The sequence below is a fragment of the Cinclus cinclus genome, chromosome 7, assembly GCF_963662255.1.
Source record: "Cinclus cinclus chromosome 7, bCinCin1.1, whole genome shotgun sequence".
In the NCBI taxonomy this organism is placed as follows: Eukaryota; Metazoa; Chordata; class Aves; order Passeriformes; family Cinclidae; genus Cinclus; species Cinclus cinclus.
Window position 1 is genome coordinate 24,399,745 of NC_085052.1, and position 71,509 is coordinate 24,471,253.

Consider the following 71,509-nt stretch of genomic DNA (forward strand, 5'->3'; position numbering starts at 1 on the left):
TCAGGCTCCTGGAACAGTTTGGTCCCTCCAAGGCACTTGCTGCATATTTTTGCATATTGTGTGATGTTTGACTATAGTGAGGTGCTGGTCTGATAGCCATGGAGAACTAAACAAAATAGTGTGGGTTTTCTCTAGTATTATCCTCCAGGGGTTTTTTCTGTAATCAGAGAGTAGTTTTTTCCACTGCAGGGAAATGCAGCCAGAAGGAATATTTCTGCCAAGTGGGATTCTGCTTTTCTTCTAGGACTACCTGTCCTTAGATTTTTGATCATCTTGGTAACTACCTCGGATGGCTTTTGTAATTTATAAATACTCAGAAGGAAGCTGCAGGATAAGAAAACTGGCACTGGCGACTAAAGTACAAAAGATCTGGGGATGTGACCATACCCATTAAATTGTAAAGCAGATTTTTCAGAAGACAGAAGAAAGAATATGATGCAAACATATTTGTGTTCTGAGAAGTTAGCCAGTAACTGATTACCATAGAGAAAGCATTTTTTAGCACATTCATCTTGGAAATGGCCATATATGAGAACACAATGAGATCATATGAATGTAGGTTTGCACAAAATCCAGCTGTTGAGATGTTTCCAAGATACTGGCAGCCAATAAAAGCATACCAGTGAACAGGGATGTGAGTTTGTGCCAGCAGGCAGTTTGGTGAAAGGGAAAGCAAACATAAGGATTAAGTCTATTTTGGGGTGTGTTTTTTTGTTTGTTTTTTGGTTTTGTCTTTATCTCTTTCTTGGATTAGCTAAATGCTTTGCAAAAGCAATAAATAACTGCACAGTGGTCCCACAGGGTGCATAGGGAGAAGAAATGGCCTAAATAAAGGGTATATGTTGACAGAAGACATATGTGCCATGTGAAATATCACATTATTATTGGGCATGAAATCCTGCAACATGGCTTGACAAAGTTAGCAGAGCAAACTCTTGGGAAAAACAGGACTTTATGTGAAACACTGAGAAAATTAAGCAGAGATGACTTCACGAGACAAAAATATGGTAGGAAACCAATCCTTGTAGGGAGAGGAAAGTGCCTTACCCTTAAGAGAAGGAAATTAAAGAGTATAATCACCACCCTGGATTTAACACTGGTGGATGACGGAATTTGGAAGATTTATGTAGTCTGCCTACCTGCCCCTGAGAGAAGATTTGTCTCCATTAGAGACCTTGGCCTCTCATCACAGGCTTGACTTCTGTCAGCTGCTCTTGACCAGAAGTTCTTGCTGCTTGGAGGCTGCTGAATACCTAGTGTGCCTTCAGACTTGTTACATGTTCCATTTGGAAGAGGTCACTTAGTTTCACTCTCTTAATTCATTTGGTTTCTGACAGCTGGGTTGGACCAGCTGTTGAACAGATGCAGAAGCAGAATTTTATTACCTGCAGAGGCTGATTTGTGCAAGGCAGGTATGCAGATTCAGAAATTTATTCTGCAACAGTACTTCTGTTTGGTGAGCAGATGAAGGGCCTCTTGCAGAGGTGGTTTCATTAGAATGAATAAGAAAGACATTGGCATTTAAAGCTCTGGACAGCAGTGATTCTCAGCACCCATCCCTGGCAGTTTCCATGGAGCCTCCATGCCTCTTGTTCACAAGGCAGCCTCTGTTGGAGTTACAGATCTTATGGCTGCAGCCTTGAATGAGCGATCACCTTCATGTTCTGTGCCAGTGCAAGCCCCTCTCTGGGGTCTTGTATATCAACTTGTACTCTTGTTAATACCGTGATTTGCAGGGGACATCAAAAAGTGTCAATTTCTTCTGCTGTTCTCATAGAGGCATTCTCTCTGATGCAGTTAAAAAGCCTGTATCACATGGTTCGTAGTGTGAAGTGCTGGGAAGATCAGCTCTGTCTCTGCCCTCCCTGGAGAAGTTAACAAGCGTGTGTGTCATGGAGCAGATAACTCTGATCCAGCCTTCTTCAAAACAATACATTTTGTGCTACGCCTAAAGCCAGCAGTGAGTCAGCTACAGGAATTGACTCTCTGGTGTCATCTTGGTGCCAGCACACTGGGCTGGATTCTGTTTGTCAGCATTAGGTAAGCATCCCATGGCTTCAGGCTGTTTTCAGTCTGTGGCCTCAGCTTCCTGAGGAAAGATCCGCAAGGCAACTGAATCAGAAAGCTGAAGGAAAAGGTGGGTCACATGGAATATTAGTGAATTATGTTGTTTGTTTTGTATTTTTAACTAGTTGTTATGACCTTTTATTTCAGGCATTTTATGAAGCCTTCCATGCCTCAGGAACCCTATGAAATATGATATGCAGTGTGCCCACCCATTTTAGTGAAAAGAAATCTTTGCCCTTAGAAAGTAACTATATCCCCAGCAAAATTAATGGTTCAGGAATAGCCTCTTGACTCCCGGTCTTGTATTGCACACATGGTCATCTGATATTTGCTGTATTTTCTATTGCAGAAGGCTGTGGTCCTTTGCTGTTGTAACTATATGTGCACCTATTTGCGTCACATAAAAATGGGAAATAGATCTGTGAGTCTGTGGTGGATAATATTCAGGGAAAATAATACGGGGGAAGTATACTTGATTATCCCCAAATTAGAATTACTCAGCTAGTGTCTTTAGCAGATCAGTATTGCAAACCACACCAATTAAATGAGGTAATTACTTGAAACTGAAGCCACAATTTCGTTCCATGTGTTGAGCAGCCTTGCTGAACACGAGTCATGACAAACAGCAGTACAGCAAAGGTGTGTTACCTAACAGCTGTGGACCTTTCTCCATTGGCAAAGGCATCAGCTATCTATGTGAAGCCTTTCCATATAGGTAATGTTTGCCATTTGAGTGGAGATACCTAATAAAACGGAGAAACGGCTGGAAAAAAAAATCCCATTTTTGTTTGCTACTCAGTGTGGTCTCCTTTCCTCTTAATTACCACAAGGTCATGGAGAATTGCAAGGTGAAGAAGGATCTGCCAGAGAAAGAAGCTGAGCTAATCACTCCACTGCTATTTCTCTGAAAATTTACAGTATGTGCATAATTTTAAAGCCAACCCAGTAAAAATCCCTGGTTAAAATTCCTTTTAAAATACGTGTGTATGTGAATATGCAGTACTGAAGCAGGATGATAGTAGTTCCTTTGTTATTACAGATCCCTTATGTCTTTAGTGGCAATTTCTCTTCAAACATGCTTCCAATACATGTTTCCAGGCAGAGAGTGAACAAGAATGTGTATGATTTTTTTTCATTCTGCTGCCTGTGTAGTTAATCACATGATGGATCCTGTCCAACAAGATTCCCCAACAGTACAGCTAGTTATTACTGTATGGTACTGGCTTCTCAGCTCCAGCTGAAAAACTGCATTAAAAGACAACCTAAATGCTTTCATAATGCAACTACTTAATAGGAGAATTTGTGGTAGTTGCCATAGGGAAATAGTATAACCATAAGAAGGAAGAGAAGGGCCCATGAAAAAAAATTGTACTAAAAGTTGATCCAAGGCATGAAAAACCTTGTGAGCATATGAACAAATGAACAGATTAGCACAGTCCACAAACTCTAGAGGCAGGACATTAACTCCAAGTGTTAGAAAACAGATGTGAACTCGACTATTGTCCTCCTCCCCTTTTCTAAATTTTTTTCTAATGAGTTTGGTAAAGTGCAATCGGTTCCATATGTATTTAGGAGGGAGCCTGATGGTGCCTACACTTGCTATTAGTTTGCTGTATCTGCATGCACAGCTTAGTGTTAAGGATGAAAGAAGTAGGAGCAAGAATTATCACGTGAAGCAGCATCCATGCAGGAAATCGGGATAGCATGGGTGCTGTTTCCAATGTCAGATTTTAGGAAATCCTTCCTTGACTTAAGAGACCAGTTGGCCCAAAGTAAGTTAAAAGATCTGTTATTGTATTCTGTCCAAATGCAGTAAAGTGCTTTAGATTATCTATCCCAAATATTCTTTAGTTCAGACCCACCATTGGAACTCTTTGTAAGAATAACAGAAATATTAGATCTTCATGCAGATATTAATCTATGTCATTTTGTAATTTTTATTTCTGTAAGTGCTGTCTCTTTATCTTCTAGAATACTATTTTTTGCCATCTACACAATAATGAAGGGATGACTTTCACAGTGGTGGCTATCTAATGTCTCCTTTCATTAGCACTGAGAAAAGAGGAAATACAAGATTAGAGGATAAAAAAGTCGAAGGGAAATGGAAGGCTTATTGCATGTGTTCGAGGAATAAGAAGCATCAAAGGTGAGGACAGGGGCCAATTGAATCATCAGGATGCTATAAATAATTCTGAAGTAATCTCTTTATCATTAAAAAAGTGAATTAGGAGACGCTGATGGGGCAAAAGCCTACGGTTTGGATTTAGAAGGAATTCTAGCAGCGCGGGGAGCACAGAGCGTTCTGCTGGGGCCCCTGGGAGGGAGTGGATTGCACAGTTTTGATGGGATTGTTGGAAGGAGAGCGTGGGAGCAGTGTGGGGAGCGGGCTGGCGAATGCTGGGGATGGAGCTGGGAGCTGCGCCACAGGTGGCACTGAGGTGACCTGTCTGCGGCCACCAGGTTACCCCGGGGGCCGCTTCGTCTCCCGCTCCATCTTCGGCTCCTTCTCTTTGCTGCCCGCACAGCAGCGCTGGGCACGGCCCAGGTGAGCTGATCTGCAGCACAGCGTGAGCTGCAACCGAGAGTTCAGCGATTTAATTAGCCACAGCGGGAGCGAGGGAGGCGGATTTGGCTCGGGGAGTGTCTCGGAGCCAGTCGCAGCCCCGGCTGTTCTGTGCTTGACCTTGGGCGTGCTGAGCTGCCGGGAAGGGAAGCGGGCTCAGCCCGGGGCTGGTGTGCGCACCCCGGCGAGCGCTGCTGCTGGGTCAAGCACCTTCGGGGGCATTTCACACCTCTGGAAGCGTCGTGTAGTAATTATCTATAGGGTCTGGCAGACCAGAATCCCTTCCTGAGTTATGTCTGTTAAAAAACCCCAACATAATTGTGTTGCAGCTCACGTTCACTTGCCATTTGAATGCCTGGTGATCTCCGTTAGTGAGGAAAAAATTAATTGCAGTAGTGCTTTGAAATTATACGGTGCCACTGTGATGGTCTAATGGGTCTGGAAAAGCAGAAGTGAAGTGGCTGATCACAGTTGCTGTTCTCTGCACAGACAATCAAGCGTGGATTTCCAGCGATTCCCTGTGTGGGCTTCAGCCGGTGCGCTCCCACTCTGTGTGAACACAGCCGCATGGCCGGGGCTTCAGACCCAGACGGACAAAAACCCTGGAGCCAGGGATAGCATAAGGGGTCTCGTGTCATTCAAAGGTAACTGGATACAGTCTTTGTTCATTAATATAGTTTTGTGGGGCGGCTTTTAATAGACTACTGGGTACTTCCATGCATTTGTAATGCTAATCTGCTGCCTCTGCGTGTGTTAGAAATGTTATCCTACCACTTGAAACTGAGATAAGCAGGATGTTACAGTTAAATACCGAAATAGCAGCACAAAATATTTTGCTGGTTCTTATCAGTTATTTAGTCTCAGTAGAAGAGAATGTACATTTTTTTTTTTTTTAAAGCAAGGCACAAGCTTTGTGCCGCCAGCTTTTCCTCATCTTGCTATTGCTTCAGCATCTTAGTATTAGACCTCTTATTTATATAGATACTATTCTGAGGAGATAATTTTTGGACTCTAATGTAAACTTTTGCTCTTTGCCTTGAGAAATATCTCATCCTTTCTGCAAAATGTTTACATAAAACAGTCTGTCACACATAAACAGATACAGTCTGTCCCATAACATTAGATAAAGCACATCCAGGCTTCCCTGTTGCCTCTTGCTCCAACAAATATGTTCTTTGAATTGATGCCTGCCCTTTCTTTCAGGTTCTGTGAAATACAGCTTGGGGAAGCTACTTCTGTTTCCACTGATTTCAATCTACCTTGACAGCCTTTTCTGAGATCCCTAAAGATAGCAAAAGGGAACATGGCATTTTACTGCCGTGGGTCAGCTGCCATCTGAAAAATATAAACAAATAAAAATATAAACATGGGGGGCTGAAACTCTGGTCTGCTCTGTGAATATTGATTTATGAAGAATCTGAGATGGGAGTTAAATTAGTATATTTAATTAAAGGAAATTGGAGACTTTTTGGTGGTTTTTTTTTCTTTCCTTTGTTTTTTTTCTTTTTAGTTGACAATTATTTGAGTTTTCTATGTTTCTTTATCCATACTGATTATCACAGTGGTTTACCACCACATTTGCATCAATATGTTGCATAATCCTCAATTACAATTTTGGTTTTCTGAGTTGTGATTCTCTGAGAAACTTTTATTGTTTCTCTTGGCTTAACTGCAGACCGCCTCCACCCTTTTTCCTTCTGCAAGTGATCAAATTCTGTAAAGAATTCTCTGCTTTGGATAGACTATCACTTCCCACCCATGCTGTTCTCACTGAGGTTGGAAATGTTATTAATTTTATTTAGTGTAGGGAAAAGCTTGGCTAACCCTTCAAAACAATCTTTTGAGTCCTGTAATTCAATAAAGTCCTTATTTACAATGGCCATAGCTATTTTTCTCAGTGCTGTCCAAACTGAGTTCTCTTTGGTTACAAGAGAATGAAGCATTGTTTTCCATTCTAAGAGTAAAATGGTTCTATTTCATTTTTTTAGTTCAGGAAAAGTGCAGCATAACCTTGTTTAAAAGGTTCTTAGAAAAAGAAGCAGCTGTTACTCTCCACATTATGCTATTTTTAATGGGTTTTGCTCCAGGGACTGAGGGAGAAAGGCTGGTAGTTATATATGACCTGGTGAGTGTAAAACTGTTATTCTGAGACTTGGATTTTCCAATTCTTTCCAGTCCTAATAATTTATTTTTCTCACACACCAGATCATGAGCACTGAATCTCAGTTCTGTCCATTTATTAAACTGTGTGGCTTATTTCTTTCTTTTGACTAAAATTTATCTAAGTACAAGATAATATTTTATTATGATGCGGATAAAAACACTTCCCAATAGCTGCCATTTCAGATGGACACAGTTCCTCTGACCAAGTCAGGTTTTACTGAGGTCTCAGCCTAAAGCTGGGCAGATTATAGTGATGATTTCCTTGAGAAAACCCACAAAGCCTGAGTGGTGGCAGCATGGAAGTTGTAAATGAAAGTTATACAGCACTGAGGCAATGGCTTCCTTCCCTTAGGACCCACCAAAGAGCAGCTGGGAGGGAAGTAAGAAGCTCTGGATTTGAAAAGAAATGACATCTGGGGTGACCTGTAACTTAGTGTTGTCCTTGAAGTTTCACGCCAATTGTGTTAGAGATCACTTGACTGTACCAGCAATGCAATTATACCTTACTTATCCCTTCCTTCCTTCCACCCACCCATATAAAAGAAAAAAAATCAAAGCTGAAAGCTAGTTTTTCATTCCTGTGGTAATCGTGGTGGTTTTTAAAGCACTATGAACAGATATGGAAGTGGCAAGGGTTTTGGAACAATGTTTGACGTGGGCTGAAATCTGCAGCAGGAATTCCCAAAGATCCTTTTTCTATCGTTGGCTGCTTGTTTGAGAGTGTTTTACAGGGATAGCAATTCAGTGTTTCATGTACTTCTGTAATGCAACAGTTTGGTGAATTTTTTTTCCAGCTTCTTGACCAAATGGTCCCAGAAGTCCTTTTACCCATGCAGCATGGTCTGCAAGTGTCAGTCGTAGATCAGAGCCTTGCTTGTGAGGAGCTGAATTTATGTCAAGAGTGCATCAGTCTGGACCCCCAGGTACCCAAAAGCCAAAGGAATTGCCATTTTCACTGCTATAAAGCTCCATTTCCTGCCCACCATTGCAGTTCAGATGTCTTGTGAACAAAGTAATAACTGCCCTTGCCTTCCCTCTGCTCTTCAAGGCACCAGTGAAGTTGACTTGAACTTAACTTGGCCACAGGACTGCGAAGTGCAGGCAGCAGCTGAGTGCATTTTTTCCTCATCTCTCCTGTCATCAGAGTGCTGCTGGGCTGTGGCTACTTGTAGCATGTGGCACTAGCGCAACCTGCACATCTACCACCTGGAAGAGGAAAAATAAAAAGGGTTTGTGTGTGAGAAACTGGAAAAAAGGTCAATCTGGTGCTTCATCAGTACTGATGAAGTCAAGAGAACATGGCTGTGCCTGCCATGCTAGTGTAGGGAAGGCTCCACCAGCACAGCTCAGACTTTCCAGAGATCCCAGAAGACTATCTGATAATTTATTCTGACTCTCCCATATAAATCAGTTTACAGTGTTTCTCATGATATCCTCTGGGGAGAGTTAGGTCACATCCTGGGTTAGATTTTATGATATATCTGTTCTCTGTCTTGGAGATTAGGATTTTGTATGCTCTCAGTAGAAAGCAGAGGGTACTGAGGGACCACTCGTACCTGGAAATGGATACCTGGTCCATCTCCAGGCAGTCTGCACTCCATCAGGGATGTATTTGAGAGGAGAGGTACCACCAAAGGACCTCTGCCCCATCCCCACTGCACAGCCATTCTGTATCTGGAAGCATGACTGCCTTTGCTACTGCTTTCTCAGGGCAAAAAAGAGACAGATTTAGGTGGAGTTTATATAGATATTTGCATATGTATTTCTATATAGATATATAAACCCCCATAGACAGACAGATGTAACAGGTATCTATATAGATATAGCTAGCAGTTGCTGGAGTCCTTCCCCTAGATGGTATTTTCTTTTCTTTATGATCTAGATACCTGTATTTTTTCTGCTACTTTTTTTTTTCTGCTACAGAGACTTGTGCCAAGGTAAGACCTGAACAAACTGAGCTGTCTCCTTGTTGCCTCAGTTGTGAGAACTTGTGTCCCTTGGTGCTGCCTTAAAGGATCCTTGCAGAAACTCAGCCATCCCAAACCTGGCATCCCTTTCCTGCTGCTCAGTCCTGGCCCTGTAGCCTGATGGGATCATGCTCCACAGCTAAGCAGTAAGTAACTAAAGCTTCAAGTGTCCTGCTAACAGAGTGTCACCCAAGCATAATCCAGGCCCTGACTTAAATTGACAAGGACAGGTTGGGCTCTGAAATAATCTCTTTAAATAGCAGCAGCCATCTCTTTCAAAGGCACTTCCCCCAGCCAGCGCTGAGAGCTGCTTACAGCACATCCCCTGCCATTTCCATCCAGCAGTGCAGGGCTCACACTTCTCACAGGCAAGTGTGTCCCCTGCCAGCATTCTCCCAGCTCTGCTCTGCATCAGGAGTTACAATGAATTTTGCAGCACAGTTTATCTACTTCAGGGTCTTAAAAAACAGAAGTCCCAGGGACCGCTACAGGGAAGACGAAGACTACGATCCTTTCTGGCAAAGGTTGGAGAATATTGCTGTCTGACTTAGAGCTAGAGTGCTCCTTTGTCCCCCTCACGGGTCATGGTCAGCCCTCGGGGTCCACCCAGGGCCAGGCCCACGGACATGACAACCCCTGGACCCCTCCTGCCTCCTTATGGTGTCATAGTTGGAGTTTTGCTTCGCCTCGTTGTTTATTTAGTCGCTGTGCTGTATAGGTAATGCTTTCTTTTTCCTTTCCTTACTTTCTTAAAAAAATCAAACAAGAATAAATCCAGGAAATTGTAATTTTCCATAATCTCCCAGACTTCTGTGGGCATGTGCTGCTCTGGAAATGGTGGAGGTTTGAGTATTTTTAGCCCACAGAGTTCAGCTTTTTTTATTTCTTCATGAGTATGGTTTCAGAAATAACCCTAGACAGGGCAATGGACTGCTGAAAATTTATCTTGGGGTAGCCCATGTCAGATCCTGTTATTACAGTTCAATGGTTGTCTTTGTTACGGTGATCTTAAATTCCTGTTTTCAGACTTGGATGGTGCAGATGGAATTAAAGAGTCATCTAGTGTCCTTGTGTAGCATGAGCTGAGGCTGTGCACACACATGGCATGGTGGTATTGTGCAACCTCATTCTTAACCTTTTCCATAGTTTGTTTCTCCCTCAGTTTTATAATCTGGTCACCACTGCTGAGATCACACTCTGGTTTTACCAGATGTGGTACAAACAAGGAGCAATTCTCATTTCCTGCATCTCCTTGTCACAGATATTTTTAACATTTAAGACATAAATTGTTTCAGTGGGCCCAATGCTGTTAATGAAGGGGAAGACAAGTTCCTCTGCACTGCAAAGAGGGCTTGCCCGAAGTCACCCATCTGACCTGTTCTGCAGTGCACTGCCAATCTCCTTTCAGCACAGGACCACTCTTTCCTCTATTTTGAGTTATGCTATTCGTTCCTAATTGGAAATGGATTATGAAGATGTGTTAGTCACCAGAAAACCTCTAGACTCCGGATACATTCAACTTAGGAAAAAGTTTAATTGCTTGAAGAGTTTTAGCTGTCAAACTCTGTGCAGTGTTGGGATAGTGATGATTTGACATGTACAGCTATGAATGATGTATAAGAGCTTTTGAGAAGAATGGGTCTGTTTGACGGACAGTTGGTTACCTCTGCTTCAACATTTCCATAGTGGGTGGCCTTGTGAATTCTTCTTGCTTTCAGATTGCTTTTTCTAGTGTTATCTATTTCGCAGCTGACACCTGGTTGCCACTGCCAGCAGTAAGCAATGACATGTGCATAGTGTGTGCAGAAGAATGGCAATAGATTATGGCCGCAGATGAAGGCATATATGGTGCTAGGTTCAGACTCTGGTAAGTTTGACTTACTTAAGAGTAAGGAGAGATTTTACCAGAGGTGATAATACAGCTTGGTTGTTTCCTGCCTGACTCTGAGCTTTCTTTGTGTGTGTTGCTGGTGCAGCATCACACAGGTTTGTCAGATCTGTACATGGTGAGTGGAGTTATAAAGGCCTGCTCAGTCTCAAGGCTTGGTTATGTACGTACCTATCTGTGCTGGATGGTCACAGTGCTTACACTTTTGTCATCCAGGCTGGTTACTAAGCCCTGATCTCTTTGTCTTTAAGACACTCTGATAAATAGCCCTGCGGAAGTCTTAGGCAAGTCACTGGATCTGTGTCCCAGTTTCCATCAATAAAGTTGAGCTAATATTTGCTGAACTTGTCTTTCTGTTTACAGGAAAGTGTTGGTGATTCCTATGCGACTTAGGAACAATCATTTTGCATAGGGTTTAGGTATATAAATGTCAGACCTGCTTTTTGTATTTCCATCCTGTATATGCTACTAGTTGCAGTGGTACAGTCACAAATGGGTGTTTCTAAGTACTAGTGTTGCACAAAATACTGATACTTCAAATCAGTCATATTTAGAGTGCAGTATTGTCTTTGATCTGTTTTAAATTTATTGTCAAAGAGAGGTCTTGTGTTCCTTCCTGTGCCTGCAGGAGCTTACTCATCACCCTGTAGTGGTGTGCAGGGCACTCAGACACTATATAGAGTCATAACCTTGAATTCCTGGTGGTGGAGATGACATTTGTTATCATCCTTCTTGCCACTTTTATCTTAGCAAGCCTCTGTTTTTCTACCATTTGTCTTTCATAAAGTCCCAATTGCACAAGTTGCTGACATGTTTTAGAGAATTGCTGCTATTGCAGTATTTGGATGCATTTGGGGTTGGGTAAAAAGGTAGAAGAGGAGTTGAGATGGAACAGGAATGTTTAGGACCTACTGGGAAAGGGGATTGCAACAAACAGGGAAAGAATCAGAGGGGTCTGGGAGGCTCAGGCAGTGAGCAGGGTCAGAGGAGACAGCACTGGGACATGGAATTAGATGGATTAATGGAGCTGGAGAGGTTCTGGGTAAAAGGGATTTGGGCGAGGGAAAGGGCCCTCTCTGTCATATCCTAGGACTGCCTCTTTCTCACTCCTGTAAGAGCAGATCCTAGCCCCAGTCACATTGCAGTCATAAGCCAAGCACACTGTTACCTGCAGCAGGCTGCTCCCCCTGCCTTGCCCCCTGTACATGACCTGTCTCTGCTCAACACTGAGGAAGGAGGCAGAAGTGACTTTAGAGGGGTCACCTTTTTCTTTAATAAGTATTCTGAACTTGCAGGCAGAAGATCTGAGCCCAGTTATGTGAAAGCAGATGACAAATATGTCTAAAACTGTATCTTACTAATGTCTCTCGGTCAGTGTGCTCTAGGGAAGTCTTCAGGGAGCCTGAAGATGATGGCAGCATATAGGTATAAGCTTAAGAAACCCTACACCCAAAGCATTGAAAAAAGACAAAATTAAAGATCCACATATAGTGAACATGTGCATATAAGTTTGAAGGGGTATTCAAGCTTAATATTTTGTGACTGCTGAGCCCAAACTGGGCATTGGAGTTGGAAATTCTTGTCATGGCACAGGCCTATATGGATGCTAAAGTGTTCCACAGGACTTGTGCTATACTGTTCCACAAAAATCAGATTCCTTACCTGGTGTGCAACAAGCCAATAATTACACACAGAGAGTAATTTCTTATATTTGAGAGTTGCACAAGGCTGGGTGCTCTGTGAATTCCACAAATCAAGCACACCAACTATCAATGCTTTTAACTATCTATACATATTAACAAACAAAGGAATTAGTTTTCATTAGGTAGAAGTTATCTTATTAATTAGTATTCTATCTTCTGTTGGTTAATGATTCTCTTGTTTCTCATGCTAATCAGTCCTCATGCTCAGTCTTTCTCTTCTTTTGGGTCAGTGGTTTCTTGGGTTGGTGGTTGCAATCTTCCCCTGCCAGAATCACCTCTCACCCAGTTGGAGTTGATTTCAGCACAGCTACTGAGTTGGCTTTGGTAGTTTCTCGTTCATCTTGGGAATTCTGCCAAATGTCCTTGGGGTTCATAAATTCTGCATTTTCTGTGTCCACTATCAGTGGTACATCCTTCTCCCCAAGCTTTGTTAAACTCCTATGAGGTCCAAGATCATTGAAGCATGTCAAGCCCTAAACATTACTGATACAATTCTACCAACAAGCAGTTTGCCTTTCTAGCACATGAACATCGCTTGGAGCTTGTTAGCTGCTGTTTAATGGATTAAATCTCCCTTCTTGTTGATTAGGCTTGAAAATATACAAACATCAAGAGTATTCTTGCTTAAGAAAATTTTTATATTTACCAGTCAGTCCCTCTTAATAGTGAATGTGCATCACTGTGAATGCAGATGACAAAAGCTGCTGTAGAAATAACAAAGAAAGGCTGTTTTCAGTCTTATATTAAAATTCGTTTCCTTTTGTGACAGTCGAATTTCCATGTCTGAACCAGTACATGGGAATGTATGTCCATAATTGTAACTTCATGTCTGCCTCAAAACATGTTTCATTTTGAAAGTGTAAAAGCTGTCAAATAGGCCAACTACTGGCATTGGGTATATCTGCAATCAAAATGGCAACACTGGGTCAGACCAAAGAGCAATTCTCCTCCATGTCCTGCTCCGTGTCCTCTGTGTCCTTTCTCTAGGGGTGGCTAGTAATGGAGATGGGAGAAAAATAAAAGCCAACTAAGACACTTCCTCTCATATGTTTCATGGAGTTTGCCAAGTGCTCAGGAGCTTCCTGAATCACAGATTAGTTCTTGAATGACTTCGCTACTTCCATTTAGTTGTGCATTTTTTAGGAGCCTGTTTACGTTGTTGTTCTTCCTAGTGTCCTCTGGCAATGAGTTCTCTGAGCCAATTATTTTCTCTAAGACAGGAAATTTTAGATTTTCTACCTGATACTTTCATACCATCTCCCCCTAACATTTATACTGGGCAGAATGGTGACTAGTCTTTGATAATTTGCCATTCCCTGGACATGCATGATTTTGCTCCTTCAGTTTTAGAAGCTGAGGAGATCCAGTGCATCAGTTTAACCTGTTTAGTCTGTTTTGTGGGTCCTGAGGGAGGCAGTGCTTCACGATGGGGACAGGTAACTGTCCATCATTGCACACTTGGACATTTCTTTCTCTGTCTAACAAAGGCAAAAATTGTGGTCTTTAGGTATAGCATGCATTATTGCCTTTTATATTCCCAATATTATTTTTGCATATTATTTTTATTCTTTTGTTAGCTTGCTAACATTACTGTTTTCGAATTTTTTTCCCTAGTGCTGTTTAACTTGATGATTATCAGTATGTTCAAAAAACCAAACTGGAAATAGAAAAATTATTCATTCCAAGTTGTTGCTCTTTATTATTGTAGAAGTACATTTTGGTACACACTGTCTTTGCATTGACTTTAAGATTTTAAAATATGTAAAGCTATCTACATAAACAAATTATATTTTTTTTTCCTGTGCCTTGTTTATGGAATGTCTGCATATGGATCTTCTCTTTTTTTTTTCCAGTTATGCTGAGCAGCTGTTCTTGAAAAAGTAGGTTTATAAACAGTATTTTCATGTTTGCTTTTACTAATCACTTTAAAGGTAAAATGTTGTAATTCATAACCATGTAACAAAGCTTGCAAGCTGGGTATTTGTTTTATGTCTGGAAATAAACAGACCTTTTAATGAAAACTTTTGACAGACTCCAAAAAAGGAAAAGCTCCATTTGAAAGGAGCAGTGTTTTATAGTGCTGGGGTTTGTATTTATATTGGCTCAGATCTTCATCTGGTGGACATGGTTGCTAGAGTAGGGGCTATATTTTGTTACTGTGCTTGGGAAGTCACGTGCTGTGTTTTTGTGAGCACTTGCATGCTTTGCTGCCTGCTTTGGCTATTCCTGTAAAAGAAATTCATATAGGTCTCTGCCAAGCATGTGGAAAGCTTTTGAGGCAAGAAATACTTTTGACCCAATAGGGTCATTAGTTGCCCATTTGTGATGGGTGATCAAACCTCAGCCTACTGTTTACCTTGGGAGTTTGAGAGCACTAGGAGGGTCTGTGGCACATCCAGGTGGGCTCAATATGGAAAAATGTCATTCTCTAACATGAATGAAATATGGGTGTAGAAGAAGAATCAAAGTTATTCTGAAATAAATACATACAATGCATATATATACAATAGAATTATATTCTCTTGATAAAGAGGCTGCTGACTTTTCAGATGCAAATATATGATAGTTTTTGTATTAAATACTGAGATGGTAATAATACAGATGTGCTCGAAATCTAGCTCAAGCCTGAAAAGCCTATACATATTTTACAGCTGTTTGAATTTCTGTTCTTCTTTACCAGTGGTCACAAGGTCTCCTTTGGAGTCCTGAGCAGATGCTCACTGGTCATGAGAGTGGTACTGCTCATCAAGGACTGAGAATCTGATTTACTTCTCTCCTTTTTTTTTTTTTTCTGCTAAAAAAGGGAAACCTAAGACTACGGCAAAAAAAATCAATATACCCCTTTGGTCTTTTTATTTGCAGATACAAATATTTGATGGCACTGGTGTGGTGAGGCATTACCATGCACTTCTACTTTCTCACAGAATCCTGCTTCATCAGTAAACTTCTTGTGGTTGTCTTTGGCTAGGTGTTTTTATAGACTTTTTGATTGTAACAGATGCAATGAAAAATGAGAATTGATCTTCTATCTCAAATGCCAGTTGGATAAAAAATTTGACCCATAAAATCACAGATTTTTGATCTGCCTATATTTTTTAGCCTACATAGACCCCTTTAACCCATTTCCAGTGTAAGAAACATAATTCATTGCTAATGCTTGCTAGACATTAGACAGTATGTTCAGAAATAAGACGTGGCTGTTCTTCCTTTTGGAGTGGTTATGGGAGTCTGTGATAGGGAAAATATTTTTTCAGAAGGGAGAGATATGGAATGAACTCTAACAACACTGTGTCCTCTTGGATGCTGCTGCTGTTGTTGCTTCTGTGGGGGCTGTGCTGTAACAAGTTCACAGGGTTCAATCTGATCTGGTACTCAGCTTTGCAATAAGCAGACTAACGTGCACCCAAACTAACACTGGAAGCTTAACATCCTTATGAAGTGTTCCAGCTGTCTAACCCCAATGGAGCAGAGATGCAGAGAGGTATAGAACAGAGCTACTTGATAAGTTATTTGATTTGAAAGCATAACTCCTGGTGTTAGGCTGTATCAGCTTTGAGATGCAGTATTGGGAAAATACTTTAGATCATATGTTTCAACATAAAAAGGTTACAGATGTGTAGATGCTTTATTTCTCTTAGAAAATTAGTGTTCTCATTAATTTTGGAGAGAGAAGATCTTGCTACAAAAATATTGTCCCGTGAAGATATACCGAATGCTTTATGCTACTGGTATATTTCTTGATTCTAATAATAAAACATTTAATGTTGCCCATATTGTTATGTGAATTCCTCAGTGGAAAAATTGGAAGTGTAATAGAAGCCAGAGCTACTGGCACAGATTATTGATACCGTTAAGGAAATGGATGCTACTGCCCAAAGTGGGCAATTGCTCAAAAAACAGATGTTTTTAAATATTTTAAAATTCTTTTGGAAGTCGCTGCAAAGCATATTTCACATTTCATTTGATCGCTGCTGTAAAATATGCTTTATCCAGCCCTGCTGATGAATAACTGCAAAACTTAGACCCAAATTATTTTAGGAAAAAGGTAAATATTTTTTGTTGGAGATAATGTTGGAATCTCTGACACAATTTAACGAGTTTGTTTTTAGAAAACCATTTCTACCAAATAGACTAATAGTGAGTCATGCAGAGGCTTTTATACCATCTGTCTAATCATAGCCATAAACCAGGGGTGATATCAGCTCTTTTCTAAATCACTGCTTAATGCTCCTTTTCCCCATAACAATCTCCAAATCCCAAGAATTCCTAAAAGTTTTGCATTTATCTGTTAATAGGGCTGCAAAATCCTGCACTCCAGTACATTGTTCCTTGTGAACTGAACACTCTGGAGCATAGAGTCAGGCAGTTGAAGGTAGCAAATCCAGCAATACTTTTTCTAGAGGTGTTGTCTCTCCCAAGTTTCTTGGGGAAGGAGATTTTTGTGCCACCACATTTCTACACATGTATTTAGCCATGAAATGTTAACCCACAGATCAGAAGACCTAGTTCTTTAGCTCTGTAGGAGGATATAGTTATTATCCCTTATCAAAGTGATTTCCCTCCCATCACAAGGCAGTTGATGGCTGTCAGGAGTACACTCTGCAAGCATGCAAGGGCAGAGAGCAGACCTCTTATGTACAGTGTAGTGGCATTTGGTACTCTGTTAATGGTTTATGGGAATGGTCTGCAGCAGCTGCTCACCTTTGTGGAAAAATATAGAGTTGCCTACAGAAAATAGAATTCCAGTTATTCCAAAATTTTTGGAACACTGAACTAGGATCATTGCTGGTTGAATGTTGAGTACTGAGGAAGGTCTGGCTGTCCTGACAGCACAGATTATATATTTTTTACTTTCTTGGGTAGGACAGTTTCACAGTTTGCCCATGTGTTGGGTTATTTGTGGCTTTTCTGACAACTGGGAGGTTTCAGTCTCTTTCAGTACACCTACAGGAGGGTAAAATGACAGAAGTAACTCACTCTGCCTGTTCAAAGAGCTGCTGAGGTGTGCATCCTTCTAAAATGCTAAGTATCAAGCCTTTAATCATCCAAGCCTTTCTAACAAGTTTATTTGTTTTCAGGGATGACAATAAAATAAAGAAACAAGATATGCCAGCAATTTGTGATCTTCACTGCTGCAAGGATGCGCCTGTAAGAAATGGCCTCATTGGGCAGAAGCCACCCTCTATCAACCCCGAGAGACTGAAGGATTTTGGTGAGGAGGATTACCTGAATGGGGACGTGAAGACCTGGGAAATGAAGATAGTGAGCCGAAATGAGGAATTGCTTAGGGATGCCCTTTCCTGCATCCCTCAGCCAAGCAGTAGGACCAGCCTGGCAAGCTGTAACAAGCTGATTCGATTTGAAGACATTAGTGCAGCAGCCTTCAAAATCCAGTATGGTGTTCAGAAAACCCCTTGTATGGTAAAGACTCTTTCTGGTTTTGCATTCTTCCACTGTTTCTTTTCTTTTTCCTTATAAAAGTTGAATAGAAATGAAGAAAGGGTATGTGTGAATTGCAGCAGATAGATCTGTGTAAGAAGACTCATGTTCATATTAACTGTATTTAACTGTCAATAATAATTTTCTTCTTATCTGTTTACACTAACCTAAATCCTCAAAGAATGCAGTGACCGGTAAACAAAGGATAAACCACATTAGGCATAGACTTAATGCACTGTGGTATTATGGTCCCAGTGAAAAACTCCTGCTATAAGGAGCTGAGTTGGAGGTGGCAGACTACCAGTGTTTGGGTAAGCACTCTTGTGGGAGGATCTGGTTTGGAACCAGCCCTTGTATTTGGAGGGTTGAAGGTACAGATTTCCCTTCTCAGTCAGGTTGACCAGGAAGGGCTGGATATGTTCTATAACCAGGTATTTCTGCCAAAAGTGTCTTCAGCAAAATAAAGATGTTAAGACACATACACACACACACACACACACACACACACACACACACGCGTGCACCTGTTGATCAGGCTTGGTGTAGGAGTGACTGAGATACCCCCATCAACGTACAAGGTCTGCTAAAGTACAAGAGAAGTACAAGGCAAGCTGTGCTGTATTTCTATACTTTTTCACTTTTCTACTGTTGGGAGCTCTTCAGGCAGGCTACTCTGGGCTCTCTGGGTAATCTCTTTTCTTTTTGGTGGGTGAAACGAGTGTCTTTGCCAAATGCCAATTCCTAGCAGCAGCCCCAGATCGCGCTCTCAAGGAATCCTTGTGGATTGTTTTTCTGGCATGCACAGGGTAAGAACCTTGCAGTCTGCTTGGGGTTAGCAGTACCTGGGGTGAAGTGGTTGGGTTCTCAAACTGCAGCAGTTGTCCTTGTTCCCATATGTTGCCTGCTGATCCAGAGACACCATAACTACTTCCAGTGTGGGGTTTTTAGCCTAGCATTCCCAAAATATGGATAGCTGTGCTTTTTGTAACACATTACTGAAGAAGCGTCAAAGGACTTGGTACAAGACAGTTGGGGCTGTAAGGTGGCACAAAAGATTTGGCTGGAATGCAGGGAAGTTTTGGCTAGAGTAGAGTTAATTTTCTTGACAGTAGCTGGAATGGGGCTGTGTTTTGGATTTGTGATGAAAATATTGTTGATAAGACAGTGATGTTTTTGTTACTGCTGAGCAGCTCTTACATAGAGTCTTGACCCGAGTTTTCTGCTCCTTTCTCCATCCCACCAGTGAGAAGACTGGGGATGTGCAAGGAGTTGGGAGGGGCCACAGCTGGAACTGCTGACCCCAACTGACCAAAAGGACATCCTATACCATATAATACCTTGCTCAGCAACAAAATTAAGGGGAAAGTTGGCTGGGGGCATGTGGCTTAGGGCCTAACTGGTCATCAGCTGGTTAGTGGTGAGCAACTGCATAAGCTGTCTTTCTTAGGTTCTAGTTACCTCTCTTTGTCATTTTCCTTTTAATTATATTGTTATTTATTTATTTATTTATGTATTTATTTATCCTTACTAGCTGCTCTTATCCAAAGCCATGAGATTTCTCACTTTTACCCTTCCAATTCTCATCTCCTCCCCAGCACAGGGGCAGGGAAATGAGCAAGTGGTAGGATGATGTTTAGTTACCAGCTGAGGTTAAACCATGACAGCCCTCAACTTAAATAGCTCCTTTCTCCTGGGTGTCCCTGGCAGATTTATGCAATCCAGTTGTGTCCCCTTTCTTCATTTACTCTTTCAAGCTAAGCAGGTTTCACTTTCTTTAGTCTTTTTTTTAATGAACAATGCTTTTAAAATTATCAGAATAGTGGACAATCTACATCCATTTTAAAACCGTATATTTTAGTGTGAAAATAGCCTGTGACTGTTGTTATTCAAAGTAATGTTCCTCCTGAAGTCATTAGTGCCTTTCATGCATTGTTTCAAAAGCACAGAGTGATGTCAAGAAAAACACAGAAAACCTTTATTTTAACTCATTGTTGAGAGGCAGGAGCCCCTTTCAAGGACATTTATTTAGATTAAAAAAGTGAGTGTCACTCCATTTAATTAATTGAAGGGAGAAACACTTTGCAGTGTGATTCCTAATCTACAGGTAAAACCATGGATGGAGCATCCTGGTTCCCTAGGCAGGAGTTTGCCTTGGAGCTGAGATATGGCATTGTGAGTGAACTGTAACATGTCAAAGAGGAGTGAGCATGGGAAAACTAGGAACTGACATCAAATTGGACACCTGGTTTGGCTGCTGATGGAAGAGCTGTAAGGGCTGTGTTGTGTTAGCTTTGTGGATGCCAGAGGGAGGCTGTGCTGTGTGTTGTACATTAAACATGGTATCTGTAAAAGATAAGATCACAGTGACTAAAGGGAAATCTTACAGGCTGGCTCAATGAGTCTTATGAGGTCACACATCAGGTCAGTTCAGCTGCAAATAGCACTGATGCCTACTTTGTTAGAAGTGATTGCTATATTTAGGCTATATGAAAAAATCCTCAGTTAAAGGAAGACAAAAAGAATGACCTAAAGAATTAAAATCCTGAATATCAAAATTAAAGAAAAATATCAATCTAAAATACACCACCCCTATGGTAAAGAGTGACTAATGACACAGTTTTAAATGTAGGAGAATTAGCAACTTTATTATTCACGGGATTTGTGTCCTTAAATCCTTTTTCTCATTGTTTGCTCTAGAATCCAAAATTCTCTACAAAAACAAGTACGGTATGTGAAGAACTAGTAGCATTACTTTTACAGTGTTCTTGTTCTATTGTGCGTAGGCATTCTCCATAAATTAGGATGTTTGGGATATAAACCATTATCCTATTAGTGTGCTAAGCACTTTCCATTGTATCAGTTTCTGCAGCCAGATTTGCCAAGGAGCAGCAAGTGGTAGCTCTTATGTCAGGATTTTCAGAAGCAAAATAGAGAATCTGGCCCCACCTATGGGTGAGGAACTTAACATAGGCTTGGAAATCCACTAAAAAGCCTTGAAACATTCACCTGAAACATGTAGTGTAACTATACATTAAAGCAAGTATCTGATTCAGATATATTTTGTTTCTATAAATTCACTTGGAAAGTCCTGCAGTCTGAAAAACGTCAGTACACATTAGTGCATGCACTGTACGATGTATGTATGACACAGGCAGATATTGCTTGAGATAAATATTTTGCAATGCTGGTTTTGGATCTGCCTCACTTTGTAACTTATCTTAAATGAGGACTCGATCCCCTAAATCACCACGGCCACATTTGCTTTGGCAGCCAATAGAGGAGATGGAGCCAGTTCTGAAATAGAGCTGCAGTAGGCCTGGGGAGCTGGCACCCACAGGTTTGCTGCAGCTCTATTTCACAAGTTATCTTCTGTAAAACTCTTGGTTTAGTGAATATGGTAATAGGAAATTAACTTGTTGATGCATGCTGGGAGTGCCTTATAAAACTTAACAAATATTTGCCGTTAAAATTTTTTAAAAATCGTGCACTTAGGCACTGCATCACACATAATGTGCTTGCTAATTCCCCTCAGCTCAGGCATCCTTTCTGTTCCAAAAATTAAACTTTTCCAAAAAGCTGCTGCCTACAGCCCTGGGAAATGGTTTTTTATTATTTCCATCTTTCTTTGAGTAAGAAATGTCTTTGCATTCTAAAGCCAGTAGAATATTAGTAAAGTAGGTGACATAACAGAGCCATAATAGAACTCAAGGAGGTATTTTCTGATGGCTTTTGTATCTATTAGATGATGACCTTATTTTTTGAATATTCAATATCCAGTTCTGGCAAGTGCTGGAAGCATGGGTTTTGAGATAATTGAAAATATTTGTTTTAATGCCTGTGTTTGAACAGTAATATCTAAATCAAGTGATATTTTCAGAGTTCTTAATGGCATGTGGTCCATATTTCACTGCTATGAATTTGAAAATCACTTCCATAAAGCAGAAAGACCTGGTAGGTAACAACACACTGTTGTGTATTTATAAAGAACCAGAAGATTAATTTTACTTTTTAGAGCTCATATATAGCAGTAGGACACATGCCTCACCAGGAAGCTGATGGGGTGTGGAAGAATTTTCTTAATGGTAGATATATTGACATAATGTTATTTATGTACTCCAGTATTCTAGGCTATCCAAGCAGTATGGAATGGACATCTACCTGAAGAAGGAATTCCTCCAGTACACGGGCACTGTGAAGGAACGAGGTGTACTTTACCTTCTGATGTCATTGCCTCAGGTATAGCAAGATGTCAACATTCAAAAAGAAGTAGATTAGTTCTGCTTCATGAAAATGGAGCAGAGTTGAAGACAAATTTACCTCTAGTCTCCATGGGATCAGAATGTTTCTTGTCTTTAGAATCATTGTACTGAATGCAGGATGTGAACAGAGAGAGGTCTGAATGTAAAATACTGCTTTATTTACAATTGGCTGATCTGCTGGTGAAATTCTTAAAAATGTTTGAAACAAAAGCTTGCAAAATGGAAACATCAGCATTTTCCTGTGACATTAAGATGCAAGTGTTTTTATGTGTACTGTAGTTCTGATATGTTGAAACCACCAAACTCATAAGAGATGATGAAACTGAATTACAATGAGTGATGACAAGGATCTAGATCACCAATTGATTTTGTAATGAATTTCAGTTTTCTTACATGAATAGCTTATTTATCATTTGTCAGGGAAGATTATTGCCATTGTCATAGGAGTCTCTGCAGTAATAATTGTTATAATAGGCATGAGACAGCAGCCCAGAGCAGTGGTTATTCCTGCCCTTTGTAGCAATATAAATTACATCTTCTATTAAAAGGAAGCCTGAAATGAAATAATTTCATACAGGCAGAGCAGAGATATCAGCTCTGGGGGATCAGATATCAGCTCTTCTGTGATCAGCTGGATTTTTTTCAGCTCTTTCCAATGGAACAAGAATTGAACCCAGAGGAGTGCAGGCACAGGAATTGCTCTTGTGCTGTTTTAGCTTCGTGTATAAATCCTCAGATCACACCAGACATGCATATACTGTACCATAATGTCTCAACTCAATCAGCTAGTGAAGGGAAAAAAGGAAGTCAGATGAATAGAACGATCCAGGATCGTATGGGGACGACTGTGTGACACCGTATAATGTGCAATAAGCAGCTCTGTTTTTCAGGAGCAGCAAAGAAAAGGGGTGATCGTGGCTTCGGACAGTAACTTTTCCATGGCTGTTGCTTACCACGCCTCAGAGCTCCGTATTCCCGTGTTTGTCATCGTTCCCACGGGCACGGCTCCGGCCAGGGTGCGGATGTGCCGTGAGTACGGTGCCATGGTTATCTCCTACGGCACCGCAGCCAAGGATTCCCAGGTGCACGCCAGGAGGCTGGCGCAGGAGAACGGTTACCTCTACCTTGAAGAGTAAGTGAAAGCCAGGCTCACAAGAAAGATCTGATGAGGTGCTTGCACAGCTCTGCAAAAACAATTAGTTTCATTAAAATGTTATCACAGCTCATCAAGAGGCTCCTCTTACTGGAACATGGATGGTTACATGTTCCCAGGTGCAAATCATGTCTTTCTGTAACAACTGGGGATGGAGACCAAAATGAAACACTCTTCTCTGCCCCTAAATTAGGCAAACGCTGTGATTAGGGTTTTCTGTGGGCTAATATGATTCATGGAATTCACAGAATGACTAGGTTGGAAAAGACCTTCAAGATTATGGAGTCCAACACATGCCCTAACACCTGACCTGAACCATGGCACCGAGTGCCAGATCCAGTCTTTTTTAAACACATCCAGGGATGGTGACTCCACCATCCCCCCAGTTCCAGTACTTGATCACTCTTTCCATAAAAAATGTTCTCCTAATTTCCAACCTAATTTTCCCTTGACACAGCTTGAGACTGTGTCCTCTCATTCTGCCAGTTGCTGCCTGGTGAGAGAGACCAGAACCCCACCTGACTACAGCCACCTTTCAGGAAGTTGTAGAGAGTGTTAAGGCAACCCTTGAGCCTCCTTTTCTCCAGGCTAAACAATCCCAGCTCCCTCAGCTGTTCCTCATAGGGCTTGTGTCCCAAGCCCCTCACCAGGTGGCTGTAGGTTAATTCTTTAGGAACTCAGTCAGAAAGCATTAAGGCTAGTGTTCATTTCTGCTCTTTCTGTTTGAAGTTTGGTGGGTAAAAGTTAATCTTTAGTGCAAAGGGTTCAGCAGGATAATGTGGAGCAAGAGAAGATTAATACTCTAAGGTTTTCCCATATCTGGTGTTAGGAACAAAACTGATACTGCCTTGAAAAAAAATTATTAAGAAGCTGCTTTACGCATACATTTAAAGTAGTTAAGGATGAACATAAATCTAAATTTGAACTATTTGAGGTCACTGGACAAGGCAGATCTAAAAAAGCCCATAAATAAGACAGGCAAAACCCCTTAGAACTGATACCTTTTCTCTTTCATCTGTAGCCTCTTATGCATTTCCCCCTCTGCACCCCACCTCCTTTATTTTTTTACCTTTCTTCAAGAGAAAGTTTTCCAAAAGCACAGAGGGGTGAATCTGATGTCCTGAGCTGGAATGTTATTGCCCCCCTACCACTGCTGCTTCTGTGCAGGCTTCATCCTGCTCTTGGTGTTTGTGTGGCATCTCCTGCAGGGAGTGCCCGTTCCCCTCCAGCTCCCAGGCACTGCTGCCTTAAACACAGTAGTGATGAGTGGTGTTGCCTGGAGAGAAGATCCCAGAATGAGCAGAACAGAGGAAGTCCTCACTTCTTTCCCAACTCTACAAACTGTAGTGTTCAACTCCTCTCTTAGCCCTGCAGCAGCCAGTGGCACACAGGGCTGGTTCATGTGCCTGGTCTTCCACCACGGGCACAGTCTTGTACCAGACCTGGATTTTTGGTGGGGAATGAGGTGCCCTGAATCTCAAAGAATTTTAAACACTTTTAGACTTCTTTGAAAACCACATTTTTCCATAACTTCGTGATTTCCAAATTTCTGTCAGCCATTTTTCAGTTGATGTGTTAACTTCCAGATGGCTTGCATCAACTATCACATTCACACCTAAGAACTAAATTACTTTATTGTAACTTGATTTATTGTAACCTCCTCCCTAAATAATGATTTAAGTTACATAAGGTAGATATTCTCCAGGTTCATGATGCTTCAGGGACAATGCATGTGTAGAACTTCAGCATCCAACACTGAGGAACTCAAAATGTACATGCTACCATTAATAATACTAAAGCACTCTGATTTATTTTAGGTTTCAGGTGACAAGAAACAAAGTTTTTCAGTCTGTGACTATCTTTAGTTAAAACCTCACAGATGCAATTTTTCACTGAAAAGGGTGGGAAAAAGGGAAGAAACCCCCACTTCAGTTATGAGCCTTTTCAAAATGGGATATCTGAAAAATATTTTGTTAGGTGTAGATTTGGAGAGATTTCCCAGTGTAATGTATGCCTTTATGGATAGCCAGTCTTCTCCATCTGGGTCTGACACACATTGTTGCCACTTGCCAAAGCTGTTTGTAAAATACCAGCTGATCTCCCAAGTGTTAGAATGGAACGTCTGAAATGTCATTTTATTACAGTTTAATTCCAGCTCAGATACAATCCCTAGCAATTTGGTCTCTGTGTCTCTTCACCTAGTAGTTCATTCTGCCCTTGCTGAAGTAGACACTACGTGACTGGGTTTGGCTGTACCTGCAGGGGTGATGCCCTGCAGCTGGGTGTGTCACTGTCAGCTCTTACCATTGCTTGAAATTGCTTGATTTTAATTGCTTGAGTGCAATTAAATACTGTGTTATGAAAACAACCATGCAAGAATTCAAATAGATGACTTTTACCTTGTTGCAACTTCCTGGGAAATCCCAGGAAGGAAATGTGATTTTTCAAATTGGAATTCAGTCATTTAGTCTGCCTAATTGCTGCCTAGATGGCATGAAATTTTTACTAACTACAGGGGCTCAGGAGCTCATTATAAGTGCAATGTGACCATTGCCAATAACTAACTCAGTACCTCCATGAGGACGTGAGAGATTCCTTTGTGAGTCAGGGAGGAAAGAGTGCTGCACACCTTCCTTACTGGAGAGCCCATTTTTTTCTTGTGTAACTCCATATCTAAATGCTGATCCAACCTGATCATTTGTGATCTGGTTAGTCTGTTATTCTATCCAACAGACTCTGAGCCCTTTACTTGGAACAGATAGGAACAGAGCCTTCTAGCTGCCGCACCAGAACTTCATAGGAAAGCTAAAGCCTGACAGCCCATCTTTGATTGTTGATGTATCACGTGTTTCAGGAGGCAGATATCCAAGTTTCTAGCTCCAGCTCAAAAATGTTTGTATCAGTCCGCCATCTTTAGATTTATCTGCCCTGTTCCTTCATTTAGCCTCAATGGCATATGATACTCGGAGATATGTTTGTTTTCAAAAAGCAAAAGTTATCAGTCACAATTCAAAGAAAATCACCCACTTTATTATAAAAGCTGATGACTGAGCAGTGAACTGATGTTTCAACTGGATGTTAGCAAGGAAAACATGATGATCTTACATATAGATTAGAATTGCTAACAGCTCTCCGTGCCCAGAGCAGTCTCATTTGGACAGTTTTCAGTTGTTAGAGAGGCTTTATTCCTTCACTGAATATCCCAAGCCTTCCTTAATTTTTGCAGGACCTCTTGTACCCCATGTAACTATGGCAGGGGCAACTCCACAAACTCTGATCTGAATCTTTTTTGGAAGTAAGTCCCCAGAATTGTTCAGGAGGCCACTGGTACATTTTGTCACATATAAGAAGGAGGAGAGATCTCCTTGAGTATCTTGATAAAGACAGTAAATACAAGGATTCAGTTACTTATTCCACTGTGATTTCTTGCCTTTGTCTTTGGCAAAGGAGCTGTGGGAGCAGAAGTTCATAATCCTACCCCTCCTTATGTAGTTATATAGACCCTTGCCCTGAGGAGCTTTCTGTGTCTTGATATGTATGTGAGGTAACTTCTTAAGGGCCCTAGTTTTGCAGGAATTCTGTGCTCCTATGCTGAGCTTCTCTGTGCCTGTCTAGCAGTAATAAAGAGACAGTGTCCTAGTACCCAAACATCCTTGGGTCAAGTAAATCAAGTACAGTCATTGGATCTATAATTCTGTTTGCCAGAAAAAGCAGAATGTGCAGAGAGCTCATATTTCTTTTCTTATATATAGTTCTACATTTACGTCATTGCTAACTTGTAAATAAAATGCAAACCAGCTTTTAGAAACAGATCCAAGTCAGTCATGTGACTGTATAGTAGAGTTCTCTTCTTTTTTTTTTGTGCTGCTCATCCCTATTCTTTATGTTACATTTGCCTGAAAGTATTTTACTAGTGAATATTTTGGCATGACTAAATGCTTCACTTAATGCAAAAGTATCAGATATTGGCCCTGGACTGTGGAAAGACAACTCCAGCAATCTGTTTGGTATTTGTGAGGTTGAACACACTGCTTAAATCTCACCAAAATTTCCATTCATCACAAACATTAAATCCACTAATAAGTAAAGAGGGGATTTTCTTTTGATGCTTTGATCATAGTTTGGACTGCAACATTTAAAATTTATGAAGCTGAAGGAAATTATGGCAATGGAAACATGACTTCTCCCTGCCAGTTCTGTAAACACCTGATAACAATGGGAGTTAAATGCTCTTCAGTCTGAAGACTTTTTGAGGGGCTGGTCTACAGCACAAGATTTCTCCCGGTGGGCAGAAGCTATGGTCCACCTGATGGCACCATCCTGCTACATCACCTCCTCCCCTCACGTGCTGCTGCTTTGCTCTCACATTTATCTTTTTCTGCTGAACAGTGTCTTGAAGGTAGTGGACTGAATTATTATTGCACTGGCAACTGTGACCCCTGAGAGCTGATCTGTGCCCTTCCTTCCCACAGGGAGGATAGTGCTGTGTACCTGTCAGGCCTGGGGACCGTGGGGCTGGAGATGTACGAGCAGGTGCCAAAGCTGGACGCTGTGATTTTCCCTGCAGGAGGCCACTGTGGCTTGCTGGCAGGGTCAGCTGCTGCACTCAAACACCTCAACCCACATATTTCTGTAATTGTAAGTTGCCTTTCACCTATTAAGCATTGCATTTGGGTGGCTTTCACCACAGCTGTTTACAAAAGACACTGGTATCTAGTGACACTTGCAGAGGCTGCCTGTGCTGGGGACAGGAACTCTCCCATCCCGTGGGCTTTGTCTCAGAGAAGACCCTGCATAAGAACCTGGGAAGTTTCTGTCCCTTGGCTCTTTGGCTGGATTTAAGAGAAAAGTGTCAGAAGACTTTTCCTAAGCAAATCAAATCCAGTTCTGTGTTATGAAATAATTTCTTACTGGAAAAATTTGGTGCAAAGTAAGCCACAGAATAAGTTTAGTGGTAGCATGGTTGTTTTGCAACTTGAAATTAATTGTTAATTTGAAGAGGAACTTCCTGTAGGTTTTGCTATCTACTTTGGTGGTAACTTCTGTTACAACTGGTTCAATAAAAAAGTGACAACATCTCTCTTCCTCAGGGAGTTGAATCTGAAAGTTTCCCAGTATTGCAACAGTCCTTAAAAGCTGGCCACCCAACTGATGACCAGGCCTGCAACAATCATCACTTCTATGGAGGTGAGAAAATGCAGTATTCTTTGGGAGGTAAAGGTTGCAACAGACTTCTCCAGCTAGATTATTTTCTTATTATTTCAGTTCAAACATATTTTAAGGAAGTTCTCTGAAGAGTCCGAATTTAGTTCAAGCTGTAAGAGCAACTTCTGACACATTATCCCCCATGCTGATAGGCTAAAACACTATTTCCAGTGCACATGAATACTTAAAAATATGAGAGTATTTATCTGAACACTGTGATCACATGCAGGATCTAAACCAGTGAAATCAATGGGAAAGCTCTTGTGTAAAAGACTAATTTGGGAAAAGGCAGGAAAATGATGCAGTGCTTAAGTCTTTCAACACAAAACTATTCTCAGAACAGTAGTGTTTATAAATGGTACAGTTGTTTTCATATAATTTGCTCAAAAAATCTCAACTGCTAAGCAATTTAATAACATCCTGTTTGCCTGATATTCAAATCTCTGGCAGTTTTGGATTAAATGGGAGTTTTATCAGAAACTTCTAATTTCTCTTGGTTAGCTCTGCCTGTGTGTGCACCCTTAACCAGCTGTCCTGCTGGAGCTAACAAGCCCAGTGCCATGCTTGGGTCTCCTCTCCTTTGAGCCTTGTTGAACAGTGAAAAGCACTGGGCTGCAGGGTCACTCTCACACTGCAACAATGCCAGTGAAGTATCAGAAGGCTCTTGAAAGGGTCCAAAATGGCAAAATCTTCTTATGAGATTCGGTCTTTCATTACCAAATACGTTTCTGTCGCATGAAAAAAATCAAGCAACTTAAGTTCATATAACAGCAGTGTGCTGCACTCATTAAGGGCACAAACCAGCCAGGACACTAAAAAAATGTTGAGCATGTGTAAAGCAGCCAACTTCATATTTTTGTCTTTTGAAATCTGCAGATGTGAGTGGAGTTTGCTTTGGCAGTAATTCTTTGCAGCTGACTGGGAAGCTTGTGGATAAAGTTGTTTCTGTGAGGTAGGTGAAGAAAAACAGTGAAATTAATAATACTGGGTGGACATTGTTGTACATGAAAAATGTGCTCTATCAGCAGGGTATGGTGTCTCTGCATGTGCAGTAGAGAGCAGGTTGGCAGCAGTTACCATCATGCAGAGACTGGGGGAGTGTGGGCATGGGGTACCTTCCTTCTAAGAGGGGCACTGAAGACTTTGAACCCAGAGCCACATACCACAGAATCACAGAATATCTCAAATTGGAAGAGACCCATGAAGGATTATCAAGACCAACTCCCAGCTCCTCACAGGACTATCTAAAACTAAGTGATAGGACTAGAAGTGTTGTCCAAACTGATCCTTTGGCCAAAGGGTTCTGCTGCCACTACCTGGTCACGCTCTGGGAGTAAAACTTGTCCTTGTGTTCTATAACACTCGAAGGCAGCCCTTGACAAACCTTTTCTAAATCTTTTAAAAAAGGCCACATTTGTGGAATATACTTGCTACTAGGATTTAGTTAATATTTCTAATAAAAAAAAAGCCATCCTGTCTTTCTGTTAATAATGAGTCGGAGGTGTGCATTCACCCCCAGCATCACAGCATTCTGTAACACCAACTTGGGGTCATATGTATCTGGGTGGACAGCAAGAACCCAATTACACATAAATAAATACGTTCTGCATTTGGGAGCTCTTCTGATTTGATTTGTTTTGACCCAAGTGTCTTGCATTCAGGGAGGAGGACGTCCTCATTTCAATGCTGAGGCTGCTGGAGTACGAGCGAGCCACGGTTGATGCAGAAGGAGCCATTGCACTTGCAGCATTGGTGGCAGGGAAGCTGCCTGAGTTGAAGGGTAAAAGGTACAGCAGCTATTGCAAACAGGAAACTGTGACAAAAACATGGGATTGAGTACCTTGGTTCTAGGAAATGGTGAAAATCTACTTGTTCTCTGGGTGACAAGGCGGTTCCTGCCCCTGAACTGGCAAAGGGCTCATCAGTGACAGAAACTTCAGACTGACTAGACAGGTCACAGGTGGTAAGACTGTGTTGAACCAGACAAATGCCAGCCTGGAGACCTGACAAATCTTGTCCCTTTCCTTGATTCTCAGGTATTTGGGGGAAGGGCAGTTTCAGCTCCACGAGGCATTGTGGCACCTGCCACAACAATGTCACTGTCTCCTCTTGTTCCCCTTGTGGAATCCAGCCCTGTCTGTAGTGGGACAGGAGCTGGGCTGTCTGCTGCAGTGACCCAGTGGCTCCTGCCTCCAGTCCTGAGAACTGTCCACATAGTCAGAGGGATTGATTATCCTTGTGCTTAGTGTTGAATGTGTGGCTAAATGCTGCCTTGACTCTCAGCTTGAGGACTCAGCAGTTAAGTGGATTGAGCCTTGGCTCAGGTCATAGTCCAGGATGTATTTAAACATACATGTCCTCAAGATAAAATAAAATTTCTAGTGCACAGCATTGTGCATGAAAATTCTGCAAAGGCAATTCTTCAGAAGAGCACACAGAGCAGCAACACATTTCAGGACAGCTGAAATAAAAGGGAAAATGCAAAGGTTTGGTCTGAAAGAGGTTAGATTTGACTCTGCAGAGAGAGATTTTCATAGACTAATCATGTGGCTCTTCACTTGCACTTGAAACATTTCTGCACTCATTTTTCAGGGTTGTGATGAATTTAATCAATGGTTGCAGAAGGCCTTGGTCATACACATTGTCTGATCGGTAAGAGGTTGAAACTCAGAACTTCTAGGGGAGAATTACATCAAATTTTTAAAACTTGAAACCTAGACCTTCAGTTCTCCAGCTAATTATCTCTAACAAAACTCAAACCTCCAGGAAATGAAAACAGCATTTCAGACCAACTAATGCAGGCAACTTTTAGGCTTCCCCTACCTGCTCACAATGGCTCTATGACATGTAATACTTATGGAGGGGAAGTTCTAGCAGACCTTAGGCTGATATTGATACGGTGATTATGATTTATGGTTCTTTTACTCTAATCAAAACTCCTATTTTTCTGTCTATTTTTAGAGTGGCAGTTGTTATATGCAGTGGAAACCTGGAATTACATTTACTGCAACAGTGCATAGCTCGTGCCCTGACCCTGGATAACAGAGTGTGCAGATTTTCTCTTGTGATTTCTGACTGCCCAGGAGACATGTCAAAGCTACTTGAGATTTTGGCTCGGGAAGAAGCAAGGTAAATGAGACTAATAGTTGGGAAATCTAATCACAGACTATCAGAAAGATTGTTAAATATTGGGAAATGTTTCCAAACATCTCTGAAGCCAAGTGTGTAAGTAATTAGTTAATCAAAGATTTTTTTCTTGTTATATTGCAAAAAAATTTTTATTTACTTCATTTTTGTTCCAATCTGAAAGCACCTTTGTAGCATAGAATTGTGTCTAATTCAGAAAGAACACACTCCAAACACTTACATAAACTGTTCTGCAATGACAGGGGATTGTTGTGATCTCTAATTTGTCCCTTATTTGATATAGAGTTTTGGATATCAAGCAAGAACGCACATTTGTGACGTCTGAGCTCTTCACTGTCGAGGTAAGATGAGATGCAATTTCAGTTTCTCTAATAGTACTGGCCTCCCCTGGTTTATTCTGTTTTCCTGTCCCTTTATGCCTATGTTGAAGTCCAACGGAGATTGTCAGAGATTATTTCCTCTGTGTTATACAGCTGCTTGCCAAACACTTAGCAGACATATAAATAACACAGGACCAGTTTTACCTGCTGTTGCAACACCCTGGTGAAGTACTCCAGGTGTTGTATTGCAGTGCTGCTGGTATGAACCCTCCTGACATGTGGCAGGGTGCTGGAGGAGGTGAGCAAGCTTGCAGCATCCATCCAGAACTTGAAGAGCCAGCTGTGTAGGCTGGTTGTAATTGTCTCACCTGTTTGCCTTAAAGCAATGTAGAGAACACCCTTACTCTTAAGGAATCCTTGTTTTTTTTTTGTTTCCTATCCATCAGGAACACAGAGGAAAGCCATTATTCATTTGTCCAGTATTGGATGTAGAAAGAGTGAAGAGGTGTTACCAGCTGATGGTGTCTCTTAAAAGGACCATTTGTCTCATGGGGTATCTCTTATTTCAACTGGTTTGGCAAAGGCGTGGTCCTACTGATTTCATGTGATCGCTGTCCAGGTCCAACCTGACTTAGTTTGAGAAACCTCAGGTGGAAGTCAAATTAGAGATCTTTGCTAAACAGGCTCTTATTTGGGGTGCAGAAATGTTACTGGGTAAGCAAGTTCTTTTCTTTGGCCTTTAAATTTAATTTCCCGCCTGGATGCAAAAACCTGCTTAATATTTTCACTTGCAGATATAAAGAAGAGGTAGGTTAAAGATCACTATAGTGCATGATATCATCAATACTCTCAAGCATTTAGGACTTAACCCACATTGTTCTGCAGTGTGCCATGATGATAGGCCAGCTCACTGCTTTGGGTGATTTGGAGATAGTGTGACACTCGCTGTACCAGGTGGATAAATCCCTCTGAGTGACTAACTTAGCCCTGGAAACACTTTCTACTGAAGGCTAGATTCAAAAAGACCTGTAACTCTTACAAAGTCTTCAATGCCGTTTTTATGGAATGAGGCTTGTGAGGTTTTATTGATGCTATTAAGCAAATTAAATGAAATCTACTGTCTTAGGTGGGTGTTCAGAGAGACCAGAGGGACTCTGGCAGGTTGGGGGAGAGGGGTATATTTTTGGTTTGTTTGTTTTGTTGTTGTTGTTGTTTTGTTTCTTTTTAGTTTTTAGTAAATACATGCCAATGTGCTATTCCCTGCACTATAAACACAATATATTTTCACTGTCAGATCCTTGAAGTGGACAGACAGTGTTGTACTACAAAAAGGTTGAAGGGAAGAATTTGCATCCCTGTGTAATTTAATTGGATATTGGATTTGCATGATGGCTTTCAATCAGTCTGGAAGAGGCTATTGGATAATTAGATGTGAAGAACAAAGTAGTGACCCAGACGTACAGGCCTCTGCAGGCAGCTCTATCTGGTGATATCTTAGTGATATCACCTTTAATTTTCTTTGAAAATTAAAGCATGAGTAATCAAAAAGGGTAAAATACAGAATTTATTTGTAAGCATCAAAATTAATTTGCTCAATCCAGGTACAACAAAAAAACCACATATTTTCATAGTAAAGCTAATACTTGTGAGGGATTTTTTTTTCTTCTTTCTTGTTTCTAAGAGCCAAATACCTGTGTCATTAAAATATTTAGAGCATTTTTTTATGTAAATCACAGCACATAAAATAAGACATGAATTTAAACCTGGATTAAGAACCAAAATCACCACTCTATGTTGTACTGGAGGTAACAACAAGAAAGGCATTGCAGCTGTACCCATTTTTTTCTGACTTTAATGCATATTTTTGACTGTGGATATAGATTAGGTGTTTGACAGAACAGAGCAGTGAGCATAGATGCTGATTTGAAACACTGAAATCTGTCCTGTCAAGATTACGGCCTCAGTATTTAATCATCCTTTTAGATTTAGCCTTTTATTTCTAAAGAAGAGAAACTTGGCTTCTAGTCACTTATCAATATGATAGAGCTGCTTTGATTGGTGTTTTTTAAATTCTAGTGAAGTGTCTTTCTGGGTTAATGCTTGTTCATCTAGTGCACACTTGGAACACTCTGTGGGAAGATCCTTGCTGATAGTCTGATTTCATAAAAAAGTAAGGATTTTCTAAAATGAAATTTTATATTCAAACTACTCTTATTGGAAAAAAAAAACCAAAACAAACTTTTGGAACATTTTACTGGCAAAAATAAGACTTCTTTTAAATTAAAAATAAGGGAGGAGTATGTCTATATTAGAGTAAGAAGTGCCTTGTGCAGAGGGATCAGCTGCTGTTCTTTGGAATACTATGGGAGTTTCTTTAGGATCTGCCTGCTCATACATCCAGTTTAAATTCTCTTCTCTTGTGATTCATTCTGGATTTCTTTCTCACAGAGGACTACACCCTAATTCACTCTTACCTGACTGGTTAGGGAACTACTTCCAAAGGCCTTATATTGAAATAGATAACTCTTAACAAATCAGACAAATAACCAGTCTGGTAGGCTTCATATTTTACAGCTGTTGAAGGAGGCTACGTGGGAATATCTAGACAGAAAAAAGATCAGAGCTAATGAAAAGAAAAAAATCATCTGGTATCACCAGTTAACTGGATACAGAGATCTAAAGGACTACCCAGTTCAAGGGGAGAAGCTGCAACTTGCTTCTGTGAACTTTCTCTGCTCTCCATCAGTGATATTCCTCAGATTCAATTGGGACAATTTATCACTTAAATTGCTTCCATCTGTAAACCTCTTTAAAACCATTTAAGCCCCTTTAATTTCATATTACTGTGAAATATGAAGTCAATGAGCAAAATCAATAAGCAACGTAATAAGGTAAGGACATTCTTTGCTATGAAGTAGATTAGCACTTTTTATGCTTAATAAGTGTCTAATTTTTGGACTCAGGCAGCCTAGTTGGAAAAAAAAAAATCTTTGAACTCATCAATTTTCTAGAAAAGTCTTCTCACCACTGAGACTACAGCATAATCAAACTGGCAGGTCCAGGAGGGCTCTGTAAGGTGTTGAATTGCCCCAGCAGCTTTTCAGTGGATGCTTTTTGTACTGCAGTGGTGGCAGTGCTCCCCCTGAGCTCACTCCTGTCTGATATTATGGGTTGTCTGGTGTGTTCACTTCAGACCTCTTGGGAGCTTCACTGTGCTGTGGTTTTGAAGAACTTGGAAGAGACTGACTGTAAAAAGAACATCCTCCCTCCACTTTACTTCTCCCTCTTGTCTGTGTGTGAAAATACTACATCATAAATCAAGTATTTGCTTTTCTTTTCAGTAACATTACACATTCTCCCAGTGGTGCTGGAATTCCTGGCTTTGTGTGGTGTAATACCTTTTTTTATCATACAGTTTATTCACCTCAGGCCAGAACCCAATACATTATTTTAGTCTGCTCTAGTCAATTTGAATAAATTTGTATGGGTCGACTTGCATTTTGTAAAGGCTGGAAGGGAATATTTTGGATTAGAGTCCCCATTTGCCAACATATGCCCTGTTATTGCCCTGTGAAGCAAACACATAGGAGCAGGCAGCTGTACAACTAAGAGGTGCAGGAGGATGCTGTCATTCCCAAAGCATTTCCTGCATGACCCTGGGCAAGGCTCTGTTTCCATGTTCCATACCCAAGCTGCAAATGGAGACACTGGGAGTGGGAAATTCAACACTCAATTTCTTCTTAGGCCCTCCAGAAGAATTTGGTGATGTTCTTTAATGGCATTCCACAGCAGGTTGTGGTACAGAGTAGCCTGGGCCAGCTGGAGAATGAGAGCCTGGCTCTGGGGAGGGTCTGAGTGTTCCTGTTGGATTATTACCTGCCTATGTAATGTGGCTGTAGCTTGTTCCTGCTCGTGCTCACCCACCTGAATGTACCAATTGCCAAAAGATAAGGGCTCAGGTTGCACAACCAGCTGCTGCATTCTTTCTCAAGCATTCCATTGCTCTGACCTTGGGGACAATCTGGCAGCTGATCCCCAAACCATCAACTGAGCTGCTGTTACCAAATAATCTGTAATGCGAAGTAATATACACTGGATGTTTACCAAATAATTTTTAAAATGGCCCTGTTGTTGATTTTGTAAAAAGAAACCCCATTTTCTAAATATAGAACTGAAACCAGGATGTATAAATAAAGTTTTCACTCTTAACTCCAGTCACTTTCATGCAAACAAACCTATAATGTTGCTAAATGTGGTGTATCATAAATACTAAGTTATGCAAATCCAACATCAACAGCTTAAGACGATGAATATGATTTCTAGAATTAAAGAAGCAGGCTATAAAGGTTCAATGGACGAGTCACAGACATAAAGAACTGCATAGTTACTTAGGATTAACTTTACATGGAGTCTGGGAAAGCATAAAACACTGAAGTATCTTAATTCAGCAGTATACTACTCACATTTCCTCTGCTCTCTGACATTGACTCAGCATGTCCACCCACTGTTTTTATTTGCACACACAACCTACAGGTAGTGGGCATCAGGGAGCTGAGAGGCACACCAAATTAATTTATTTAAATATAGGAAAATATGACCTAGAAAGCAAAGTGCCTCCATAATGAGAACTTGCAGTTGAAAAGGAGTAGAAGTGCTCATCCTATTCAGCACAGAACTTTGCAAATTTCTTCCTTTTGTGAAGTTATGGAATTTCTTCTCTTTGAAACCAGTGTAATTCCTAAGAAAATTTGGATTTATGCATCTGGATTTTGGTGTTGCACAGCAATAACTTGTAATCAATTTTTTTCCTTTAATTTTTTGTTTTTGGCCTTTGTTCTGCTTCCTGAATTATTTCCAGTCATTAAATAAAACTCACAAGCCATTAATAGTCAGTGTAATCTCTTCTGTCTTTAAGCACTTGAAGGCTTGCTCTGAAAAAAGCTTACAGGCTGACTGAAGTCTTTGGCTGAAATGTATCTTTAGATTACCTGTCACAGGGAATGGAACTTTGAATGCAGTAAAAGATCCATCCAGCTGGTTATTTTAAAGGTCTTTCTGGACCAGACTACTATTTATTTATTTATTTAATCCAGCAAAGATATGTAGGAGAGAAATTAATGAAATGCACTCTGTTGTTGGTGTATTTGTGGGGGTTTTGATACTCAGAGAAGAAAGTTGTGCTGTGCACAGCTGGCCCTGCAGACAGTAAAAGCTCTGCAGGTTCAAATCTCCCTTGTATAGTTCTGAGGGTTTAAATTTATGAAATAAGTAAATTTTTCTCTAGTCATCATAAGCTATCTTGTCTGGTGTACAAGAAAGCTCAGGCAATACTTCTGTCATTTATTCTTAAATAGGACCATTTGGGGGCACTTACTCTTAGGTCATTGATAGCTGCAACTTCCTATAGCAAGTGGTACTGGGGTGCTTCTGCATCCCACATAAAATATAACCTCATAAACCTCCCTGTGAATGTGAGGTGGCTGCTCTGTTGAACACTCATGTGAATTATGTGTCACAGCTGAAGCAAGAGAGCAGTTTGTTAAAGTAAAACTGCAGTGCAAATTGGCTTAATCTAAGCAAGAAAATAAATTCTTGCCTTCCTTGCTGCTGAGACCTGTAGCTGCCCTGAGATATGTGTGACTCTCTCTTTACTCCTGCTGACCAAATGTTCTCTACTCCTCTCTTTGACAACTGTGAAAAATCAGGTGAATTTCTGGAGCTGTTTGTTATCACTGGTGTTGCTGCTACTACTTTTATGATACACTACAGCATAATATCTCCCATATCAGCTGCTGGCTGTGGTGCACGATTAGAACAAAATGACAGTGTTTATCCAAACTGTTCACAAGCTCTCTCCAGTCTAGTGAGGTCTGTCTGGTTTCCATCAAGAGCAGAAAGGAAAGGGCAGACTGGATAATTAGCCATAAATCAAAATGCTTCCCCATGCTTGCTCCCAGGGCAGATCAACAGCTTGCTGCCAGATATTCAAGGCTGAATCTGCCACATCCAGACTGGTTCCAAGAGCAAGCAGCAGTTGGTTTACTCAGGACAAAACAGGCATGATTACTATGGGAAGAGGGGAAATCTTGCTTTTTTAAATTACAGACTCCACGTGAGATGTGCGTGGCCCCTTGAAGATATGACTGCAAAGCTTTAGGGATTTTATATGAACCAGGAATGGGTAATGGGTGTTTGGTACATCAGCGCTCTCAGATATTTTTCCCAATCATTGTGTTCTCTCCCCTTTCCTCATTATTACTTGCCCTCGATGACTGTCCTTCTCTTGAGATTAAATTCCACTTTATTGAAGAAAGAAATTAGCATCTAATTTGCATTCCAAAGAACCAAACAAATAAAACTATGTGCAGCACAAGAGGCAAAGAATTACAAGACCAGATCAGAATTGTGGCTTATTTCATGATGGATATTTGAGAAGCTGAAGCCAGTTTTCTAATTAAGTGAGCTATGGCTATTTAGATTAACTTGGAGTGTTCGTGTTTTATATTTTCATTCAACAGTTTTGCTAAAGGCTTATTGTTATTTTAAGACATTTCCAGAACACATGAATTTGAAGTTCTTATTTAGAAATGTCCTTGTAAACAAATTAGAGTGTTTTTTGCCTTGTTGCTTTCTAGAAGGGATGCAGCTCTGATAGGAACATTTTAACAGGGCATGTCTGGAGCAGCCCACCATCAGGTTATCATGGCTCGTGGTTTCTCTGCTCTCTGCAGATTTGCCTGTTACAATGAACTCTCTGTAGTTGCACTGTGACTCATCTTGGGTTCTCTCCTTGCTAGATTTCCGTGTTTCTGTGAGGTCTTTTTATCATGTGCCACTTTCAACACCAGTGATTAATCCAGCAAGACTAGCAGTAATGGAAGTTAGGAGGCTCAAATGGTGAAGTATAATTTTCCTTCTGCACCTTTACATTGGTGCTTCATCTTTGCTAGTGCCCAGGCTTTCAAGTGATGGGGCAGAAATATGAGTATGCAAAAAAGAGAGATCATAGAAAAATTGAAAAAATGCCATTGAAGTTATTTTCTTTAGTGGCTACACGACAGGAATTCAACAGTACCTGTGGAGGCAAGTGAAGAATTAAAAAAAAATGATCAAGATTAGTTTTGCCCAAGTTATTTTATTTAGCAGCAGAACAACCACAAAAGAAAACTAAAAGTGATGCAATAAGCAAAAAAAAAAACCCAGAATGAAGCAGGAAGGTGTGTGAGAAATGAGACTAGCCAATATACTGCAGAGGTGATAAAGAACTGGGGGATAGGATAAAGACAGGATAAAGAACTCCATGACAGACAAGAGAAGGAGATTATAAAAAACTTGAAGGATGGAGGTACTGGGACAAACACTCGCTAGAAATATGGAAATGTGGTGAGGTAAGAGTCAGAGGTGGGTGAGGTGGCAGCAATGCAAGGGAATGGAAAAGAGAAACTACTAACGTGTCTTCAGGGAGGCCAAGAGCAGAGAAGTACCTTGCCCAGGAGCCAGCAGAGGATCAACCTGTTTTATTTAAACTTTGAAGGCAATAAAGCAGAGTTTTTGGAAGGTTTTATGGTCGTGCAGATGGGCTGGAAGAACCCCAGATATCTGCAATGTCAGTTTTACCTGCATGAAGAACAGATGTGAGGGCCAGAGTTTTCTGTTTTGAACCGATTGTTTTTATGAGTGTATTTTAGTTTTAAGTTGGAAATGTCTGTCTGAGATTGCTGCCATGCCATCAGGAATGGTCCTAATTCTTTTCCCAGGTCGTCTGCACTGTGGAGACCAGGGACAAGATGCACACAGCCCAGCTGAGGAACGCGCTCTTGGAGCGCTACCCCACGACCGCCTGGACCGAGCGGTGACGGGCACGGAGCGGTCTCACAAGGATCCTGCAGAGCCCCAGTCCTGAGGCTTTCACAACAAAGGTTACCTTTCAAAGCTGAACAGTTAGCAAATAGTTTCAGGATAATTATTTCCTGCTCAAAATGTAGCAAGTGTCTTCGGTGGGGGTGGGGTGGGGGGAAAGTTAAACTCAAAACTTTAGTTTAGCTAAGGGAAGCTCTTAGTCTCTGCTGGTGTTGGAATTCCTCCGTTCATTATCAGCTGGCTGCCTGGATTTTAGCTACTTTGTAGAATCCAATGGTATTCTGTAAACAGGGAGAAGGCATTGCTCTTTATATCTGAATATAGACCTCTCAATGGTCTTTTGATTTTGATGCCCCTTGTTAAAGTAATGCAGCTCCTTCTGCTGGACTTAGCCACACTGCAAGTACAGAAATCTTCTGTTTCCAAGCCAGAAGCAGTTTTCTGTTTGCTAAATCTGCTTCAGGAGGTGAATACATGTGAATACATGCGGGGTTGAACACACTTCTGTTCTGATCTTTGCTACCACGTGAGGAAAAATTATGCTAAGAGAAGGTGACTTAAACACAAAACAGAAAAACCCTTGGAAGATAAAAGCCAATATAATATTAATTTTTTTCCCAAGGGAAAATGATCCTATTTGCAGTAAAAAATTCCAAGATATTTTGGAGAAATTAAAAAAAAGGTATAGAGTACTATTAGAGCTCACGAACAGAACACAAATGTATTTCTTCCCTCTGCTTTTGGAGGCTCAATATAAAAAGTAGCAACTGGCTTGTGTTTCTATATAAAAAGGGTCTCACTACCCAGGTGAATTTTGCGATTAGCATTCCACTGATTTTCTTAGTTTGTCTAAAAGACTCTATCCATCTCACCTGACAGATTAAGTACACCATTAATAGTGGCATATATTTAAAGACCACATGTTAATAGCCAAAGGCAGTGCTGGGAAAAGAGGAAGCCTAAGTCCTAGGCACATGGCTAATGCAATTAACAAAGAACACATTGACCTAAATACCGTTTTTATCTCTATAGGCAAAGACTAAATAATAATAGAACAGAGTGGGATGGCAAAAAATGTAAGAGAAATTTAGGCCCTCTTCAGAATGTGCGCACAACACAGTTGTGCCTTTTCATTTGGGCAGAATTTAATTTAAGCTCTGGGAAGACCTTACAGCACCTTCCAGTACCTACTGGGGGCCTACAGGAAAAATACATGGGACAATGGACAATGGCTTTAAAAGTGAAAGAGGGCAGATTTATATAAGGTATTAGGAGGAAATGCTTTACTATGAGGGTGGCGAGGCACTGACACAGGTTGCCCAGGAAAGTTATGGATGCCCCATCTCTGGAAGGATTCAAGGCCATTTTGGTTGGGGCTTTGGGCAACCTAGTCTAGTGAACAGAACTCCAGGACAAGGAGATTGGAACTGAATGGTCTTTGAGATCCCTTCCAACCCAAACCATTCTGTGGTTCCATGATCCATCTCTCTCTGTAGTTATACAGGAATGATGGGAAGAGAAGGGCAGCATTGTGGCTGTCTCTGCAGGATTGTTTTTCTGGGAAATAATCCGTTTGCTCCTTCTTGCTGTGGCTCACAAAGGAGCAGGAGTACAGAATCTGACAAAAGGTGGACATAAAATACAAGTTTACAGATTTGGTCTGTTTTTGGAAGGACCATATTGGTTTGCATATGGAACTAAAAATTATTGATGCCCCAAGGGTTAGTTTTGTTCCCTTCTTGCCATCAGAATAATGGATATAGGCCTTGGTCCTGTAAATCACAGCTTTGTCCTGTCAGACACAACTCCTTTCCCCACTCTAAGAAAAGTTTAAGAAATCTGTGTGGAAATAGATGACTGAGTCCGTATTACATACTTGCTACTTCCATTGGAACAAGAAATGAACCACAGCATCAAAGAGCAGATTTGGGGATTAAACCCTGCTATCAAAAATGTCTAATTACCCTCTCATGGTTTTTGGCAAAAGTCTCAGGAAATTTTGAGGATGTCTCAGGTACCTACATGAGAAGGAGCTTTATAACCAAAGCTCTCAGTAGTGGCCAACAGGTTCTGCTGTCTGGGTATTTGGTTTACAATTTTGTATTATCCTGGACTTTATTGTTTTAGAAGCTCAGAGCACTTACAACTTCTTTCCTAGTCAGTGGGAACTGCATTTAGCAAGTCTTCACAAACCTGGGGCAAGAAGGTGTAGCAGATAGAGCAACCAAAAATCAGCACACTTGAAATCACTGTATGATTTTGAAAATGTGTTTGGGGAGTGGGGAAGGAAGGTGATGTCCAGAAGGTTTTTAAAATGTCAACATTGTATTTGCAGTTTTGTTTTATTTTTATTGTTTTAAGTATAACCATACTTTAAAGTGTTAATGACTTTTCAGTAACAAACACTTTATATGTGGATATAATAATACAAGAGGTGTTTTTCATTCTATATTGCCTTTATTGAAGTCTCATTGGCTTAAAAGACAAAATGAAGATCTTCCAAGGGGGAAAAAAAACCCCTCAAAATGAGACCTTTAAATGAATGTATGCTTGGAAAGAATAATGAAATACCTGTGCAGCTAACCTTTTCCTTTTTGAATTATGAAATATAATAAGATCTCTGGTATTTCAAAGATCTAATAATGTGGTTTTGAATGTTTTATTTAAATAACTATTTTTATACAGAGTGTTCTTATGTACCTTGAAAAATAAATTGAAAGATTATGTAAAAATTTCACTAATGGTTAAATCAGCAAAATGTAAATCTAAGCATTGTATTTATTTTAAAAATAATTAAAATTCTGCTAGGCCACCTCAGCAATGAAAGAGTTGTCATTCTCTTGTGTGATACTGATAGCAGTCTCACTTTAAAAAATCAGAGCTAATATTTTTCTTTTATCTGTCATCAACATGGGCTCGAAATCCACATCATTCATGCGAGGGGGAGCTCTGAGCTGCCAGGGAGGAGAGTGCATTGGGCAGGATGGCTCTGGCCATGTGCAGTGGCAGGGGAGGCTCCTGGGCTGCTCCCCAGCACGGTGGGAGTCCAGCAGGGACCCTCCTCACTGGCACAGAACAAGGGGCTGTGCCTGGCTGTGTCCCTGGGCAGCGGGTAAGGTGTGGGTGCAGAGTGCCCTGGGCTGGGCTCAGGTGGGTGAGCAAGGTCCCCGAGATCACCTGAGTCAGCTCTCAGGGACTGAGAGTCAGGGAATCCCTCAGTCAGGGATTCTCATTGCAACCATCACGAACTTTGGGGAACCAGTCCTCCGGTTCCAGGGTGCAGCAAACCGCTGGTTAAAATGCACTAAGTTGTCTCCAGAGGCACAAGATGCCTTGACCCAGGTAGTTCCACTGAAGCTAAGCCACTTTGGGAGCTGTCCTAGGCACACACTGCTTGTCAGGGCACAGCAGAACTTCTTCCCAGGACTGATGCAAACAAGGTGCATCTTAAATTGAAACAAAATCTCTTCCCACACCAATTCCTTATTTTTTTCAGCCAGGTCCTGTTAACTGGGGATTAACATTCTAAATCTCTGCCAGCACGTTTTTGCTTCATCAGGAGCAATTCATCTTCCCATGCAGGTGGCATGTTCTCACAGGCAGCACCTTGCCTTCTGGCCTCCTGCTTTTGGGAGATCTACAACCTCCCCATCCCACAACGCAGTAAGTGCATTTGACAAGTTATTGCTAAACTTTTGCTAGATCCAAACATAAGCATGTTGTTTACTGTATGGAAAAGTAAACTGCAACACTCTGGGGTTGGGCTGTAATTCTTGCCAGTCGTTTATTGGATGCCCTTGGTTCTCCCGTCACTTTCTCTGTGGTTTGTTTAACTGTAAGCAGTCTGCCATGTATACAGTGTTTAAGCTAATAGAGTTCTCTTCTATTGCAAATCTTGCTTTCATGTGATCCCAAACTTTTACTACATCTCAAAGGAGGGGGAATCCTTCAGTATATAGTGCCCTCCTGAGCTGACTAATTTCCCATTGTTCAAAACCACCTTTTGATGTGTTTTTTTTTAAGCAGCAGCAAAAGCTGGTGGCAGTATTTTGAAAATATTCTAATAAAATATGTATGTTTTGAGGTATGTCCAATGATCAACATCCCATACAGCCTGAAGAAATGAGGAGTCCCTAAGGACACAGCTAGATCAGTACATCTGAGTGCATCCACACAGAGGATACGAGGGGCTTGTTCTGTGCTGTTGATGCCTGAAAGCTCTTCTAAATGCAGGCACTCTGATTTACTTCTGATTTACTTGCCTGGTGTGTTGGTGTTTTGGTTTTACAAACTACCACATAGGCAGATTGCAACTATGAAAATCCCTATCCTTCACACTCTTGAAATTTTGGAGAAGGATGTGATTTTCCTTTTGGTAAGAGGCCTAGAGTGTCTTTAGAAGGACATTTTAAATTGTGTAATTGCTAAACTTAGTACACTGGTCACCCTGTGTATTCCCACAAGAGGCACCTGAGTGGTTTTCCTTTGTGAAAATGGTCTCAAAGAACACTGATAAATGATGCAATTATGTTCCTAACACCTCTGTTTCCTCCTCTCCCCTCCTTCTTCCCTTTGTCCGTGTGCTGTAGGTATGTTTGGAGTTGCAGGGGCCGAGTAAGGTCTATACAGTATGTGGATTGTTACTTACTTTATTATTGCTCTTCTGCCATATTATTTGCCATGATATAACTGCTATTCTGAGCAGCAGGTGTAAAGGAAATACTGAGGGATTTTGTTTCTTTTGCTTTCAACAAGCTATGGTAATTTCTTGAGCTGTTCATATAGCTCTTGCATACAGAGACTGTACCAGAATGCCCACAAACATCAGGCTGTGGCACCTCAAGGGTCTTGCCTATAGTGGTTAAATTCACTGCAGACTCCATGGCAGTGACCAAGGAGGCCATTCCCCCCACTTCACCAGGGCTCTGTTACACTGCAGGGGACCAACTGCCCAGCCCCAGAGCAAATTAAATGTCCTTAATTAACAAACACTTGGGTATTTCCAAAGTCTGGCTCAGTCACCTCCTGTTCTGTTTAGAAAAATCTAGGTCAGCATGAAAAAGAGGTAAAGCAAGACAACATATTGAGATCCTGAGGAAAGTTTTTCATCACTCCCTCACAAAAATGTGCTACAGCCCTGAGGGCTTCAGAAGTAGTTCTTGAAAATGGGTGGGAGACCTCTTACTGCTTCTGTTCACGCTCAGCGGTGTTTCTGAGCTGACGCTGCACGTCCTGATCTACACATCCAGATGTCCCCAACAGAGCTTGATTTGAGCAGTGATTTGCCAAGCATGCTGATTTGGGTAACTTGCCTTTAAGGAGTAAATTACACTCATTTCTATATATTATGATTTAAGGGTGAAAATGGATCTGGGTTGTTTCTTTGTTTCCGTCCGCAACAAAGCTACCAAGCGGCCACAGCATAAAAGCACTGTTTTAAGTGATGTGATTGTGACTTGTATAAAATTATTTCTTTTTATCACCAATGCAAGTCAAATAAATAATGAATGGAGGTGGTTTTAATATGCCTAGAAAAAACAGGCATGGTTATTTTGAATTTTCTTGGCATCTACTTTACATTGTTAATATAATGCATACCCAGTGGTGCACTTGGCTTTCATAGCAAGGCTTGGGTTTTTTTTCTTCTTTCCAATTTGAAATAGATGTCTAAAGAGCATTTATTCTTCAGTGTTGTCACCAGCCTTAGTTGGCAGAAATATCCATCCTGAACCTTTATTAATGTCATCTTAGCTTTCTTGGCTATTTATCTTCCTACTTAGTGGTCTTTTTCAAAAGTAAAAGCTCTTCTGTATGTTTCATTGGGGATTCCTTTCAATGGGAAATAATATTTTGAAATATTTTGTTACAGTGAATTACCTAATTCCCAAGTATTTTCCTTTGGCTAGCAGGGCGGGCGGGGTGTTGATGGGGATGGTTTGACACCCAGCCCAGCCTTTGGGAACACAGGGTGCACTTCTGTTGCTCTGCCTTCTGTTGTGGAAAGGGCATTTTGATTGCAGTGGAAAGAGTTGCTATAAGTGATTAAGAATAATAATTTATTGTTGCCATTGGACTAGCCTGGAGAAATGCTTATGCCTGGTGCAACCAGCAGCATTTCCAGAGAGTGTGTTGAAGGCAGAAACGTGTGTCTTTGTGAGCTGAGTGAGGCACTGACCTGGATTTGTACTCCTCCTGGCTTTTAAAAATAATTTTGTAACATATTAAGTGTATATTTACTTCACTGTGATGTTAAGGGCACTATAAACACTTATTCGGAAATGGTATCTCAGTATTATTTTCAGTCTTGTCATTCTGTGGGTTTGTTCCTTTTCCTCAAGGCCAGTCAGCATTGCTTAGCCCATGCTCCTCAGGTTTGCAAACAGGCATCTGACAGCAAACACTGGTTGGCTTTTGTTTGGATTTTCGTGGGGGTTTTGTGGTTTATTTTTTTTTTTTTAAACAAGTGTTAAAACTGAACTCCTGTGAAGCAAAGGTTGGGGAGAGAAAGTGTCTGAAGGTAGATGAATACCTGGGAGCTGCATTTCTGAAATCTTAGAGAAGCCCAGCTACCTCCATGGAGAAAGCTGATGAAATCTGTCATGCCAAACAAAAATTCCATAGACGCTTCAAAAAATGGTGATGCCAGTGCCTGGCTAAAACTTGCTCTAACTTGGCCATTTTTTAAAACTAAAGCAGGATGTATTTTTTACTATTCCTATAGCTTTCTACTGCAGCTTGCTTGGGCTGCACTGAGGAACCTCTGCCATTTCCTGCCTAAAACGAAGCCTGTCTAATTACAGGGAGTGTAACAGGATGTGGTTAACTTCTCAGAGCTGTGATTTACCTGTAGCTGCTCCAAAGCCCAGTGAAAGGGATGAGTGTGAGCCTAATGAGTGCACAGCACAGTATCAGTGATGGGACTTTGGAAAGCTGATCCTGCATGTTCCAAGTGTGAACACTCATAACCGGGATGAAGAAGGGGTATATGCATTTTGTATGGGCATTTTATTTCTAGGATGCATTAAAAACAATTCTTCACTTTCAAAAAAAAAAAAATCTTTATTCCAGGGTCACAGACTAAGACAAAAGGTTATACAGTAAAATGTAGCTCAGGCTCTTGACATTGCTGTTGGATTTCTAGCCACTAAATGAGTTTCTGCTTCTCTATAAAACATTTAACAGTTTGCCATTAAACAACAACAAAACCCAACCAAAGCACCATATCAAATCCTTTGGCTCTCCATGCTTTTATTACCCTCTGAAAGCAAAAACTTTATGTACATATGCTTGAATGAGGCTTCCCCCATCCAAGTGTTGCAGTCTGTAGGTACTGCACAAGGCACCAAGTTACCCATTACAGCCTTGTGGAGCTATCAGAGGTTAGAGAAAGAACAACCTTTTCCTACCCTTTCTTCCAGAACAGTATCATGGCAAGTGGCATGGTAAAACTTCTCCCCACACCAGTGAGTACGTTAAATAGTTATTCGTTTTAGAAGTGCTAAAACTACACTAAAGGCTAAAGTCTTGTTCAAATATTCAAAAGTAAAAGACAACCTGATGGAAGACCCACTACACATACACAAAATACTCTTGAGGGGTGCTTACAATAGTCTCTCAACCTTAGGTTTCAGAATTCCTGGGAAACAGTGGTGTATGTTTATTTACTACATGTAATTTCATTCCCAAATATCAACTTTTCAGATAGATTTTTGAAAGAGATTTTTTTTCCTTTGGATAATAAATACCCAAAAAAGCTGCCCTCAAAACTACTTTATACTGTAGTAACTCATAACTTAAACTCTTCATTAAAAAGATGAGGTCATGCTGCATGAATTTTAAGGCACTTGTATTAAACCAAGTTAAAGTGCTTTATGTATCCAAGCTCACTGCAGCTCAGCCTGAGCTGAGAACTGGTCTTTTCAGTGTGCCTGCTACAGTATAGTGGTCTATCCTTTGTGGAAAAAAATAAGCAGACAAAACAAGGTATAAAGAGAAGGCTTTAACAAGAACAATGTCAGCCCCATAGAGAAAACACAGGTAAATTTAAATCCTATGACAAAACAGGTGCAAGCTGCCTTCTGGCTCTCAATAACCCTCCCTGCTGGAGAAGAACAATTCTTCTCATGAAAAAGTAATTTATCAACCAATGCTACCAGCTGTCAGTAACACAGTATACATGTCAATCTGCAGAGGATCAACTTTTGGCTTCTTGCATAATAAATAGTATTAAATTTGGCAGTGCCAAGACTGAAGGGCTGGTTTTCTACTGAACTTCCACAGAGCCTTGTAAACTTTAACTGTGCTGCTTAGTAAGAGGAGCTGCTTGGGTAGAAGGGCACTGCACCATGCAGCAGGAATGTAATTTAGCTAATTACAGCACCTAGACATGTATGTGGGGGTCGTTGCAGAAAAATGAGATTAAGTATGTGAGAAGTGACTTCTTTCATTGTCTTCTAGTACTGCTTCTTGGCTGCAGGCTTGTAAGACACCAGGAGACCAAAGGAAGCATATCCAAATAAAAGGGTCTGAACAAACCATTGGAACTGAACTGCCGGGTCAGTGATTCCTTTAGCTCTGTAACATTAACAAAAACACAAAATGTGTCAAAAAATTTGCTGTACTGGTACTTATAAAGTAAGGTTAGTTATCTGTACCCATCCTTGAGATGCAGACTGCATTAGAATATTTCAGCTCAGCACATTGATTTCCATCTACCAAGATGTTTCATGTGCTAACAAACATACCAGTTCTTGTGGTTTTAGGACTTTAAGCTATTTATTGAACTAAAGTTCTTTTGGACAATCTATGCATGCAATTTCCTCAATAATACATGCATTTCAATCTCTGTCTGTCCTATTTGAAATTACTTGTCCCAGAAGCTTGTGTGCAAAGAACCAAGAAACTAGAGTAGCTTAATAGTGACCTTAATACACAAGTCTGAATATAATTTCCTGTTGACTGTGTTAGTCAAGGGATACTTCATGCTGACAGGGCAGAGATGTGACAATAACTGTGTGATGAAGGATGGAGAAACCTGGTACCTGAACTTGTGTCTAGACAAAGACAGGTAACAGGGCTGAAGTACTTCACTTAATTCACTAAAGACCTTCCAATTAGTTACTTTTAATGTAACATATGTAACTTTTTCTGTATGTTACAGAACATGTCATTTTCCCCTACATTGTTCTTGAGAAGTACTCCTACTGAAAGGAACAAGTAAAAATGCAAGAGGAAACCCAAGGGATTTCACATTTCCAGTAAACAATTCTGTCAGGCATAGCTGTGCTTTTTTTATTTATAATGCCAGATGCAGTATTTTCAAATTAGTGCAGAACAAGGTTTTAAGAAATTTACCTGTTCCTACAAAGCAAGCTTAATGAATAGACCATATGCAGCAGTACAGGCCAAGAGCCAATAACAACACTACTGCTGATTAACACATTTGTGCCCGAGTCCTCACAGTTTTTCCTTGTGCCTCCTTTGTGATGTTGCCAAGTAGACATAACTTTTACATAAGTGAAAATAAATGGTGTTTGGTGCTCACAGAAGCACAACTGTTAGGTAATATAAACAGATGATGAAGAGCAGGCCATCTCTGCACTTTTTTTTGAGGGTTTTAACACTACTCTGTAAAACTTCATTGGTAAAATTAATTACAATACACTCATTTGGTATGTTCACTAGTAGTCAAGTTTCCTCATACTTAAAAAGAACCACCTTGGGCCCAGATACTCATTTATTTGCACAATCAGACTTCAAGTAAGTTTCAACCTTAAAGCTATATAACTTAAAATGAAAGCCTCATAAACACAAAATTTTTAGTAACTCTCATACTGAAAGCAGAAATTATTCATCCATATTCCACTGCCTTAAAAAAAACCCTTATGCAGCGTTCCATGAAACAAAATCCTGTTGCTTCCAAGAGCTGTTACCTGAGAAGCCTGGGACAGACAGCAGTGAATGAAGTGGAAACCCATCATCTGTATCATGGCAAACAGACTGGCCACCTACTCTGCAGAGCATGAGAACCTAATGAGTATCTACATTTTTCTGAATTATTGCAACCATGAGACAAATGAACAAAAGGATGAAGTGTTTGGACAGTGCTCCTTTCCAGGTAAATTGTTATCCTAACATAAGACTTAGATGGCCTTGCTTGTACAGTCTTAACAGTTCCAGTATTTTATCCCACTGACCTGCACATGCAAGGAGATCTGAAAGCATTCCCAGATGAAAGTGTCCAATTGTATTCTCACAATACAGACCCAATTGTTTAAGTGTGTAATTAGCAGTATCGCAATCCTGATGAGGTAAGATCTGATAAAATTGTAACACATGAAGTTATCAGACCATTTCTACACTATCTGTGGCTCCCTCTGCCTCCTGAGGGGCAGTGTTATCCAGTGAACAGGGAGTTTAGAGGCTGCCAGACAAGCTCTGGCAAACCTTGCTGCTGCCAGTTCTGCAAGTTGCCATTCCTTGGTTTTGCTGCCCTGCACAACTGAAACCACTGGGAGAATTGGCAGCTCTGACTGTGGAGGACAGCAAACCATCACTGCAGCAAGAATTTTACCAGCACCCTCTGAATTCACTGCTGTTGAGAGCCACCACAATCAGTATGTAGATTATGTTACTTGATTCAGAAATCCTTTGCAGAGAACCTATGTTGGAGTGAGAGGAGGGAACAACTTACTGGCATAACTTAATACCGTAGAGGGCTTCCACTATGTGAATCAGCCAGGATATCCAGAACCTGATGGACAAAAAACATGGTTTATTTTGTTGAAAACTAGGGAAAAGACTGTTGCATCCAAGATGCACTATGCAGAGAATATAAACCTGGAAGCACTTAGGCAACAACTTATTTTAACCTAGAAAGGAAGGGGTGTTCTTCATCTTGAAAAAACCCCTGAGTGTACACTTAAAAGAAACTGAAGCCCATGTGAAAAATCAGAGCAACTGTAACTTGTGCTATAAGCCTTGACCTGCTATTTAGAGCATCCACTAGGCTTCCAAAACTTTCAGCACTTAGATTAAGCCAAAAAGCCAAATGCTTAGTGAAAGCAGTACAAGTTAATCTTAGTTAAGCATGCAAAATCTATCCTTTTACATACCTGAGTATTTTTAGTGGTTCTAAGGAGCTACCTAAGTTTTTACAGATTTAGTTCTGCAAAAACAACTGTGTGTATAGATTCATAATATATAATGTGACTTGATAAGCCACACTGGGCTACAAATTTTTACATAGAAGCTTTTGTAGGAAAAAAAAGTTAGACAAGATATTCAGTTAGGATCAATTCAATATCTTGCTAAAGCAAAAGATGCTCTGAGAAAAGATGGAGGTTCTACAAGATTCATGGTAAAATAAACAAGAAAGCCCTACTGATTTCTGCTCTTTTGTTAATTAAAGTAGCAAAAACTAAATTTTGTAACCCAGCAAAATTTGGCACTATGCAGTTTTTTCTGTAGGCAATTTCTCATGTAGATCAGGATAAGTGAGTGCCAGGATAGAAAATGTTCTTTAATTGAAGCTGGATCAAAAATATTCCTAAAGAAAGAACTGGACTGCTCAAGTAACAACTAGAGAAAAGAAAGATTTTCTGTAGATGGTACAAGTATAACTTTGGACTAATAACTGTCATCAAAAGTAGTATCTTAACATTTTTCCATTTCTTGTTAAACCATCAGTGATGACAAATTCAAAGTTGAATTTTTAAACTATCAAACTGGTCTTAGCCTGTCTAGTCCTCTACATACTTATTACCCCACACCCTTAATTATAATGAGCTTGAAAGGAGAGCTCTTTAAATCTAATTAACAACTGGGTTACAGAGAAGCTTGTTAACACAGACTAAGTACAAGAGTCAGAAAGAGGCAAAATAATTACACAGTCAAGTATAACTTACATGTAGCATACCCACTTGTGGTGGTGTTCCACTAAATAATTAAGGAAGGTACCAAATAATCCCAAGTAACTATAAGGTATAGTTGAAGGCCAAAGTGTTATCCACTAAAACAAAAACAGAAAAGAAAATTAGTTATCTTACTCCAAGGTAGAAGTACTATCAATTTAACCTTCAAAATCATGAAGCCCCATGAGTTTAGGGCTCATTTATTCATCGTACTTAAATCTTTCATTCCATTAACCTTGTCCAAGGACCATATTCTTCCAGTCGCCCTTGAAAGACTCCACATAGGAAATTTCTATTCCTTGACATACCAGATGCCAAGAGGATAAGTTTAAGGTCGCTGTCTGGGTACCAAGAGTGCATCTGCACGCTAAGTGGCATTGAAGTTATAAGCTCATTACCTATTAGACATGGAAGCTGCAAAACCTACATTGTCTTTGTCCTGAAGAAGTTCATTTGAGGCAAGTGACCTGAAGAAGCCAAACAATGAGCATACTGTTCAGGAGGAATAACTATGTATCTAAAACTAGGGGAGCAGTTGTTTTGTCCCCTAAAAAAAAAAGGAAAACATCAGATATTTCTTTTCAACAGGGCACAGAAGATAACTGAGCACAAATCCCAAGACCAGAGATGCAGAAATTCTTTCCTGTCACAGAGCTGTCTGCAGTGTTTACCACTGGGCACCCTGATTCTCACAAGCCAGAGTGGAGAAGCAGGTAGCAGTGATGAGCTGTGCACTTCAGAGTCCACTGGGGACACAGGGTGAGTGCTGGGCCAGGACAAAGTTCACACTGCCTTATCTTGCTTCTGGTATCAACACTGCACTTTCTCGCTGTATGTAAACGTAGCAATGCCAAAGATGTGGAGAGGTGATGGGTTTAAACAGGGAATGTGCTTAAGGCTCATTCTGTTTCTTTAAACAGCCCAAAAACTGTTTTGTGAGTGGCTCGACATGCCTTGACCATCATTTTTACAGTGGTGGTTCTTAAGTTTATAAAATCTATGCAAACAGAAGGGAAATCACAACATGTCAAAGACAAGGGAAGACTTTCATCAAAACAGTCTTTAATATCCTGGCTCCAGTAATCCAACCTAATTTAGCTGACGTCTGTTTTCAGAAATTAAGACAACGCAGTGACTGAACTAGTGTGTTTTCCAGCACCACCAGTTCGTACAGCCTGAGCCTAAAGCCCTCACCTGTAAATGCACCTTTATGGACCGATATGCCCCACAGCAGCCCCGGAGCGAGCCGTGCTGATACTCAGCGCTTCAACTCCAGTTCTGGGAACGCTGCAGCCCCTTCCCAGGGCACCTCTATGGGTGCCGCATCCCGGGATGCTCTGGCCTGGCCCGGGACGCTCCTCCAGCGCCACGGCCTCGCTTCCCCTCGCAGCCACCTGCTTTCTCCCTCACTCCGGCTCTGTCCAGCCTCCTCCCTGCCTGCCCAAAGCAGCACCTCTAGCCTCCTTTTTCTCCCCGTTTACTTTAGGGAGCGGCGTTTCCGCGGAAACGGGGACAGCGCAGGGAACCTGCTTCCACGCAGACTTCTGAACGACCTCCCTGACTCCCTCCCTCTCTCCCCGCGCCGCTCCTTACGCCGAGGAGGACCATGCCGAAGATGATGGCGACCATCCAGATGAGCCGGGAGCGCTGGAAGTGACAGCTGCCATCGCGGCCTCGCTCCGCCGCCGCTGCCATCCCGCCGGGCCGCGCTCTGAGGGCGCGCCGCGCCGCCGCTAAGGCCGGGCTCGGGGGGGCGGGGCCGGGCTGGGGGGGCGGGACCGGCTGGGGGCGGGGCCGAGCTCAGCGGGGCGGAGCTGGGCGGTGCCACCGAGCCGGGCGGGTGGGGGGAGGCGGCCTCTCCCCCCCACCCGGGCGGGCACTGGGCGGGGCTGGCAGGAGCCCCGGTGGTAGCGAGGGCCGGCTCCTGCGCCTGGCCTCTGCAAGCCCAGGGCGGGGGAAGAGTGCCTGGGAAGTGGCCCAGCGGAGAAAGGCTGGGGATGCTGGTCGACACTGGCTGAACATGAGCCAGCTTGACCAGTGGCCAATGGCATCCTGGGCTGGATCAGCAATAGTGTGGCCAGCAGGACCAGGCAAGGGATCATCCCCTGTGCTTGGCACTGGTGAGGCCACAGCTCGAGTGCTGTGTCCAGTTCGGGGCCCCTCAGTTCAGGAAGGATGTTGAGATGCTGGAATGTGTCCAGAGGAGGACAGCAAGGCCGGTGAGGGGTTTAGACTAACACAAGCACTGTGAGGAGCAGCTGAGGGAGCTGGGGTTGTTTAGCCTGGAGACCAGGAGATTCAGGGGAAACCTTTATCAGTCTCCACACTGAACCTGGAAGGAGGTTGCAGCCAGCTGGGAATTGGTCTCTTTTCCCAGGCAACCAAAGACAGGACAAAAGGACGTAGTCCACAACCACACTAGGGGAAGTTTGGGAGGATGAGACATTGAAACGGGCTGCCCAGGGACGTGGTGGTGTCGCCGTCCCTGGAGGTGCTTGAGAAAAGATTCAGTGTGGCACTCGGTGCCACGGTGTAGTTGACAAGGTGATGTTCGGTCATAGATTGGACCCGATGGTCTCAGAGGTCTTTTCCACCTAATCGACTCTGCGATTCTGTACCGAACGCAGCGTGGAACAGCACAGAAGCTGGAGTGAGCTTTTCAGTTACTTTACCTGGTTACTTTACCGCAGCGGTCTCCTTAGGGGTGGATAAAATGCAGGGAATGGGGCTGAAATGGCAGCGGATGTGGCTGAGGCGCACCCCCGGCTCGGGGCATCCCCGCGCCCGGCCCGTGCCGCCGGTACCGCAGCGCCCTCTCGTGGCACCGAGCGGCAGAGGCGGCTCCCGGCCGTGTCCCCGGTGCCTCCCGGGCTGTCCCTGCCGCGGCACACCCGGGTCACGGACCGCAGGGGCGCTCGCTGCTGGGGTAAAATGAACAGCTATTGTCCTTCCTACCACTGAGCAGCTCAGTCGTTATCTACAACACTACGGAGTACCTTCCCTTTTGAAAACTAGCCATTCCAAGCGTATTAAGTCCAGCATTTTCTATTCTGTGCCCTTCGGGGAATGTGATGAGTCACCAGGGCCTTGGGACAGATGCTCGGGGTAGAAATGCTGGGGGGTGGGTTGGGCAGGTTTATGCTTTCCTTACAGCTTTGCTACCTGTTTGCTTGGTATGACTGACACCGTAAATGCGACGTAAAATATGAACTGTGCTCTTCTTTCTCCTTGCCTGAAGGCTAAACACATTGCTCTGTTAATTATGCGTTAATGACACGCCAGTGCTCTTTTTTCTTTTCCATTTTATTTTTTCTCGTCTTTTTCTGGGGTGTTCTTTGGAGATTACAGAAGAGTTTGGTAAAAAATTTCCCGCTGTGGTAAAATTGATGTTGGTAATCCAATCTATGAAACCCAGTGAGGTTGGCTATGTGGAATTACACCTTATTAATATATTTCTCTGTGTTGCTTTGCTGATGCAGGAGAGAAGAGTGTGTGGCCCCACTTACGTCTTAATATCTGGGAGAAATTTCTAAAATTAAACTTTTTGTGGTATTTTTTTCTCGGGTTTGTTTGATTACTTTTTTTTTTTTTTTTTTTGTAGGCCATTAGTTAAGTTAAATTTCGTTCTCTTTAGAACATTCCATACAATTGCTGCTGCCTGTAATGCCGTGCCCAAAGGCGGCGCTGAGATCCTGAGACGGGCCGAGCTTTGTGGCAGGGGAGCCTGGGACTGCCCCGCACAAGGAGAGCCCTCCTTGCCCCCGCACCGGGACCATCGCAGCATGGCCCCTGTTAGGGAATGCAGTCCTACAGCAGCTCGGGGCTGAGGGATGGACGGGCTGCTGCGCGGCGGAGGCTGCAGAGGGCAGTGGATGCACAGCAAAGGCACGGGCTGTCAGCACCGGGCGCTGCTGCTGCTGCTGCATTTGCCTTGGTAGACTGGCCTTGGTGGCCAGGAGTGGCCCGGTGGGGTCAGAGACGGTGTCGTGTCACCCGTACTGCCACACTCCAGAGAGGACCGTCCGCACTGTGACATCGCGGGCAGAGGACAGGGAGCTGGCTTACTTTTCTTTCTCTGTTGCCAAAAATGATTGATGTATCTTTTTATTAAGTGATATTCTTCCACTGGCAGGCCTGAATCACTGCCAGCCCTGTTGACTGTCGTGGGTAGCTCTACCAGCCCTGGGTATATCAATAGCCTTAAACCTGAATGTGAAATAATTCATGAAGACAACTCCCTGCTCATACCTTTTTTGGGGGCTGGGCATTCCGAGATTCTATTTCTAATCCAGGGCAGCATCTTTGACCTGACTTTTTAAAACAGGCTCTTTCTCTTGAAAAAGAGAACAGTATTTAGAGTATTTAAGAAATTTAATATAGTTCCCGTTCTAATAATTTAAAGCCAGAATACCTTTAGCATCATTTAGTCTGGCCAGCACATGCTGTTAAATATTATCTTGTTTCTCTAAATAGAGGTCAGTAACTTGTACTTACTTACAGGATGCTTTCCAAGGGGCATTTTGTCTTACTTTGAAGGTGTTATAAAACAGAAGGTCCACAGCTTTCAGTGATTAATCTTTCTTGTGCTTCTAAGGTGTTGTTAGATACACCTGATGACTAATTTTGAGGCAGTCATTTCCCAAAGTAGCTGAAAAGCTCGGTCTATCATATTTTGTGAAAGTTTGCAATTCTGGAATCATGTTTTTGACAGATTAGTTATATTTGTGCCTTCAGCATTGGAAATGTTGTCAGTGAATTCCACTTATTGACAAGTATCATCTAAAATGGAAACAACAAATCCCAAATGGTGTTACGTGAACGATAAAAAAAAAGCAGAACAAATTAACTTTGCTGAGTTTACAGGAAATAAAACTATCTCACCATAACTTCTGAGATTTCTACTTTGATTTCTTTTCCTTTTATCCTAATCAGTGGCAAAAAGCAAGGGAATGGTGTGCTGTTATGAATTGGCAGCTCTCACCACCAAGGCTGAGGGCAGACAGCAGGCAGCTCTGGCCATGCTTATCAAAGCCAGATTTAGAGTTGTAGTTTGGAATGCACATGTCAGTTGTGACAGGATTGCCACAGCTCCCTGCCCTTTCTCAGGCCTTTCCTGTGCTGGATATTGGTAGGAAGCAATCAACACAACTGCCAGCCCCAGGACAGGGCTCTGTAAGCCCTGGAGAAGATGAGCTAACCCAGCTTCACCCTGCTGCAGGCTGCACAGATTGCTGAACTGAGTCTGCTTTGGTAGTGGTCAAGGCCATAGAAAAGAGGGAAAGCCTAATCTTAGGAAAAAAATGGAAAGGAAAACAAAAAAACACATTAAAAAACATATTCCCTCATAATTGCACTCAAACCTTTTTTTCTTGCGTTTGTTTTGCTTGGTATAAATGTCAAATTAGGTTGGTATTAAACACTCAAGTATTTATTAAGAATCTAAAACTGAAAGAGACATTCATGAGATCAACAGATAAAGTAACCACAGTACCTTGAGGATGGGACTTACCATCTTTGAGGTAAGTCATATTTACCAAACTCCAAGATTTCAAAGACAGCTACATTCATTTTGAAAATTTGTTTTTTTCACTGAAGCTGTGTCCAGGGGGTCCCGAGGTCTCCACAGTGACTGGGTATGTACACTGAGACGGGTTAGTTCTACTGAAACAACCAGATGGACCTGTGCATTCTTTCTGCTTAGTCCCTGAGACACATTTCACATGCCGTTTACAGCAATAGATCACTCTTCAATTTTCAAATACTACAGTTCCCGTTGCACCTAGTAGTGGAGAAAATTCTCCTCTCTTCACTTTAGAAACATTTGCTATCTCTAACTTAGAGATATTGACTATCTCACTTCCATCGGGAAGTACAAAGGGTATTTGCCAGGTAGTCGGCCTCTTTTGTTTGGTGTTCTCGGTGGATGCCACAGAATAGATAGAGACACGTTAGCTCTTCTCTGTCTTTTAAAATTCCTTAAAAAATAAAAGGAGGACGGGGGTGGGAGGGCGGGTGGGGTGGAAGATTAGTCAAATTCAGAACAAATTTTATGGCTTGAGTCATCATGCTAGAGTCGATGATGTGACTTGCTTAAACAGCAACTTTCTGTATAAGAATTTAGCGATAGGACTTTTCTTAGGAAGTTACGTGGAAATAAACCGGACACAATTTTAAAGTGGATTTGAAGCTGGTTTAAAAGAGATGGTATACATTCAGGGAAAGTTACCAAAGGAAAAAGAATTATTATCAGGACTTTTTAAATCAGAGCTAAACGGCACAATGCTATAATGAAACCATTGCAATGTCTGCTTCCTAATGCAGCTAGTTAACCTGACTATTCCCCTGCCACTTTTAATTTTTAATGGGGACTCAGAATTGTATCACCCTAATCTTTTAGTTCTAAGACTAGAGAAGCTAAGGAAAAGTATGGTCTTTTAAAATATTTTGTGCTGCAGTTTGACAAGCATTACGTTTTGAGGTTAATGGACAAGATTTTCAGCAGATTCCCATACTTACGGGAAATGTTGAGTGTAATGAGATGTGTGTAAAAAAGAACAATGTGATACAGTAATTTTGTTTGTTGCTGCGGTGAATAGCCTTTGCTACTTGAAGTGACTAAACTTTTGCATATATCTGCTGTATCCTCGTTTGTCATTGGATTCCTTGGGTGTTCAGAAAAATTACTTCTATCACATTTTAAACACAATTATGAGCATAATTCAAGTCTTGGAGATTGTCAGCTATAAAGGTCCCAGTGAAATATTTTATTCTGTGTGAAGATTAAGAACTAGGTAACACCTTTAAGTTATAAAGATTTGGAATACTCATTGATTTTACCACAAATGCAGTTTGTGCACTTTAGAGGTGAATTTATGTCAGAGTTCCATATGCTTATCCTAACAATATCACTGTGGGGGGGTCTTTCTCTCATTAGAAAGGAAAAGGAAGGTGAAATTGCCATTATTTTCATTATGTGCTTCAACCAGTGCTACCTTAATAAGCCTTTGTAAAGAGACAGCCAAGGCTCAGCAGTTTGAAGTCCGGGTTGCACAGAGAGCTTCAGTTTTGACCATAGTTGTACAGTTTACAGTTACCTGTTTTTCTGCTGCAAATCAGTAACCTGAGTCCTACTAAAAATATTTTGTGGACATCTCTGATGCCTTTCTTTATTACATTAGGTAGTTTTAGAAAATCAAATATTGACAAGTAACATCAATTTGAAATCTCAGTTTATAAATGCTGGATTTATGCTACATGTATTTGGTGGAATTTTAGAAACTAGATATGAACTACAAGTATTTGACAAGATTTTTTTGAAGGTATGGCAGCAAAAAAAAAAAAAAAAAAGATTTTATGTCATATTTAATAAAACTGAATGTACTTTGCAAGGATAAATTGTGTCCAGACAACCTTATACATGTTGGTAATATTGGAAAAACCCGAGTAGCATAGACTATTCAAAAGCATATTTCCCATGGACTGTGACTCTGCACACCAGTGTCCAACTGCACATACAGTGGTTATAACAGGATGAAGGAGTAAATCTCTAGCAAACCCTCAGCATTTTGATGCCTTGTTCTGTCCTTTAACCACTTCATGACAGTGCATGTGTATTTTTAATACACAGTGTTTGATATCTGACACTATTTTTTTTCTCTCTGAAGGAATTCCTAACTCTTTATTACAGCTTCCTATTTGGAAAGACATTGCCTTATGTTGCCAAGTGGTATGACAGTAAACACAGTGCAGTGTTGAGAAAAAGTAAAGGCATCCATTTAGTTTACTGCTCTTGAGAGTCCATTGGGACCAGCTAATGGATCTTTTTTGTGCTCAGTTAATGAACAAGACATGTCAATTAATACAGTTTTCTAGTCCTGAGTATTTTTCCTATGTGTCCGGAATAGGAATATTGTGATGGAAAAACTAAGTGCAGTAGAAAAAAGCCAGAACAGATCTAGCAAAGAAATGGGGTCACTCACTAGCAGATGGGTGAGATAGGTGGGAAGAATTTTTCACTACAGCCACATGGGTGGGGATGTTATTTGGGAGATGAGGAGGAATAGGATTGACAAAGGAGGTTAGAGCAATAGTTCTTTAAAGAGGGAGGAGAAGACTCCAGACAACTTGTCTCCAGTCCCAGCAGACTACCCTTAAGGCCAAATTCACTCGTCTTTAGGTGACTAGTTATCATAATCAAGTTCAGCAGACTCCGATGTTGAGATCTGTTGTATTTTCTATACTATCATGTGGGTGTGCTTGTATTCTCCCAGCTCAAGAAGAAGATAGTCCTTTTCCTAAAACATCTTCAGTTCAGAGGTCTGATCCTCTCAGGTGCTACGAGTCCAGTAGCGTTTCTGGAGCTGATCAATCACAGGATATATCTGCAGTTACACAAACAGTGAGGACGATGACAGATGCTTTCTCACCAAGGAAAGGAGACAGGGAAAGAGATGGCACAGAGTACAGGGAAAAGCATTACCATAAACTAATGTAGCCTGTGAGCCTGACTGTACTGGGCATGAACTACCACTACATTTAAAGGAAATCATATTTGTCTCAGTGGTGCTGCAGCAAGCGAGGGCTCGCCAGACTGAACTGTGCTCAGTAACCCCCTGGAGGCCCAGGCTTGATGTCTGGAGGATATTTTATCCACAGATTTTTTTTGTGTTTCCTGAGGGAGCATTTTAGTGACCACAGGTTTTTTACTGCAAGTCTGTGTGGCTTTTCTACTTTGTGTTCAAAGGGGTCAAGAATACAGATAATCTATTTATTAGGCTTATTAAACAGGGAAATCCTACTCCAGACCATTCCTGCACTGGTGCGGACTCTGCTCTGCTGATTTGTCCTTCCCTGTGGTCATCCTAACCCTTTATAGGCTCAATCTTAGTCTCAGCCTGTCCAAACTTCAGGTCAGTGTTCTGTGTGGCTGTGGGAGGCAGATCTATCCCACAGAACATAGGTTTTTACTTCACCAGAGCAGGAGACCTTGTGTTGCATGGGACTGGGGGCACTGATCACCACTTTCCCAGCTATCCTACATGTATCTTTTAAGACTTTTTTCCTACTGCCCAGAAAAAATGAAGACATACTGCTGGGCTAACACTTCACAAAAGACACATTTTTTACAAATACTTTGGCTTCAGTTTTATCTGGGGTATTACTTCCTTTAAATTTCAAGGCAGCCTTCTCTTTGACAGGAATGACAATTTCTTTCAAGATTGCCACAGGACTCAAAAACTCACCAGTAGGCAGCATAGTGACAGTACAAGTAAGGAACTGTTTTCAGGTTTCACAGCAGATTACCATTACAACACAGAAATAAGGTCTTGGACTTTGATAGATAATTCCGTGAGAATTCAAGCTCAGCAAGGGTCAAAAAGAGAAAGCAAATGTTAACTGCTAGGAAAGCGCTGGGAAAAATCCTGCACATTACCTTCATAATAGTTAAAACTCCATGATTCCTCTACATCTTAAATTCTGAGAGTAATTCCATCTTCTTTCACAAAGGATGCAGCATAACCAGAAAAAGCTCTGGAAAAGGCAATATGAATGATGAAGGCATGGAGCAGCTATCATAGGGACTTAATCATGGACCAGCTAGCATGAATAAGGTAGGAGAAAAAAAGGTCAATGTGAACTGCTGGAATCAGTGAATCACCCACCTTCTTGGGTGGGCAGCAGCAAGCACCAAATGATTTTAGCAGGTATATGTTCAGAACACAGAAAACTAAGTGTTGTTTCATGTAACACATCCTAGTGACAGGATGCTCTGGAAGCTAAAATTTTACATACATTAAGAGAAAGACTGAATAAATTCACTGAATAGAAACCCTGGGCTGAAAATGATTGAGGTCTTCATCATAACTTCCAAGTAAAAGTACCAGTAAGTCACTCACTGAGCTGGTTATAGATTCCTACCTTCCCATGAGGGGTATCCAGTTTTTGTCATTGGTGAACAGTTAAATATCAGGTGAGACAGACATTCGGTCTTGTAGGTAGGACCTTTTTATCATTACTCTGGATTTCAGAGCATTACAGTCAGTTACATAGTTTGTTTAAAGAGTTAAATATAAGAAATAATGAAGTGTGAGATTATTCCAGGTTATCTTTTTCACCTTGAAATCTGTAGATTTTCTTGTGAGCAAGACTGGTATGTCCCAAAGATGCATGTTTTTTTCAGGAGTATTTTTTGCCTTCACCTTCAAGCATTAGAAGCGACATTTATTTCTGGCAGGAGAAAAGGCTAGAGCAATGCTTTGGCATAACAAAGCTGTTTACTCTCTCAAAAGCCAGTTCTGGACTGGGGAATGAATACTCTTGAAAAGCAAGGATTGTCATAAATTTTGCCTTCTTTTTTTGCTCAAGGTGCAAAATGTGCTTCCATCCTGCTTATCGTGCTGACACCATGGAAGTGGACATGTCTGAACATTGAACTACTTTTCAGAGCAAGTGGGCCTGCTGGAACTTCTCATTTCCCTGAGAAACAGGTGAGAGCACCACCATCACTTGTCTGCTCATGTTCTCTGAAGGGTTCCTGGGTGCCCCTAGCCATGAGAGTATGAAATCATTGTGAATGACAATCCATGTCGCTTTGCTGAATTCCACCGTTTTCCATTTGAACATGAAATCTCTTTGCAATTCTCCAGGGTTGCTTTCTGGCATTTTTATTTCAATGATGTAAGAGCTGCCTGTTACTGCCAAGCCCATAGTTAAAGCAGTGTTTACTGGTAAGTAATGGGCTGCAAAAGGTGTACCAAAAGATAATTAGAGAAGCATTCCAGATAAGCAGGACATAAGCATCCTTTTTATGAGGTGTTAATGTCTGAAGACCAACTAGTGAAATTGATCTTGCCTCCTTCAGGATGAAAGTTCTGCTCAAACATCAATAGCATTGTACTGCCCTAGAAAATGTTTGATACAGGGATTTCTGAAGGGCGTTTGTCCTAAGACTCCCCAGGCAGGCGCCTGGTGACAGAGCCCTGCTGCAGTGGGTTATTCAGCATACCATTCATGCTAGCATGACTTTGGGGCCACCTTTGCAAGTCCTGACACGAGGGCGGCTCTGGAGGGAGAGAACAGAGCTTCTTCCAGTGCCCTACATAGGATAGATGCAAACCTTTTTTCGAGAGCCATTTTAAAGAGCACTGTGGCTTGTCCTTGTCTAATAATTATGTTGTTGCTTCTAAATGCACTTTACTTATGTATTCTTTATTTTTGCTCTATTATCAGCATATCCCACCTGTGATTTGAATTCCTCTGTAGATACACTTGTATCACAACTGGCATAAAGGAACCTTGGCAGAGTGGGTTTCCACATTTGGACTCAAATCTATAGCACAATTCCGTGTATTTTTGTGGAAGGCTGAAGACAATCTATGAACCAAAAAGATGCTGGTTTTGTTAAGCATGCTGCTTTGGGTATTCTTGCTTCTTTTCCCACACTCTTCCTATTTCTCTTTTTGTGAAATGAATCAGAAGTAGGGGTCAGAATACTATCTTCCTGATAGAATTCAGAGAGGAGATGCAGGAGATCACAAACAGTTGTTTTGATTATCACTGACATGCAACAGCATGAGGATGCCAAGGGACACATGGACAGCAAGGGCTAGTCAGTGTTCTTGATGGATTAGTGTATGGTCAAACTGCAGCTGTGGCAGAAATTATCTCTTATGTTAGGCCAAGTCCATACGGCTCGGCAGAAAAGGAGGGGGAGGCAGTGATTGTCAACTTCTTTCCTGGAATCTGACTTAAAAACAAAACTTGAAATCTCTACCAATTAGCATTGCAAAGAAAATCTCTGAAAATGAAGGGTGTAAAAAGGCTGCCTGGCAGAGTGCCTCAAACAATAACTCTGGGAAGTGTGAACTGCTCTCTCTATGCTAGGGGATGTTAACAAAAGCGTGTTCTATTTTGAGCCGAGCTAGTAGTGATGGACAGTTACTGTTAGCAAGCAGTGCAAGTCTGTGCAAGCCTCTGCTGGCTCCTTCTTATCTCTTCAGAACTGGCTGTGTCTATAAGGTGTCTATGTTTGTGTTGGAGGACGTGGTTTCCCTGCTCTTTTGAGCTCAACATTGCAGGCTGCCTACAGGGGCAGCTCAGTGTTGTAGTTCGTCCCATGAGATGATCTTTTCTACCATCAGAAAACTCGAATTCCAGAAAGAAAAAATTAAGCATTTGTTCTAGCATTCCCTCTGTCCAGACTGAATGAGTAATCTCTCTTTGTACCCTGCAAACATCCTTGGTATCCTTCATCCATTGTAGCATGTAGCCTATGGACAGTTATACTGGAATTGTAGAGAGATGGAATGGTCATATGCATTTCCATACTTTATTGTGCCAGTTCAAAATGAGGGTCCTTGACTGTCTCTTACCCTCTGCCCCTCTGCGTCCCTATCCCATGCTAATGCTTGACTAAAGCTTGTCAAAAAGTAAACTGGGGAAAAAAAAAAAAGGAAAGGAAAAAAACCTACCTGTTTTTCTTTTTTTTTTTAAGGAGCAGCTGCATGAGCTTTGCTAGCCAAGAATGCACTAGAGATTGGGCTTTAAGGCAGCTGGACTTGAACCCTGCATGCTTAGAACAAGAATCAATAACTGAAGCTGAATTTGCTGTAGTGAACACTGCCAATAAAACTATAGCTTTATAAGCTTTATATGTATCCTTATTTTATCTGAGCCTTCATCTACCCCTTCTTTCATGTGTATCTGAATAACAGAAGTTTAATAAACCTGAAGGATTAGAAACACCTCTTGACTCTACCTAGAACTGCTGAACCATTTTCCACCTGACATATTTTTTCCTTTCTCCCATATGACAATTCTTGCTTAAATACAAATTTTACTGTTTAAATGGACAGGAAAAACTCCCAACCATCCTGGAACTGAGGAGGAGAAAAGAAATCATGTGTGATGGTTTTGTGCTGTGACAGTTCAAGCTTATGAGGATGCTAAGGTAGAATAAGGGGGAGAAGTACTGAGACATTGCTTCAAGCTGTTGTTTCCAGATGTTTTGAACTACTTGCTGCTGTCATCCCTCTGAAATTCTCAAGGTCTTTGTATGCACTTCTGCTTGAAAATATTATTTAGGTGTAGTGATTTCTGAGGGCATGTACCTTGCCTTTTGGATCGAGCTGCTAAAGGAATCCAGTCTCCAGAGTACTAGACTCACAGGAGCTGACTGTCATCCCCGTGTGGAAGGACAAGAATTTTTTGTTGTGAAGCACTATGATGGTGTGTGTAATGTTAAAACCCTTGTGCAGTTCAACCCAGAAGTGGCAGCATGGATAATGGGTGAACTGGTCCCTACAGAATGCAGTGTGTCCCAGCTCACATACACTTTGTCCCCATACCCTTCAGCTTCACAGCAAGCTGGAGTGGGTCCCAAATTTAAAAATTAATGGGGACATGTTGAGATGAAAAACACATGATGTAATGATGCTGTTGTTCTTGAACACCTTCAGTGATAGCCATTAATGGCCTCATTTGACAAATTATTACACTGACTAATTGATTTGCTTCTCTTCTAACATCTAATCCTTTTCAGTGTTGCTCCCTGTAAGTCCCTTATGTCACTCTTGGCTCTCTTAAATTATATTTCTGGCCACTCTTTGGAATTAATATGTTGTTCATGATTTCACCTTGGGCTGATAGCACAGACCTTGCTTGTTCTGTACCTGACTTGGATGAGCAGAGCTGTCTGGAAGGAAAGAAAGCTGCCTCAGGAAAGGAAGACCTTTTACTGAGCTCTTCAGCATGCGCTCCAGAGGGAGACTGGTCCATCTGACCTGGGTGACCTGAGTGTGCTGGGGGAGGCTTTGTCCTTTACTGCGAACAGTGGGTGTTGATGCAATGTCTAGCAAAGCCACCAGCATTTTATTTTCTGCAGTAAAGATGATGAGAAATGGTAATAGGAGCAGGGTATCCAAATGGGGAAGACAAGGACTTGTCACCTGGGTGCAGTAAGAGCTGGGATGGGTTGCCTTTAGGAGAAGGGTGGTATGGAGGCCTCTTTGCATTGGGGGAGCACCGGGTTTCCAGCAGAGCTCCAGGCCTGGGGTGCAGAGAGAAGGGGAGCTCCCTCAGAGGGCTGAACCAGAGGTGGAAGATTTCTTCATTAAATTATTCGCTCTCCATTTGAATTAAAGAAAGGTGAACGGGTTGGTGACAGCAGCAGGGACTTCACTGAGAGACACTTTGGCTCCTTGGATGGGGCGAGCCCTCTTTATGTGTATTTTGGTGATGGGATGACAATGGAGGTGTGGGAGACAGCTCTGAGTCACCCTCGGAGCCCAGGCGGGGCCGGGCCGGGTGGGTGGGGGTCGCTAAGGTTCAGGGTGAAGGGCTCTTAAGGCACGGAGCTGCCAGGGTCCTTCCACCGCCCGCAGACCTCGGCCCGCATGGAGCTCGCCAGTCTGCCCCCGGCCAGCCTCCCCTCCGCCAGCCTGGCTGCCAGCCACGGTCCCGCCGGTGAGCTGCGCCGGGCGGGCTGGCGGCGGGGGTCTTGGTGGTGGTGGCGGCGGTGCTGGTGGTGGCGGCGCTGGTGGCCGTATTGGTGGCGGTGTTGGTGGCGGTGTTGATGGCGGTGTTGGCGGTGGCGGGGCAGGAGGACGCTGTCCGGCCCCGCTGACCGCCGCTCCCCGTTCTCTCCCCGCAGGCCAGCCCCGGGCGCGCCCCGCCGGCCCCAGCTCGGGGCGGGAGAGCGGCCGGCGCAAGCGAACCACCTTCAGCAAGGCGCAGCTGGAGCTGCTGGTCCGCGCCTTCGAGAAGGAGCCGTACCCCGGCATCGCCCTGCGGGAGGAGCTCTCCAGGTTCACCGACATCCCCGAGTCCCGGATCCAGGTGAGAGGGCCGGTCCGGGAGGGAGGACGGGCGGGCGGCGGAGCGGCTTCCCCGGCGGCGCGGGTGCTCAGTCTCTGCCGATCCCGCAGGTGTGGTTCCAGAACAGGAGAGCCCGGCATTTAAACGACAAGAAGAGCAATGCCGCCGTCTACTCCAGGCCGGGCAAGCCGGAGCTGTCCCGGCGCGCTGGCCAGGAGAGGCCCCGGGCGCAGCAGGGCCTGGGGACAGAGCGGAGCCTTCTCTGCCCGCAGCCAGGCCTGCCAGGAGGGAGCCAGAGCTTCTGCGGTCAGCCGCCGTCCTACTCGGGGCAGCTGTACGCAAGGCTCGACCTGCATTTCAGGAGCTTGGATAACACTTTTGGAGCGCTGGGTCAGACCCCAGCTGACTTCGGTTCGGACTTTACGGGAAGAGGGGTCCCACTAGGAGCGGGAAGCAAGGGGAGTGCCCCTCCGTTCTCGCTCCCTGTGCAACAGGCACAGGAGTATCCACACCTGAAGAAATCCTTCCCTCAAAACTTCTACTCAGATGCAGATGTTTTCCAGCCTTGTACAGATCACCAGTACGCAGCAGCTAAAGAGAACATGTACGGGAAGCCTGTCTTAAACTACAGTGCTAACCAGGGCCTGGGCGTTGAGAACTGTTTGTATGCCAAGTCAAGCACTTTTCCCTTTGGGAAGGACTCCACTTTCAGTTATGATGGGGGAGAACCTGAGCCCAAGCAGATGAGGCACAGTTCACCTCTGCTTGCAGATAGTAATGCTTTGGAACATCCAGAGCATGAAGGGTGGTATCAAGGGACACTTGCCACCCCATCCCCATTGTATGGACAGCAGCTTCTGGAGACAGTAAATGACTATGACCCTATTGGCTGGGCATGAGAAATGAAATTTTGGGAACACGGTTAGATTTGCTGTTAGAGAATGAGCAAAATGTGGAGCAAGGTCAAACAAAAAGTTACCTTTCTGCTTTTGGTGGCCAGAATTCAGTCTGTCATTTGGGTCAGACATGAAACTGGCAGTGGGTCCACTTGCCTGAGGGGAAATGAATGTGATTTTTTTCCAATTGGCAGTATTGTCTGAAGTGGTTAGAGGTTTTTCCAGGTCTAAATGCAGAGTGCTTGCTCTGAATTTTGTATCCTGTCTGGAAGGGAAAGAAAGATAAGCCATATTAGCAAGAGTTACTTGCTGAATCTGAGCTGCCTCCCCACCCCAAGCGATCTTTCACCAGCTGCTTGCAGTATTCCTGCACGTGTTTGGTTGTAGGCAGCTAACATTAACCTGCCTGCACAGACTGATCTTAACAAGTATGTCAGTATTGGAGAGTTCTCTGTGTTCAGACTGTGCTGGATTAATTCTGCCAGGAGGCTTAGCACTATTATGTTGCTTTTGTGCCCCTACTACACTGAGTTTTGTTTCTATTCTGGTCATAACTTACTTATTTTAACTTAAGGAATCTTAGATAACAGACTTATTTATAGCTTTTAGTTGAGAAAGCATAAACATAAGAGGGGTACAAGCATGGGAAAAGCAGCCTTGGTGGTGGCAGGGGACATCTCACTGGGTGGGCTTGCATTTTAGATGTATTCCTGATAAAGAACACTAATGGTCTTTTCCTGGGTACTTATATATAGTGTTTTAATTTTAAAATGACCGCAGCCTTTTAAAAGGCAATATTTTTGTGATTTTATTTTGTGTAATTTGTTTGCAAATTGTCTTTTTTTTATTGTGATTGTCTATTTGCCAGATTACAGTTTTTAACCTTTATGAAGTTCTAGAATTGCACTCAGAGGAGACAAAAACGTGTTTCATCTTTGCATTTGCACATTGAGCCTATTTTTAGAATTCTCAAGATCCATGGTTGTGCAGAACACCACAGTAATCATGGAAAGGTTCTTTATGTGTACCCCTGGAGAACTGCCACAGATGTGTGTTAAAGCAGTATTAGGCCTAGGATGCTGACAACTCTACATGCAGATCTTATTTTGTGTTTAAAGTGTGACTCTGGAATATTTTAAAGTATACTTAGATTGTAATACATTTGTTACTAACTCAATTATTTTGTTTATAGAAAAAGAGAAACAATGACAGTAAAACTTAATCACAGACCATTATTTTATTAATAAAATTGCTATCCCTGAACAACTGTCTGTGGAGGTGTGTACACAAGAAGCCCGGAATATTAGTCCTGAGTTTTTTCAGTAATTTTTAGCTGTGGCTGTAACTTTTCTGCTTTGATCTAAAGGACTGGAACAAGCTCATGTATTACAGGAGAGCTACATGGCTTCAGATAATAGCTGCAAGGCACTTTGAACACAAGTTTTATTTGAAAGTGAAGGACAAAGAGGTTATTGTATTTATGATTGTATATACGACTCTTACAGTAAATTTTTTGGAAAAAATGCATTAAGACTTACTTATTTATGTGTACCCTTTCCCACATAACACCTTCTTAATGAGAATGCTTATTCAACACACAGGAGGTACTTCCACAGTGATGGTATTGTAGCCTCCTCTGGACTTGCCTGCCAACAGCATCTCTGCTGTCATATGAGTAGGTGATGCTAAGAGCTGGGGCAGGAACCAAACGTGTTCAATAGCTGAGCTACTCTTCCACTGCCTGTAAAATGCTCCTGTTTATAGAAGGGAGGATTTTGCATGCTAAATATTGAATAATATTTTCCTCTATATAAGTTGTCAAAGAGATGATGAGGACCCAAATTCACCAAGTGTCACAGTCAGCCTGAGCCTACTCCACGGCAGGGTGTCCTGAGCTCCTCATTATGCAAATCGCATTCCTTTCTTCACAGCCACCTCCTCCAGCAGCAGGCCCAGTGTGACCGTGACACACGGTGACACTGGCCCCTGCAAGTCCAGCTGGAAGCCACCTGCCTGGGAGGCAGGACGGAGCCGGCATCACAGAGGGAGCGGTTCACGGCCCGGACACCTCTTCAGCAGCCCTGCCCCTCGCTGGCTCGTGCCGTGAGGCAAATCACCCCTTTGAGACAAGAGGGCCCTTGGTTCACTGAGCAGGGCCTGCAGCTCAGGGGGACTGACTGACCTTCGGGCGTGGGCACAGACCTGAGATAAAGCAATGACTCACTTCTCACCTGGGCTGCCTTGCCCTCTGCATGCCTGGTCATGTCCCTGTCAGTGCGGGGCTTGGTACCTGCAAAATGCCCCACCTGAGGTGTGTAAGGGACAGGAGAGGACACAGCGTTAAACTGCACCAGGGGATGCGTAGACTGGAAACTAGGAAGAATTTCTTCACAGAGAGGGTGATTAGACACCGGAATGGGCTGCCCGGGGAGGTGGTGGAGTCCCGGCCCCCGGTGGTTCCAGGGCACTCGGTGCCCAGACCGGGCTGTCCCGGCCGTGTTGGGTCACGGGTGGGGCGCGACGGCCCAGGGGGCTCAGAGCCGGAGTCCCAGCTGTTTCTGGGATTCCGTCCGAGCTCATGGCACTGAAACGCTCTTCATAGGCTTTTACCCTCTGACTTGTTCGTTCTCCCACCGTCATTGGCAAGGATTTAATTTTCATTTTTCTCACAGGGACTGCTGGGGCCGCATTTCCCAGTTTGTACGGGGGCTGTCCCGAACCCGCCGGCAGCTGAAGGCCCCCACGCCTCCTCCGCTCCGAGTGCTGTGGAGCCGGTCCCGCCGGGCAGCTACCACGGGCTTTCACAGAGAGTGCAGCAGAGGAACTGAGTCCTAAATAAGCGCATAGGGATCCACTGCCTGTTCCCGTTCCCGTTCCCGGGGCGGGCTGCGCGCCGCCATCACCACCCTCCCGCTGAGTGACAGAGTGTGCGCCGGCAATAGCGCTCCGCCGCGCCCGGAACTCGGCGTGCAGCCGCTGTTTCCGAGAGGGAGGCTCCGCAGCGGAGCCGCCGGTGCGGGCGCACGTGGGCCGGGCGGCTGGAGCGGGCCGGGGGACAGCCACCGACCCGGGGGGACAGCCACCGACCCGAGGGGACAGCGCGGGGCCGGGGGACAGCCACCGACCCGAGGGGACAGCGCAGGGCCGGGGGACAGCCACCGACCCGGGGGGACAGCCACCGACCCGAGGGGACAGCGCGGGGCCGGGGGACAGCCACCGACCCGAGGGGACAGCGCAGGGCCGGGGGACAGCCACCGACCCGAGGGGACAGCCACCGACCCGAGGGGACAGCGCAGGGCCGGGGGACAGGCACCGACCCGAGGGGACAGCCACCGACCCGAGGGGACAGCGCGGGGCCGGGGGACAGGCACCGACCCGAGGGGACAGGCACCGACCCGAGGGGACAGCGCGGGGCCGGGGAGACAGCGTCGGAGCGGGCAGGAACGGAGCCGACGGAACGGCACAGCACAGCACAGGTGTGTGGTGGCTGTTCTTGAGGGGCGGCCCCGCGGCAGGAAGGCCCGCGGTGTGGCCGGCCGCACCGGCGGGGCACTGCCCGGTGCCCGCGGCTCTGGGCCGGGGGTGCAGGGCCCGGGGGCTGTTGTGAGCTCCGTGAGTTTGGTTTGGTAGTGCATGCACGGTGTTCTCCAGCTGGTGTGGTGTGTGCCCTGTGCTAACTGTGCTTCTTCCTGTGCCAGCTGTGCCTGCTGTCACACGGAGGAACTCGGCATCTAACTGCTTGTAAACAAGTGTTGAACGAGTAAGATGGAGGAAAAAGAGAAGAAGAAGCATCGTGCGAAGCATAGCGGGCCAAAGGCGGAGAAGAAAAGGAAACGTTATCTCAATGACCTGGGAATAGGAGATGAGGAGAATGCACGGAAGAGAAACCCCAAGGCCTTTACAGTCCAGTCCGCTGTGCGGATGGCCAGGACTTTCCATCGGTGAGAAGCGGGAACTGGCTCTAGAGTGTGCAGAGGCGGCTGGAGGGCTGGGAGTTGCCTGAGGTTTCTCTGTTACTTTGTGTAGAAATAAAATACACAGACTGTAATTTTCACTGATGTGTCTGCCTAGTGTTCATCATTCATCCAGTCAGGTTGAGGTTTACGTGTGTGTCAGAAGTGGGGTGCTTTGTGCATCTCTTTTACATTGATTG

At 42.6% G+C, this 71,509-nt stretch overlaps 3 protein-coding genes across 3 annotated transcripts in view; 2 read left to right on the plus strand and 1 right to left on the minus strand.

The window, feature by feature from the left end:
* Window positions 1–9,344: 9,344 nt before the first annotated feature.
* LOC134046353 (L-threonine ammonia-lyase-like) lies at window positions 9,345–39,730 on the plus strand. The gene is made up of 12 exons (XM_062496732.1): window positions 9,345–9,478; window positions 14,205–14,231; window positions 17,430–17,772; window positions 21,910–22,026; window positions 22,940–23,181; window positions 27,675–27,840; window positions 28,293–28,389; window positions 29,284–29,359; window positions 30,069–30,194; window positions 31,369–31,536; window positions 31,838–31,895; window positions 39,632–39,730. Exons 1-12 carry the CDS (start codon window positions 9,345–9,347, stop codon window positions 39,728–39,730), a joined length of 1,653 nt encoding a protein of 550 aa, XP_062352716.1.
* An 8,457-nt stretch (window positions 39,731–48,187) lies between these two features.
* TMEM254 (transmembrane protein 254) lies at window positions 48,188–53,341 on the minus strand. Its single transcript, XM_062496045.1, has 4 exons — window positions 53,240–53,341; window positions 51,641–51,744; window positions 50,428–50,487; window positions 48,188–48,308 (listed from the first exon to the last, which is right to left on the minus strand). Exons 1-4 carry the CDS (start codon window positions 53,339–53,341, stop codon window positions 48,188–48,190), a joined length of 387 nt encoding a protein of 128 aa, XP_062352029.1.
* A 17,780-nt stretch (window positions 53,342–71,121) lies between these two features.
* Window positions 71,122–71,509, plus strand: part of BMS1 (BMS1 ribosome biogenesis factor) — a 22,062-nt gene continuing 21,674 nt past the window's right edge. The window contains 1 exon segment of the mRNA XM_062496234.1: window positions 71,122–71,297. Within this exon segment, the coding sequence (XP_062352218.1) occupies window positions 71,122–71,297 (176 nt within the window).

Excerpts from the sequence above, each read along its gene's own strand:
- LOC134046353 (XM_062496732.1), top strand. The coding sequence starts at position 9,345 with ATGGTCAGCCCTCGGGGTCCACCCAGGGCCAGGCCCACGGACATGACA. Across the intron at positions 17,773-21,909 it reads TTCAGAAAACCCCTTGTATG|TATTCTAGGCTATCCAAGCA; the intron begins GTAAAGACTCTT and ends TATGTACTCCAG. Across the intron at positions 22,027-22,939 it reads TTCTGATGTCATTGCCTCAG|GAGCAGCAAAGAAAAGGGGT; the intron begins GTATAGCAAGAT and ends TCTGTTTTTCAG.
- TMEM254 (XM_062496045.1), bottom strand. The coding sequence starts at position 53,341 with ATGGCAGCGGCGGCGGAGCGAGGCCGCGATGGCAGCTGTCACTTCCAG. Across the intron at positions 51,745-53,239 it reads TCGGCATGGTCCTCCTCGGC|TGGATAACACTTTGGCCTTC; the intron begins GTAAGGAGCGGC and ends TTTTTGTTTTAG. Across the intron at positions 48,309-50,427 it reads TACGGTATTAAGTTATGCCA|AGCTAAAGGAATCACTGACC; the intron begins GTAAGTTGTTCC and ends TTAATGTTACAG.